The sequence below is a fragment of the Pseudophryne corroboree genome, chromosome 8 (genome assembly GCF_028390025.1).
Source record: "Pseudophryne corroboree isolate aPseCor3 chromosome 8, aPseCor3.hap2, whole genome shotgun sequence".
NCBI classification, from domain to species: Eukaryota; Metazoa; Chordata; class Amphibia; order Anura; family Myobatrachidae; genus Pseudophryne; species Pseudophryne corroboree.
In genome coordinates, this window is record NC_086451.1 from 208,971,048 (window position 1) to 209,043,136 (window position 72,089).

Below are 72,089 nucleotides of genomic sequence, written 5' to 3' on the forward strand. Positions count from 1 at the left end.
GGTGCTGAAGGAATCCGGGACCGGAGGTAAGAACAAAACGATAGTGTCTTTTTAAAACTGTTTATTTCTGTCTTGCGTACACACGCACGCATATCTGCATTTCTTTTCATTCGTGTATTTTCATATATCACTCTCCTGTTTGCCATTGTATAATTGATAAACATACTAAGAGAGATTTGTCGCTATTTCATAGTTAAAGTGTAAAAGTAAAGGGATAAAGTGTAAAGCGCACACGCAACTCTACCTAAAGGTATAAAGAGAGATTGGTGTGGTGCTTGGTAGATGATCAAGGATCATCTACATTGATAAAACGTGTTAGTTGTGTTACGGTAGACAAAGACTGGTGTACACGTGTCTCTAACAAAGGGAGAGACTCGCGTACGCAAAGGCCGACGCACGCAGCGTAAATTACGCAACGGAGCGTCTGGGAACGCCCACGTAACTCAAACAACACGCGATAAGTAACGCAACAGGCGATAAATAGCGAAAATTTATTTTAACATTCGAAATTTAAATTAACAGATCCTTCTCCTAATTTGTAACACATCTGGTCTAAAGAGAAATTTCTGCGCAGAAATAGAAATAGAAACAAAAGTGTACATGTGGTGAGTGAGTGTTTTTACATACAATTTTGAGGTTGAACCAAAAGAAATCATCGAGTTCTCGTGAGGTACATACGTGTAAGTGACATGCACGGTGGCTAGGGAGGCATCCTTGGTTAAACATAAAATTTGAGCATTAGAGTATAGCAGACCAGGAGGTCATACTGTAACAGACCAGGAGGTCATAGCAGACCAGCAGGTTCAGGTACAGCAGACAAGGAAGTCCGCTATACAGTCCACAGGCACAACACCTAAAAGGGTTGGTGCAACACCCATATAGGCCATACAAGCTCTTGTTGAAGGAATTCGCAGCCGCAATTTTCGATTCCACTGGTCGCTCCGTACATAAGATTAGTTGCTTATGTGCTGAACGATTGTACCGCACGTAATTGTGTGCATTAGTAAACCTGACCGGTACTATTTGTGTACGAAGGTCATAAACGCTATTTGTACATTCTGACGTGATTTGTGTAATTTTTTATTTTTACAAAGGGAAGTTCGCTGGTCACTCAGGAATTATCCAACAACCTCACCTTTACTGGAAAGAGTAAGTGTTCTGCGGATATCCCTCGCATGTTCCAGTAAACAAAGGTTAAATAGGTGCCCTGGGTCGAGTACGCCAGCACCATATCGGTGTGATCAGGTCGTATTGGTCGGCGTGGGCAAAGTGAGTAAGGTGCTCGGTAAACCTTACCGTCAACCTATCGTGAATATCTTGGTTTTTTGTAAGGGTCCGTAACACCTGCAAATTATGGGGGCCAGTTGTTCAGGAAGGGGGCGATCAACCTCGGTTCGGGTTGATTCCATAAACCGACCAGTCGGGTCGGCAAGGTACGTAATGTGTGAAAAGTACGGAAGTCACACAGAAGCTTTATGTGATGAATGGGAGAGAATGACAGTACATGACGGGGAGAAATTCCCAAGAGTAGGTAGCTTCAGCACAGAAGTGTTAACGAATTTAAGGAGAAGGATATGTCTCATTAAATCAGCAAAGAGACGAATCAAGCATTATGATTATTTGCAGTTGTGGCAACAGGAGGGTGACATACAGAGAGGATTGGCTCAGGCGGCGGGATCTGGCTCGATCAGGAAACTGATAGCCACGGCCCCGCCGCCACCATACATATCAGGAGAGAAATTGGTTGCGGAGAATGACACACTAAGGTGTAACAAACAAACACTTAGCAACTGTGTAAATGTTAAAGATAATGTTAACCAATTAACCAATGCAAGTATTAACCCGTGCAAGTTGTACCCTGTTTTGAACTTTCCTCAGGAGTGTGATCAAGAGGACGAATCGGCAACAATTTCAGCGCTCTCTCTAGCAGCCACCATAGCAGAGACCACAGTAGGCACAGCTCCACCCCCGAGATTAGTAACAAAGGCCCCTAGCGGAGGGATAGGTGAGGTCGTATCAACGGGTAAGTACGGCACCATACACTATGCTGAAACTATTTCACCACAGCCTGTAGAATCTACACAGAATGAGGTTGTTAGAGTTAATCCTGTTAAGGTAATAGTAGTTCCAAATGGGAAAACAGACACTTCAGGAGTCACTCCTGTTAGGAACATTGCCATGTATAGCCCATTTTCCTGAATGGAATTAAGGACCATAGTGTCTGAATTCCCGGACCCTAGAAAAGACTTAGTTGCCAGCCAAAAATACATCAGAGACCTAGGTAACACGGTAGAGCCCAACAACAAAGACTGGCAGATATTGCTGAGAGCATGTTTACCCTCCAATGTTGACGCAACTCAATTTTTAGCTGACTGTGGATTAGATCAGGATGTACCTCTTACAGATGTGTACAACAAAGACAATGTAAAAAGAATAAGCTTACAGTTAAAAGAGTATTTCCCAGCGGTAGTTAAATGGAACAAGATATTCTCCATTAAACAAAAGGAGTCAGAAACAGCTACAGAGTATTTTCACAGAGCATTATTAGAGATGGCAAAATACACAGGCATAGAGGACATTAAAACAAACATAAACCATCGAGAAGTAGCAGTATCGGTACTGATGGATGGTTTAAAAGAGTCATTAAAGACTAGGGTACAGACCACACAACCATGTTGGCGAGGTCTGTCTGTGGCTACTTTGAGAGAGGCTGCTATTGATCACGATAGGAACATCACCAGACACAGGGAACAACAAGGTGATAAGTTAATGGCAGTAAGTATACAGGCCTTGACCACAAAACAGCCTGTGTTAATATCACCAAACCCTGTGGGTAAGTCAAATGTGGTAACATGTTATTTTTGTCACAAACAGGGACACTTTGCACGAGATTGTAGATCGAGAAATATTCAAAAATCTTATCAACCCCCTAGACAACGACACGACACACGACATTGGGATCAGGGTCCGCAGAAATGGAGTTATGAGCCACATGCAGGGGAAACAAAAAGATATCCCCCGAACAGAGACTGGCAAGCCTCTGGTAGCTCCCAATTAACTCCATCACAAGTAGTTGCTGCCAGCGGGATTCAGGGAGGTCACCATACCCAATAGGGGTGTGGCCATACCTGTAATCTGCAGCCAGTAAAATTGATTGCAAGTCTTGGAAGTGAACCAGAAATTGCAATCAATGTAGCTGGTAAATCATTAAACTTTCTTGTAGATACAGGGGCGGCCAAATCAGTGATAAATTCGACAGTGGGCATGAGAACCACTGGTAAGACAATTCCAGCCATAGGGGTAACGGGAGTAGTCCAGCACTACCCTGTTAGCAAACCAGCCGAGATTACAGTAGGGCCTTTACATACCAAGCATTCCTTTTTGCTGGCTGCATCGGCACCGACTAATCTCCTGGGAAGAGACTTACTGTGTAAAATGGGGTGCGTCATTTATTGTACTCCTGAAGGTGTATTCTTGGACATACCTGAGAATCACGCTCAGGAAGTGCGAGACATGTTAGACTCCCCATCAAAATTAATGTCACATACCATTATGACAAATAGGACTCCATCCCAAGTAGAAGAAATGACATCTCAGATACCAGAGTCGCTTTGGACTAAAGATGGACAGGACACTGGATTAATGGCAAACGTAGCTCCGGTAGTTGTACAAGTAAAAGATGGTAGGATAGCTCCAAAAATCCCACAGTATCCTCTGAAGCCAGAGGTGGAGTTAGGAGTGTACCCAGTAATAGAGCGCTTGCTACAACAGGGCATTCTGGTAATAACGCCCAGCACTGCCAATAGTCCCATCTTCCCTGTTAAAAAGAGTGGGGGGAGGGGTTACCGGCTAGTGCAGGATCTAAGGGGGATTAACAAAATAGTTGAGAGTCAGTTCCCCGTAGTGCCAAATCCAGCTGTCATCCTAATGCAAATCCCTCCCACTGCGAAATTTTTCACTGTTATTGACCTCTGCTCCGCTTTCTTTTCGGTACCTCTGCACCCTGACAGTCAATATTTGTTTGCATTTACATACAGAGGAGTCCAATACACATGGACTCGATTACCACAAGGATTCACAGATAGTCCAAGTATATTTTCCCAGGCTTTGCATGATTGTTTACAGTCTTTCCAACCAGTGAGTGGATCAGTATTAATACAGTACGTGGATGATCTACTACTGTGTTCTGATTCATTGGAAGCATCCCTGAAGGATACGAAACAGCTCCTGTTTCATCTTTCAGACACAGGACACAAGGTTTCCAAAGACAAGTTGCAATTATGCCAAACTAAGGTAAAATATTTGGGACACTGTCTAACACAAGGACTGAGACACCTGACCGCTGATAGAATTCAAGCAATTAGAGACATGACTCTGCCACAAACCCAGCAACAGATCAGAACATTTTTAGGAATGTGTGGGTATTGCCGTAACTGGATCCCAGGGTTTTCCATTCTAGCGTTACCCTTGCAGGAGATGGTCTCCTCAAACAAACCTGATCGGATTTCGCATACAGACGAGTCTGAGACAGCATTTGAGAGACTTAAACAGTGCCTAACGCAGGCACCAGCATTAGGTATGCCAGACTATGGGAAACCCTTTGAACTATACGGAACAGAAAGTGCTGGTTGCGCGGCAGGCGTACTAACCCAAAAGCACGGTGATGCCAGCAGGCCAGTAGCCTATTACAGCGCTCAGCTAGACACGGTAGCGCGATCCCTCCCCACATGCTTGCGAAGCGTTGCTGCGATAGCATTGCTAGTAACGAAAAGCGAAGATGTAGTGCTAGGTCACAACCTCACAATTCATACACCACATGCAGTGTCAGCCTTGCTGAATTCTGCCCAAACCAGGCACGTCTCATCAGCGCGGTTTACAAGATGGGAATTGGCACTAATGGCCCCCGTAAACATCACCATAAGGAGATGCAGTGCATTAAATCCTGCAACATATCTCCCAGGTGTGCCTGGACAGGCACAAAGGGTGGAGGATGAGAGTGGTGGGGAAGGAGGATTTAATACAAAGGAAGACACACATGATTGTATGGAATATTTGACCCAAAATTTTACCGCAAGGCCTGACATCAGTGACAACCCACTGGAAGATGTAGAACTTACGTTCTACACGGACGGTAGTTGTCATAGACAGTCAGACTCGGGAGACTTGTGTACTGGATACGCAGTCGTAGATGACCAAGGCACCATAGAAGCGGAACCGCTAGGCCCACCTCACTCAGCCCAGGTTGCTGAACTGGTCGCCCTAACCAGAGCATGTGAATTGGCTAAGGGCAAATCAGCCAATATCTACACCGACTCTAGATACGCATTCGGGGTAGTCCATGATTTCGGAGCCCTATGGCGCCTCAGAAATTTCATGACGGCAGCTGGTACACCGGTAGCGCATGCAGCTCACATAAAAAGGCTTCTAACAGCGATACAGGAACCCGACAGAGTGGCTGTTATCAAATGTAAAGCACACACATATAGCCAAGACCCAGTATCACTTGGTAACAGCCGAGCAGACGAAGCTGCTAAGTTAGCAGCTGCTACCCCCAGACAGACAGACACCACACAATTGATGGTATTTAATACCATCAACACACAGAAGTTGTGTGAAATGCAAAATTTGTGTTCCACACAGGAAAAGGCAGTCTGGAAGGCAAAAGGATATGGCCAGGAGTCCTCAGGACTCTGGACGGATGGACACGGTAAACCAGTGGCCCCCAGAGCATACCTTCCATGTTTAGCTGAGGCAGCTCACGGGCTGACTCATCTGGGCAAGGAAGGGATGTGCAAGTTGGTAAGAGCATATTGGTGTGCCCCAGGATTTTCATCTCATGCGAGTAAAAGAGCAATGTCATGCCTTACCTGTTTGAGAAAGAACATCGGAAAGGCAATACCTACAGAACCATCTCATATCCCACCTGCCGGCGGCCCTTTCCAGGTAATACAGATTGACTTTATTCAATTACCCCCTTGTCGAAATTTGAAATATGTACTTGTTTGTATAGATGTTTTCTCAAATTGGGTCGAAGCATTTCCAGCGGCCACAAATACCGCTATGTTTACTGCTAAGAAAATTGTGCAGGAATTTGTATGTAGATATGGTATCCCTAGAATAATTGAAAGTGATAGGGGTACCCATTTTACAGGTGATGTCTTTCAAGGAATGTGTAAATTGATGGGAATTGATAGCAAGCTGCACACTCCATACCGTCCACAGGCGAGTGCGAAAGTGGAAAGAGTGAACAGCACTATTAAAAATAAACTGAGTAAAGTGATGGCAGAGACAGGATTGACATGGCCAGAAGCTTTACCCATTGTACTGTACAGCATCAGAACCACTCCCAGGTCCCCTCTTAATCTGTCTCCCTTTGAAATCTTGTTTGGTCGACAACCGCATGTTATGATTAACCCTCAGGATGATTTGAAGTGTAACAATGAAGTGACTGTAAAATACTTGATTAACATGAGTAAACAGTTAAGGAATCAAAATGATAATCTGAAGTTAGTGATTCCTGATTTACCAGATAGTAATTGTCATGACATTGAACCTGGGGATTATGTAATGATACGGAATTTTCTACGCTCAGGTTGCCTTATTGACAGATGGGAAGGACCATACCAGGTCTTATTGACTAGCACTACAGCATTGAAGGTTGCCGAGAGAGAGACTTGGGTTCATTCATCCCACTGTAAGAAGGTTGCTGATCCAGAGAGGTCCCGTGATAAGGAACAGACGGTAGAGGTTGTATCACTGGAGTGTCTGTTCCAGGAGGATTGAGGCGGCACCAGAGCATTGAAAATCACAAGACCAAAAGCAGTTGTCGATTCCCTGTTCCCTTTTATTGTTTTTCTCCAACTTCCCATCCCCTCTCCCTCAAATTATTTTTTCCCCCTTCTCATTCTTCTCCGTTTCCTCCTACAAGATGGACTTGCCCCAAGAGACTGTGATCCGGATTTTCCTGTTGACCATGATGTTGACCAGAGCAGTCTGTTCCGGCGAGAGTACCATGGAGGTCGAGAGAGGTTCTGGAATGGGTTCTGATGATAAAGATGGAGGCGTAGTTTTCCAAGAACAACTTAACCAACAAGTAAAGGCGAGTATCAGAAAACGATCCGATAGCATTGACCATAGAAGGAATTGTGAAGGATTGTTAGCTGAAGAAAACTGTATCTGTCGGCTCTGTAACAATGTCATTGAGGATGGGTGCATAAAGAAATGCCAATCCAGTTTTAATATCCATATGGACCGGCATCCATTGAGTGACTATCACTCCTTAGTGGGTAGTGTGTTAAATAAAACAGATTGTTGGGTATGCTCTCAAGTACCTCAAGGTCATAGCAAATCAGGGCTAGTACCATTTCCTTTAACGTTAGGGGAGGTACTTGAGTTAAGTGGTGGGAGACCGGTGGACAGGAGGTTTAATATCTCCAGCCCTCCTAGTTTGAAGCTCCACCAATACCATGTGGATAGGTCCCTATTATGTTTTAACATCTCCAATCCCCGAAAGCCGGGAAATTGGGAAGTGTCATGGAGTAATCAAACCATGACCTTTTCACATAGAGCAGATAGAATGCCTACAGATACAGAGCTTATACGCCACATAGCCAGTAGAGGAAAATCTTTCCGATATAGGTATACCTTAGGAAATAGGATTACGAGAGTTGGAGAGGTATCACCAGGATACTGTGCACATATCGTACAACCTGATACGTGTACTAAGCAGATGGAAGAATTAGGGATAGGAGATTTCACATGGAAGGTGTGTAATATGGTTATGTCCTACTCCGTCCCATATGTTCTCCCCGATGATGCATATTTCATATGCGGGAGAAAGGCGTATAAGTGGCTTGCCCCAAACTCTGAAGGACTGTGTTATATTGGAAAAGTACTGCCTGAAGTAATGACTGTATCACATGACAAAATGAAAGACATACACCGTGTTGCCCAAACTCCTTATACTCACACCCATTACGAGCACGTAGTTAAACGGCACCTGATAGAAAGAACAGAGCATCCGGCCTCTGACATGATCCATGAATCCACCGGGATTCAGTTTCTAATCGCGTTAGACATCACTCGCACCGCCAGAGGAGTGTTGAATTATAAATACATATCCGCACTTGCAAATTTGTTAGATAATATCACTGAAATGTATGATGACACGTTTAGGTATACTGGAAGAGAACTTCAGGCTTATAAAACAGAACTGGTACAGCATAGAATGGTTCTTAATTACCTCACAGCAGTGACAGGCGGATATTGTGTCACACTGGCAACACAATACGGCATGAAATGTTGCACATATATTACGAATAGCACCGAGGACCCGGTCGAGGTCATAGACCAAAAGATGGACGATATTCTCCAACTGAAGTGGGAATTTCGCAGGAGACACAATCTCACTCTTGCTGCAGTAGGTAATGAGCTGACTGGTTGGGTGTCATGGTTGAACCCGCGAAATTGGTTCTCTGGTTTAGGAGACTGGGCTCAAGGAGTCATAATGGATGTTGGGAAGTTTCTCCTATGTATCTTAGGTGTTGTCATATCAATTGGTTTGATATTTAGATGCGGTCAGGCTTTAATGAAGTGCAATCGTCGTACTAGGGTAATGAGTCTGAGGAGTGAGGAAACTGTAATTCCAATGGATTTGATTTATGACCCAAATGTAGAAACAATGATGTGATGAAAATGCGATTTCTACGGTCCGTTTCTTTCACCTGTTTTTTCCGTTTTCTCCAAGGTAAAAAGACCCACTTGGACGAGGAATTTGATGAGCCGATATACAGACAACAAATGGATTAAAGAAGAAGTTTTGACAACCTGATACACAGATTTTTGATGAACTATGCCATGGATCCCCAGTTTCCCTAGAAATTTTAAAATTACGCTAGCCCAACACTTTTGTAAATCTATGGACATTGACAGCTTTTGCTCGCACCTTATGGGCAAAAGCACAAAGAAGACTGCAACCAACAGACACCAAACAAGACCTCAATCGACGAATGTACATTTACCTGACATAGAATACCACCGCATTTACCGTAATTATGTCTTTTCTTCATTTCTACAACCCTCAGGTAATGACACACATAGTCGATAGGGAATACAGGCACAGATATCAGCAATCACATATCTCCCCCATTCATGTATCATCAACTAAAATGTGCTCCCCCATTTTGTTACAACCAAAGCCGAAAAGAGCTCGGTAAAGTTTGACAGCCCATCCACAGAACCGTACCACGGGATAAGAAGGAATTCAAATGTATACTTCGCAATACCTCGAAGCTTGATTTAAAACACGTACGGCACGATGATACATGACCCCCCAAGCACGGATTCATACACACATGCTTCTGCTATCTCACTAGGTCATACCCTTTTTCCTACCTTCTCCTCTCCTCCCCTACCCAACCATGTAAATGTATTAACCCCTGACATATATTTTTCTCTTTTTGAAATGTTTTAGAAGGTGGCAGTTATTGTTGACTGCCAAAGGGTGGACTGTCAAAGTCAGAAAAATATCTCTATGCACACTACCATATTTGCACCTCACACAGGTCCGTGCTGCGCATGCGTACGCTCTCCCGTACGTGCGCATACTCACAGTCGCGGGCACCCGCAGGCGCACGGTATGCGTATTTACGGTAGAGTTTATGTGATCGTAGCGTGCGACTCAATCGTTATATATTTTCACTATATAATGTAATTTGTAGATCATGGTCCCTTTGATAGATTCTGAAAGTTTGGTTAATATAGAATGTTCATGAACAGAGAAATCCCTCTTTGTTTGATACGAAGGGTCAGACAGGAGTAATACAGTGGTGTTTAGTACCCATCGGAAGAGTATTTAATTAGCAATATTCCGGTGTTGGTTTGAAGCGGATTAATCGCTCGTGCGAATAGTTATGGACATAAGAAGTTTATGAACATTTACTGTATTTGCACTTACTTATCCATGCGGCGGGAAACCCAGTTTCCCTCCCACCTGAGCTGTTGGAAATAGTCACAGCCCACCTGTATGAATCAACCTATGACCTTTTGTTATAATGCGAGGAGGAATTCCTGTGTCCAATGAACAATGAGATTGTAGGGACCATTGAATTGTATTGTGTGTGGGGCATAAATAGACAAGCCGACCACATCCAGCTCTCACTCTTCAACGGTTATCATTGCTGAAAATCGGGAGCTGGATGTCCAGAGGCGCATGCGATCGTTTCCTTTGTGCGTAAGTTTTCTCTGCAGCCATATTGTTCTTACTGTTATTGTGGGCCAATTTCTCTCTCTCTCTCTCTTCTCCTCTTTCTCTCTTATTTTCCCTTAAAACGTAATTGTATTGTATTGTATTTCCTGTGTAGTTATCTGGTTAGGTAGTCTATGTTATATTGTAGTGTATGACTTGTATTGTGTTAATTCTTTTGCAAGTATATCATTCATAATATATATATTAGGCGTTGGACCCTAAGCACGGTATCTGTGTATTTCTTATAGTGCTCAGAGCGTCGGTAACGCTCAAACAGCTTTTAAGTTAATAAGGTTACACTAGGTTGCATCTACACCCTATTTCTACACAAAAGGTTTTACAGCATATTATACTGTTTATGGTTTAGATTTAAAGGTTTAACATTGTGAGCGTCAGCGCCGCTGGTGATCTCCTCGTGGTCCCGAGCGTCCGCTACGCTATAGCGAATCATTACGTTAGTCGGCAGCCAATAACGTGCCTGCCTGTGATCTCTTGGCCGTGAGCGAACGTCACGTGAGTGAGCGTCTCGACTACGGCTAAGCGATTGTTACGCAACGAGCGTACCCTTACGGTACTTCATACGTAAATAGCGTACAGTGTTCTTAGACCTCACAAAGGGTTTTATATAAGATAAATATCTAGCTTTATCACATCTACCGGATTTTCCCCGTTTGAACTTCTGTACGGCCGGAAAGTGCGGGGGCCCCTAGACCTGTTCAAAGAGAGTTGGATGGGAACTTTCCAAGAACACCAGCAGACCATTTTACAATATGTAGAGAACATGCGAAATCGGATGAGAAGATTGCTACAGTTAACCCAAGAGCATCTCCGGGAATCACAAGAGAAACAAAGGGAATGGTACGATGCTCACGCTCAAGACCGTGAGTTGAATTCTGGGCAAAAGGTCATGGTGCTTATCCCAGTGCATAGAAACAAACTGCAAGCCACCTGGGATGGACCGTATACAGTGTTAAGGCGCACCGGACCGGTCAATTATGTGATCGCCCTGGATAAGGGAGGGAAGCGCCTACGCACCTTCCATATAAGTAGAATCAAAGCTTATAGAGATCATCAAGTAGCGGCCATGATGGTATGTTGCCCTCCAGGAACTGATCCATTGCCTGACCTTTTGGGAGCTGCTAAAGAGAATAAGGGAGTGGAATCAGTCCAGGTGGGACCACAATTGAATACGGCACAGCAGCAAGAGATGCAGAGGATCTTAGAGGCTGAACAAGCCCAGTTTTCATGCCAACCTGGTCGAACTCACCTGACCTCTCACCATGTGGACACTGGGAACAGTAAGCCCAACCGACAAGTCGCTTACCGAATGACCCCAGATGTTATGAGACAGGTAAAGACTGAGATCAAAGAGATGCTAGCTTTGGGGGTCATTGTGCCATCTAAAAGCCCATGGGCCACTGGGGTCGTGTTGGTTCCCAAGAAAGATGGGACTACACGGTTTTGCGTGGACTATCGCAAATTGAATGAAGTAACCATAACTGATGCTTACCCTATGCCTCATATCGACAAGCTACTGGACCGGATTGGAGGGGCCAAGTTCATCTCAATGCTGGACTTAAGCAAGGGTTACTGGCAAATCCCACTTACCAAAGAAGCCCAGGAGCGTTCTGCCTTCATCACGCCTATAGGACTCTTTGAGTGTACTACCATGCCTTTCGGGATGAAGAACAACCCTACCACATTCCAGCGAATGGTGAATGACCTACTGGAGGGATGTCAAGACTTTGCACAAGCCTACCTCGATGATATCGCCATCTTCAGCCATACCTGGGCAGACCATTTAACTCATGTGACAGAAGTGCTCAAAAGGATCAGACAGGCCGGGCTCACAATACGCCCAGATAAATGTCAGATGGGGATGGCTGAGGTTCAATACCTAGGACATCGGGTTGGAGGAGGATCTATTAGACCAGAACCGGCAAAGGTGGAGGCTATTGTCAACTGGCCCCGACCTGTCAACCAGAAGCAAGTGCGGGCCTTCCTTGGAGTTGCTGGCTATTACAGAAAATTCATACCACATTACAGCACCGTGGCCAAGGCCCTAACGGACTTGACCAAAAAGAGATATGCTCGGAAGATTGAATGGACTGTTGAGTGTGAGCAAGCCTTCACCATCTTTAAAGACACGCTGACTCGAGCCCCAGTGTTGGCTGCCCCTGACTACGATAAAAAGTTTATTGTGCAGACAGACGCTTCGGGGTGTGGACTTGGGGCAGTGTTGTGCCAGGTGGGAGAAGATGGTAGGGAACACCCAATTGTGTATCTATCTCGTAAGCCAGCTGACCGAGAGATAGCCTATGCCACTATTGAGAAGGAGTGTCTAGCCATAGTCTGGGCCTTAAAGAAACTACAACCTTAACTCTATGGTAAAGAATTCACTGTTATTACTGACCATAACCCGTTAAATTGGCTAAATAGAACCTCAGGGGAAAATGGGAGGTTGTTGAGGTGGAGTTTGGCGTTACAAGGTTTCAACTTTTCTATTTCTCACAAAAAGGGACGAGACCATCACAATGCTGACGGGTTATCCAGACGTGAGGAAACAAATGCCAGACTTCGCAGACCTTCGGGCCGAGTCAACAGTCAGGACTCCAACATTGGGATCATGCCTGTCTCCTCGATTTAAGAAGGGGGAGGTATGTGAGGAGACCAGGGAAAGGGATGTCTAGGACTTGCTTTCATGTTAAAAAGGAAAGAGTTAATCCTATGGCCCAAGTTCTGAGTACTTAAATTGAAGCCCTCAGTCTGCAGAAGTCACACACAGGAAGTATCCCAGAAGCAGACAGCAGGGGAGTGTTCCTTTTAGAAAAGCCCTCCTCCTTCCCCTCTGGAAAGACTGACAGCATGATCCACCAATCAGAAAGGAGGAGAGAGAAGGAACCAGCAAGGGAGAATTGTGGGAGTGAGGAAGTGGCTGGGAGAAGGAGACTGTGTGTGTGGAGGTGATGGTGCACAGCTAGACTCACTGGAGGTTGGGGTGTCGCCCCCTCTCAGTGTCATCAGTGACCAGCCACTCTGTGTGCCCTGCTACAGCTGTCATTACTGCCCAGGCCTGGAGGAGATATACAGCAGCTGGTAAGGACTTTGCTGAACTCTGAGTGGACATTATTAGTATAACCCTGCTTGCTGTTCACTGGATTTCTGGTTCTCCCTGAATAAAGATCACCTTGATTTTCATTATAACTGGCTCCACACTGTGATCCCTGAACCCCAGAATACCCAGGTCACCCGGTATCCTCACACACGGCAGTACCATTGGACTTATATGGCAGTACCACTGGACTGGACTTATACGTCAGTATCACTTGATTTATACTGCAGTACCACTAGATTGGAATTATATGGCAGTACCACTGTACATATATGGCAGTACCACTGGACTAGGCTTATACGGCAGTACCTCTGAACTTATACGACAGTACCTGTGGACTTACACGGCAGTACCCCATGATTTATATGGCTGTACCACTGGACTGAACTTATACGGCAGATCCACTGGACTTATATAGCAGTTCCCCTGAACTTATACGGCAGTACTAGTGGACTTATTCGGCAGTACTCCTGGACTTTTACGGCAGTACCCCTGGACTTATATGGCAGCACCCCTTGACTTATAAGGCTTTACCAATGGACAGGACTTATATGGCAGTACCCCCGGACTTATATGGAAGTACAACTGGACTTATACGGCAGTAACACTGGACTTATATGGCAGTACCCCTAAACTTATACGGCAGTACCACTGGACTTATACGGAAGTACCAATGGAATTATATGGCAGTACCCGAGTACTTATATGGCAGTACCACTGGACTTATACGGCAGTACCTCTGGACTTATACGGCAGTACCTCTGGACTTATATGGGAGTAACACTGGACTTTTACGCAGTACCACTGGACTAGACTTATATGGCAGTACCCCTGGACTTATACGCCAGTACCACTGTACTTATACGGCAGTACTAGTGGACTTACACGGTAGTACCGCTGGACTTATATGGCAGTACCACTGGACGGAACTTATACGGCAGATCAACGGGACTTATACAGCAGTACCCCTGGACTTATACTGCAATACTAGTGGACTTATACGGCAGTACTCCTGGACTATCACGGCAGTACCAGTAGACTTATAGTCCAGTACCCCATGACTTATATGGCAGTACCCCATGACTTATACGGCAGTACCACTGGACAGGACTTATATGGCAGTACCCCCAGACTTGTACGGCAGTACAACTGGACTTATATGGCAGTAACACTGGTAATATACGGCAGTACCCATCAACTTATACGGCAGTACCATTGGACTTATACGGCAGTACCAATGGACTTATATGGCAGTACCCCAGGACTTATATTGCAGTACCACTGGACTTATACGTCAGTACCCCTGGACTTATATGGGAGTAACACTGGACTTTTACGACAGTGCCACTGGACTGGACTTATATGGCAGTACCCCTGGACTTATATACCAGTACCACTGGACTTATACGGCAGTACCACTGGAATTATATGGCAGTACCCTTGGACTTATATGACATTTCCCTGGACTGGAATTTTATGGCAGTACTCCTGGACTTATACGGCAGTACCAGTGGACTTATACGGCAGTACCCCATGACTTATATGGCAGTACCATTGGACTTATACAGGAGTTCTCCTGGACTTATATGGCAGTACCACTGGAATAATATGGCCATACCCTGGACTGGACTTATATGGCTGTACTCCTGGACTTATACGGCAGTACCAGTGGACAAATACAGTAGTACCCCTGGACTTATAGGGCAGTAGCAATGGACTTATATGGCATTACCACTGGACTGGACTTATATGACAGTACCTCTGGACTTATACTGCAGTACCAGTGGACTTATACGTCAGTACCCCTGGACTGATACGGCAGTACCACTGGACTTATACGGCAGTACCCCTTGTTTTTTTTTGGTAATACCACTGGGCTTATACGGCAGTACCACTGGACTGGACTTATATGGCAGTACTACTGGACTTACACGGCAGTACCACTGGTCTTATATGGCAGTACCACTGGACTGGACTTATACGGCATTACCACTGGATTTATAAATCAGTACCACTAGATTGGAATTATATTGCAGTACCACTGTACTTATTTGACAGTACCACTGGACTAGACTTAATCGGCAGTACCACTGAACCTATACGTCAGTACCCCTGGAATTATACGGTAGCACCCCTGGACTTATATGGCAGTACCACTGGACTTATACGGCAGTACCACTGGACTTATGTGTCAGTACCCCTGGACTTATACGGCAGTACCTCTGGACTTACACAGTAGTACCCCTGTACTAATACGGCATTACCATGGGACTGGACTTATTTGGCAGTACTCCTGGACTTATATGGCAGTACCCCTGGACTTCGCATATACAGCAGTACCACTGGACTTATACGGCAGTACCACTGGACTGGACTTATATGGCAGTACCACTGTACATATATGGCAGTACCACTGGACTAAACTTATACGGCAGTTCCCCTGGACTTATACGGTAGTACCTCTGGACTTATACGGCAGTACCCCATTATTTATATGGCAGTACCACTGGACTAGACTTATATGGCAGTACGCCTGGACTTATACGGCAGTACCTCTGGACTTATATGGCAGTACCACTGGACTTAAACAGTAGTACCACTGGTCTTATTTTGCAGTTCCCCTGGACTTATATTGCAGTACCACTGGACTTATACAGCAGTACTACTGGACTAGACTTATATGGCAGTGCTGCTGTACTTATACGGCAGTACCACTGGACTAGACTTATATGGCAGTACCCCTGGACTTATACGGCAGTACCTCTGGACTTATACGGTAGTACCCCATGACTTATATGGCAGTACCACTGGACTGATCTTATATGTCAGTACCCCTGGAATTATACAACAGCACCACTGGAGTTATATGGCAGTAACCCTGGACTTATATGACAGTACCAGTGGACTTATATGGCAGTACCACTGTACTTATATGGCAGTACCCCTGGACTTATATGGCAGTACCACTGGATTTACACGGTAGAACCACTGGACTGGACTTATACAGCAGTACCTCTGAACTTATACGGCAGTACTAGTGGACTTATACGGCAGTACTAGTGGACGTATATGGCAGTACCCTTGGACTTATACGTCAGAACTTCTGAACTTATATTGTAGTACCACGGGACTGGACTTATATGGCAGTACCCTTCGGAATTATATGGCAAAACAACTGGACTTACACGGCAGTACCACTGGAATTATAAGGCAGTACCAATGGACTGGACTTATATGGCAGTACCACTGTACATATACAGCAGTACCACTGGACTAGACTTATACGGACGTACCCCTGGACTTATATGGAAGTACCACTAGACTTATATGGCAGTACCCCTTGACATATACTTCAGTACTAGTGGACATATCCAGCATTACCCCTGGACTTATATGGCATTACCACTGGACTTATACGGCAGTACTCCTGGACTTATGTGGCAGTACCACTGCACTAATACACCAGAACCACTGGACAGGACTTATATGGCAGTGCCCATGGACTTATACGGCAGTACCCCATGACTTATATGGCAGTACCACTGGACTTCGCTTATATAGCAGTACCACTGGATTTATACGGCAGTACCACTGGACTGGACTTATATGGCAGTACCACTGTACATGTATGGCAGTACCACAGGACTAAACTTATACGGCATTTCCTCTGGACATTTACGGTAGTACCTCTGGACTTATACGGCAGTAACCCATGATTTATATGGCAGTACAACTGGACTAAACTTATATGGCAGTACCCCTGGACTTATACGGCAGTACCTCTGGACTTATATGGCAGTACCACTGGACTTAAACAGCAGTACCACTGGTCTTATATTGCAATACCCTGGACTTATATGGCAGTACCACTGGACTTATACGGCAGTACTACTGGACTAGACTTATTTGGCAGTGCCTCTGTACTTATACGGCAGTAACACTGGACTAGACTTATATGGCAGTACCCCTGAACTTATACGGCAGTACCTCTGGACTTATATGGCAGTTCCCCTGGACTTTTATGGCAGTACCACTGGACTTATACGGCAGTACTACTGGACTGGACTTATATGGCTGTTTTGCTGTACTTATACGGCAGTACCACTGGACTAGACTTATATGGCAGTACCCCTGGACTTATACGGCAGTACCTCTGGACTTATACGTCAGTACCCCATGACTTATATGGCAGTACCACTGGATTGAACCTATATGGAAGTACTCCTGGAATTATACGACAGCACCACTGGACTTATATGGCAGTAACCCTGGACTTATATGACAGTACCAGTGGACTTATACGGCAGTACTACTGGACTAGACTTATATGGCAGTGCCTCTGTACTTATACGGCAATAACACTGGACTAGACTTATATGTCAGTACCCCTGTACTTATATGGCAGTACCACTGGACTTACACATCAGTACCACTGGACTTGACTTATATGGCAGTACCTCTGGACTTATACGGCAGTACTAGTGGACTTATATAGCAGTACTAGTGGATGTATATGGCAGTACCCCTGGACAAATACGTCAGAACTTCTGAACTAATATAGTATTACCATGGTACTGGACTTATATGACAGTACCCTTCGGAATTATACGGCAATACCACTGGACTTACACGGCAGTACCACTGGACTTATAAGGCAGTACCACTGGACTGGAGTTATACGACAGTACTACTGGATTTATATGGCAGTACCAATAGACTGGACTTATATGGCAGTACCACTGTACATATACAGCAGTACCACTGGACTAGACTTATACGGCCGTACCCCTGGACTTATTCGGCAGTACCTCTGGACTTATAAGGCAAAACCTTTGACTAATATGGCAGTACCACTGAACTGAACTTATAAGGCTGTACCACTGGACAAATATGGAAGTACCACTAGATTTATATGGCAGTACCCCTTGACATATACTGCAGTACCAGTGGACTTATCCAGCATTACCCCTGGACTTATATGGCATTACCACTGGACTTACACGGCAGCACTCCTGGACTTATGTGGCAGTACCACTGGACTTATACATCAGTACCCCTGGACTGGACTAATATAGCAGTGCCCATGGACTTATACGGCAGTTCCCCTGGACTTATATGGAAGTACAACTGGACTTATATGGCAGTACCACTGGACTGGACTTATATGGCAGTACCGCTGTACATATACGGCAGTACTTATGGACTTATACAGCAGTACCACTGGACTTATACGGCAGTACCACTGGACTTATATGGCAGTTCCCCAGGACTTATATTGCAGTACTACTGGACTTATACGGCAGTACTACTGGACTGGACTTATATGGCAGTGCCGCTGTATTTATACGGCAGTACCACTGGACTAGACTTATATGGCAGTACCCCTAGACTTATACGGCAGTACCTCTGGACTTATACGGCAGTACCCCATGACTTATATGGCAGTACCACTGGACTGACCTAATATGGCAGTACCCCCGGACTTATATGACAGCACCACTGGACTTATACGGCAGTACCACTGGACTTATATGGCAGTACCAGTGGACACATACAGCAGTACCGCTGGACTTATATGCCAGTACCCCATGACTTATATGGCAGTACCACTTGACTTATATGGCAGTAACATTGGACTGGACTTATATGGCAGTACCCTGGACGGGACTTATATAGCAATACTCCTGGACTTATACTTCAGTACCAGTGGACTTATATGGCAGTACTCCTGGACTTATATGGCATTACCCCTGGACTTACTGTATATGGCAGTACCATTGGACTGATATGGTAGTACCACTGGACTGGACTTATATGGCAGTACCCTCGGACTTATATGGCAGTACCAGTGGACTTATATGGCAGTACCACTGTACTTATATAGCAGTAACCCTGGACTTATATGGTAGTACCACTGGACTTACACGGCAGTTCCACTGGACTGGACTTATATGGCAGTACCTCTGGACTTTTACGGCAGTACTAGTGGACTTATATGGCAGTACCCCTGGACTTATACGTCAGAACTACTGAACTTATATTGTAGTACCACGGGACTGGACTTATACGACAGTACCCTTCGGAATTATATGGCAATACCACTGGACTTACACGGCAGTACCACTGGACTTATATGGCAGTACCACTGGACTGGACTTATACGGCCGTACCCCTGGACTTATACGGCTGTACCTCTTGACTTATTAGGCAATACCCTATGAGTTATATGGCAGTACCACTGGACTGAACTTATAAGGCTATACCACTGGACTTATATGGAAGTATCATTGGACTTATATGGCAGTACCCCTTGACATATACTGCAGTACTAGTGGACTTATCCAGCATTACCCCTGGACTTTAATGGCATTACCACTGGACTTATACAGCAGCACTCCTGGACTAATGTGGCAGTACCACTGGACTTATACACCAGTACCACTGGACAGTACTTATATGACAGTACCCCTAGACTTATACGGCAGTACAAGTGGACTTATACGGCAGTACCCCTGGACTTTTATGGCAGTAACACTGGACTTATACAGCAGTACCATTGGAATAGACTTATATGGCAGTACTGCTGTACTTATATGGCAGTACCACTGGACTAGACTTATATGGCAGTACCCATGGACTTATACAGCAGTACCGCTGGACTTATACGGCAGTACTCCATAAATTATATGGCAGTACCACTGGACTTCGCTTATGCAGCAGTACCACTGGATTTATACGGCAGTACCACTGTACATATATGGCAGTACCACTGGACTAAACTTATACTGCAGTACCCCTGGACTTATATGAGAGTACCACTGGGCTTTTACGGCAGTACCACTGGACTTATATGGCAGTACCACTGGACTTATACAGCAGTACCATTGGACTAGACTAATATGGCAGTACCGCTGTACTTATATGGCAGTACCACTGGACTAGACTTATATGGCAGTACCCATGGACTTATACCGCAGTACCGCTGGCCTTTTACGGCAGTACTCCATGACTTATATGGCAATACCACTGGACTTCGCTTATACAGCAGTACCACTGGATTTATACGGCAGTACCACTGTACATATATGGCAGTACCACTGGACTAAACTTATACTGCAGTCCCCCTGGACTTATATGGCATTACCTCTGGACTTATACGGCAGTGCCCCATTATTTTTATGGCAGTACCACTGGACAGAACTTATAAGGCTGTAACACTGGACTTATATGGAAGTACCACTTGACTAATACGGCAGTACCCCTGTACTTATACGGCAGTACTATTGGACTTATACGGCAGTAACCCTGGACTTTTATGGCATTACCTCTGGACTTATATGGCAGAACCTCTGGAATTATATGGCAGTACCACTGGACTTTTACCTCAATACCACTGGAAAGGACATATATGGCAGTACCCATGGACTTATACGGCAGTACCTCTGGACTTACACAGCAGTAACTCTGTACTAATATGGAAGTACCACGAGACTGGACTTATTTGGCAGTACTCCTGGACTTATACGGCAGTACCACTGGACTTATACAGCAGCAACACTGGACTTATACGGAAGTAACCTATGACTCATATGGCAGTACCACAGCATTGAACTTATAAGGCAGTACCACTGGACTTATACGGCAGTACCCCTGGACGAATATGGCAGTACTAGTGGACTTATATGGGAGTACCCATTGACTTTTATGGCAGTACCACTCGACTTATACGGCAGCACCCTTGGAATTATATGGCAGTACCACTGGACTTATACAGCAGTACCACTTGCCTTATATGGCATTATCACTGGACTGCACTTATTCTACACTACCAATGGATTTATAAAGCAGTACTAATGGACTTATACGGCTGCACCACTGGACTTATTCGGCAGTAGCTCTGTACATATATGGCAGTCCAAATGGACTTATACGGCTGTAACACTGGACTTATATGGCAGTACCCCTGGACTTATATGGCAGTACCACTGAACTTATATTGCAGTATCCTGGACAGGACTTATATGGCAGTAATCCTTGACTTATACGGCAGTACCAGTGGACTTATACGGAAGTACCCCTGGACTTATACGGCTGTACCTCTTGACTTATTAGGCAATACCCTATGAGTTATATGGCAGTACCACTGGACTGAACTTATAAGGCTATACCACTGGACTTATATGGAAGTATCATTGGACTTATATGGTAGTACCCCTTGACATATACTGCAGTTCTAGTGGACTTATCCAGCATTACCCCTGGACTTTAATGGCATTACCACTGGACTTATACGGCAGCACTCCTGGACTAATTTGGCAGTACCACTGGACTCATACACCAGTACCACTGGACAGTACTTATATGACAGTACCCCTAGACTTATACGGCAGTACAAGTGGACTTATACGGCAGTACCCCTGGACTTTTATGGCAGTAACACTGGACTTATACAGCAGTACCATTGGACTAGACTTATATGGCAGTACTGCTGTACTTATATGGCAGTACCACTGGACTAGACTTATATGGCAGTACCCTTGGACTTATACAGCAGTACCGCTGGACTTCGCTTATGCAGCAGTACCACTGGATTTATACGGCAGTACCACTGTACATATATGGCAGAACCACTGGACTAAACTTATACTGCAGTACCCCTGGACTTATATGAGAGTACCACTGGGCTTTTACGGCAGTACCACTGGACTTATATGGCAGTACCACTGGACTTATACAGCAGTACCATTGGACTAGACTAATATGGCAGTACCGCTGTACTTATATGGCAGTACCACTGGACTAGACTTATATGGCAGTACCCATGGACTTATACCGCAGTACCGCTGGCCTTTTACGGCAGTACTCCATGACTTATATGGCAGTACCACTGGACTTATACAGCAGTACTATTGGACTGGACTTATACGGCAGTGCCACAGTATTTATACGGCAGTACCACTGGACTAGACTTATATGGCAGTACCCCTAGACTTATACGGCAGTACCTCTGGACTTATACGGCAGTACCCCATGACTTATATGGCAGTACAACTGGACTAACCTTATATGGCAGTACCCCCGGACTTATACGACAGCACCACTGGACTTATACGGCAGTACCACTGGACTTATATGGCAGTACCAGTGGACACATACAGCAGTACCGCTGGACTTATATGCCAGTACCCCTGGACTTATATGGCAGTACCTCTTGACTTATATGGCAGTAACATTGGACTGGACTTATATGGCAGTACCCTGGACGGGACTTATATAGCAATACTCCTGGACTTATACTTCAGTACCAGTGGACTTATATGGCAGTACTCCTGGACTTATATGGTATTACCCCTGGACTTACTGTATATGGCAGTACCATTGGACTGATATGGTAGTACCACTGGACTGGACTTATATGGCAGTACCCTCGGACTTATATGGCAGTACCAGTGGACTTATATGGCAGTACCACTGTACTTATATGGCAGTACCCCTGGACTTATATGGTAGTACCACTGGACTTACACGGCAGTACCACTGGACTGGACTTATATGGCAGTACCTCTGGACTTATACGTCAGAACTACTGAACTTATATTGTAGTACCACGGGACTGGACTTACACGACAGTACCCTTCGGAATTATACGGCAATACCATTGGACTTACATGGCAGTACCACTGGACTTATATGGCAGTACCACTGGACTGGACTTATACGGCCGTACCCCTGGACTTATACGGCTGTACCTCTTGACTTATTAGGCAATACCCTATGAGTTATATGGCAGTACCACTGGACTGAACTTATAAGGCTATACCACTGGACTTATATGGAAGTATCATTGGACTTATATGGCAGTACCCCTTGACATATACTGCAGTACTAGTGGACTTATCCAGCATTACCCCTGGACTTTTATGGCATTACCACTGTACTTATACGGCATCACTCCTGGAGTTATGTGGCAGTACCACTGGACTTATACACCAGTACCACTGGACAGTACTTATATGACAGTACCCCTAGACTTATACGGCAGTACAAGTGGATTTATATGGCAGTACCCCTGGACCTTTATGGCAGTAACACTGGACTTATACAGCAGTACCATTGGACTAGACTTATGTGGCAGTATCGCTGTACTTATATGGCAGTACCACTGGACTAGACTTATATTGCAGTACCCATGGACTTATGCAGCAGTACCGCTGGACTTATACGGCAGTACTCCATGACTTATATGGCAGTACCACTGGACTTCGCTTATGCAGCAGTACCACTGGATTTATACGGCAGTACCACTGTACATATATGGCAGTACCACTGGACTAAACTTATACTGCAGTCCCCCTGGACTTATATGGCAGTACCACTGGGCTTTTACGGCAGTACCACTGGACTTATATGGCAGTACCACTGGACTTATACAGCAGTACCATTGGACTAGACTTATATGGCAGTACCGCTGTACTTATATGGCAGTACCACTGGACTAGACTTATATGGCAGTAACCATGGACTTATACAGCAGTACCGCTGGACTTATACGGCAGAACTCCATGACTTATATGGCAGTACCACTGGACTTTGCTTATACAGCAGTACCACTGGATTTATACGGCAGTACCACTGTACATATATGGCAGTACCACTGGACTAAACTTTTACTGCAGTCCCACTGGACTTATATGGCATTACCTCTGGACTTATACGGCAGTGCCCCATTATTTTTATGGCAGTACCACTGGACAGAACTTATAAGGCTGTAACACTGGACTTATATGGAAATACCACTTGACTTATGCGGCAGTACCCCTGTACTTATACGGCAGTACTATTGGACTTATACGGCAGTAACCCTGGACTTTTATGGCATTACCTCTGGACTTATATGGCAGCACCTCTGGAATTATATGGCAGTACCACTGGACTTATACCTCAATACCACTGGAAAGGACATATACGGCAGTACCCATGGACTTATACGGTAGTACAACTGGACTTATACAGCAGTATTACTGGACTTATATGTCAGTACCCCTGGACTTATACGGCAGTACCTCTGTACTTACACAGCAGTACCCCTGTACTAATATGGAAGTACCACGGGACTGGACTTATTTGGCAGTACTCCTGGACTTATACGGCAGTACCACTGGACTTATACAGCAGCAACACTGGACTTATATGGCAGTAACCTATGACTCATATGGCAGTACCACAGCATTGAACTTATAAGGCAGTACCACTGGACTTATATGGCAGTACCACTGGACATATACGGCAGTACCCCTGGACTAATATGGCAGTACTAGTGGACTTATATGGGAGTACCACTCGACTTATACGGCAGCACCCTTGGAATTATATGGTAGTACCACTGGACTTATACGGCAGTACCACTCGGCTTATATGGCAGTATCACTGGACTGCACTTATTCTACACTACCAATGGACTTATAAAGCAGTACTAATGGACTTATACGGCTGCACTACTGAACTTATTCGGCAGTAGCTCTGTACATATATGGCAGTCCAAATGGACTTATACGGCTGTAAACAGAAAAAATGAGAACTACCCAACTGCGCACAGCTTAAAAGAGTCCACTAGGATGTTTAAAAGTTCGGGAATACGTCAGTCCATAAAAAGAGAGGAGGTCATGTTCCAATGTTTTTCTCTTCTTTTTCCTTCTTTTTAATTCAGAGGAATCCCCTTCAGATTTATCCAATGTTCCTCAAAAAAAAAGTGGAAGAACAATATCGTGTAGTATGTCCTGGATTTTGGTAGTTCTAGATTATGTGGTTTATCAAGATGGTTCGTGCCGTACTCACGTCTAAAATGGAAGAATTCCCACACATAAAGGTTTCTTTATGGACCCAAAACTTCTCCTAACTAGATGGAAGGGTATCCGTATTCTTTCAAATCCTCCCAAAGTGGTGCCCCAACGTGAGAGATAATGGGGAGAAGAACAGCCCAATTAATAAATAAACCACAGTAGAGTCTATTCTACCAATCACACTGATAGCCGGAGGAATAGACCAGCATACCGTGCTCACACTCCAAGTATATTCAATATCCCCAAAAAGGTATCTTTAACTATAATTCATGCTAAGACAGATCAGATGAATGTCAGGATGTAGATGGGCAAGCGTACCCCACTTACAGTCTTCTAAAGTGTTGTCCAGCCCGTAGCGGTTTCTTTTTCCACTTTATTCCCAGAAAGTGGAACTCCACTATCGAGTGCTTCCAATCTCGGTATAATAAAATATGTATCAAGAATGGAAGTTTGATAAAAAAGGAATTTAATATAATTTATAAAGCAAAATAACAATAATAGAAAGGGGTGGAAACCCATGGAATCTCATCACATTTCAAAAAAGATCATATGTGTAAACCTTCGAAGATTGCCTTGTTCTGTGGGATACAACTAGCTCCAATGAATTGGAGAAGTACAGACATTGAAGAGAGACTAGCAAGAAGAGAGATGAGGACCATTTTCAATTTGGGAACCCTACAACCAAGAGGAATGAACCTGGATTTTGAAATCAAATGGTTCCTGTAAAAAAACAGTGTAATTAGGGTACCAATGAAATAAAGAGGGCCCTCCCTACATGTAGTCCCTCCTTATTGATATATTTTTTCCCTCCTCCTTTTATTCATATTCATTTATAATTTGTCTTCATGTTCGGTTGAAGAATATTTATCCATGCATATATATATATATATTAGGTGTATTTATTTATTATTGTCATATTATTGATTTTTTCATTATCCATCCGTTATTCTTTTAGACGTCATTTTACTTGGTATTTCTATATTGCATGACCATTTATTTATTATCTCATATATGCCATGGTGTGTTTTTATGTTATTTAATTTACATTTATTGTAAATGATCAGTATACTACTCTATGTGATGCTTTGCTATCTCTGCCTGACATGCGTTCCACTAGGTCGGTGGAACGCATGATATCATCCTTTCAATGTCACTCAGTTCCTTCAATAACTCCGGGCCACGGCTAGCGATACGTCACTTCCTGGTGACGTCATCTCCGGCATCAGTGCGTTCCACGGAGATCTAGTGGAACGCACGCCCTGCGTTCCACGGGGCCGCGGCTAGCGATGCGTCACTTCCTGGTGACGTCATCTCCAGCATCAGTGCGTTCCACGGAGATCTAGTGGAACGCACGCCGTGCGCTACTTCCGGCAATACATGCCGTGTACTGTTCTCCCGATCCCCACGTATTTCCGGCGGAAGCTGTGCGTTCCACCCTGGACAGGTGGAACGCACAGCGCAACCTTTTAAGGTTTTTAAACTTAAGAAGTATTTTTATAATTCATTAGAAGTCCCCTGAATACATAAGGGACGTTTTGTTATATATATGGACATTTTTAACAACTTGTATTGTTTTTAAAACCTCTTTTTGTCTGTGATTGGATTATGTACTGACCACTCCCACATTATGAGGATTTCCTGTTTAGGGGTATAAATAAATGTAAAGTTGCCCTCATGACACACCTTGACAAAGACCTCTGGTCGAAACGCGTTGGTGTGAGGGCTATACATTACCTGCAGACCTTCCAGACTACCATTTATTGAGGTGAGATAATCCGGATCTATTTCATCTTTCTGATGGTGTAAACATCTTCTGGTCGGTCCATTAGGATTTTTTGCCCTACTGCTGTTATTTTGCTTTATAAATTATATTAAATTCCTTTTTTATCAAACTTCCATTCTTGATACATATTTTGTTATACCGAGATTGGAAGCACTCGATAGTGGAGTTCCACTTTCTGGGAATAAAGTGGAAAAAGAAACCGCTACGGGCTGGACAACACTTTAGAAGACTGTAAGTGGGGTACGCTTGCCCATCTACATCCTGACATTCATCTGATCTGTCTTAGCATGAATTATAGTTAAAGATACCTTTTTGGGTATATTGAATATACTTGGAGTGTGAGTACGGTATGCTGGTCTATTCCTCCGGCTATCAGTGTGATTGGTAGAATAGACTCTACTGTGGTTTATTTATTAATTGGGCTGTTCTTCTCCCCATTATCTCTCACGTTGGGGCACCACTTTGGGAGGATTTGAAAGAATACGAATACCCTTCCATCCAGTTAGGAGAAGTTTTGGGTCCATAAAGAAACCTTTATGTGTGGGAATTCTTCCATTTTAGACGTGAGTACGGTACGAACCATCTTGATAAACCACATAATCTAGAACTACCAAAATCCAGGACATACTACACGATATTGTTCTTCCACTTTTTTTTGAGGAACATTGGATAAATCTGAAGGGGATTCCTCTGAATTAAGAAGATGGAAAAAGAAGAGAAAAAGATTGGAAGAAGACCTCCTCTCTTTTTATGGACTGACGTATTCCCGAACTTTTAAACATCCTATTGGACTCTTTTAAGCTGTGCGCAGTTGGGTAGTTCTCATTTTTTCTGTTTATGTCTATGTTTTATGGTGTTGAGTGACACCGGGGTTCTACGCAACTGCAGCCGCCGAGAGCGCAGTGGTTCACTATCTTTGTATTTCCTGTGTTATACGGCTGTAACACTGGACTTATATGGCAGTACCCTTGGACTTATATGGCAGTACCACTGAACTTATATGGCAGTATCCTGGACTAGACTTATATGGCAGTAATCCTTGACTTATACGGCAGCACCAGTGGACTTATACGGCAGTACCCCTGGACTTATACGGCAGAACTCCTGGACTTATACGACAGTTCCCCTGGACTTATATGGCAGTACCATTGGACTTATATGGCAGTACCACTGGACTGGACTTATATGGCAGTACTGCTGTACATATATGGCAGTACTACTGGACTAGACTTTTATGGCAGTACCCCTGGAATTATACAGCAGTACCTCTGAACTTATATTGCAGTACCACTGGACTTATAAGGCAGTACCATTGGACTTATATGGCAGTTCCCCTGGACTTATATGGCAGTAACACTGGACTTATATGGCAGTACTACTGGACTGGACTTATATGGCAGTGCCTCTGTACTTATACGGCAGTACCACTGGACTAGACTTATAAGGCAGTAACCCTGGACTTATACGGCAGTACCTCTGGACTTATACGGCAGTACCCCATGACATATATGGCAGTACCACCTTGACTGAACATATGTGGCAGTACCCCTTGACTTATACGGCAGTAACCCTGGACTTATACGGCAGTACCACTGGACTTATACGACAGTACCACTGGACTTATATAGCAGTACCACTGGACTGGACTTATATGGCAGTACCGCTGTACATATACAGCAGTACCACTGGACTAGACTTATATGGCAGTACCCCTGGACTTATATGGCAGTACCTCTGGACTTATATGGCAGTACCACTGGACATACACTGCAGTTCCACTGGACTGGACTTATATGGCAGTACCTCTGGACTTATACGGCAGTACTAGTGGACTTATACGGCAGTACTAGTGGACGTATATGGCAGTACCCCTTGCCTTATACGTCAGAACTTCTGAACTTATATTGTAGTACCACGGGACTGGACTTATATGACAGTACCCTTTGGAATTATATGGCAATACCACTGGACTTACACGGCAGTACCACTGGACTTATAAGGAAGTACCACTGGACTAGAGTTATACGGCAGTACCACTGGATTTATATGGCAGTACCAATAGACTGGACTTATATGGCAGTACCACTGTACATATACGGCAGTACCACTGGACTAGACTTATTCGGCCGTACGCCTGGACTTATACGGCAGTACCTCTGGACTTATAAGGCAATACCCTATGACTTATATGGCAGTACCACTGGGCTTTTACGGCAGTACCACTGGACTTATACAGCAGTACCAGTGGACTAGACTTATATGGCAGTACTTCTGGACTTATACAGCAGTACTAGTGAACTTATACGGCAGTACCACTGGACTTATATTGCAGTACCACTGGACTTATATGGCAGTTTCCCTGGACCTATATGGCAGTACAACTGGACTTATACGGCAGTACTACTGACCTGAACTTATATGGCAGTGCCGCTGTACTTATACGGCAGTACCACTGGACTAGACTTATACGGCAGTACCCTATGACTTATACAGCAATACCTCTGGACTTATACGGCAGTACTCCATGACTTATATTGCAGTACCACTGGACTGAATTTATATGGCAGTACCCCTGGACTTATACGACAGCACCACTGGACTTATACGGCAGTACCCCTGGACTTATATGGCAGAACCTTTGGACTTATACGACAGTACCACTGGACTTATACGGCATTACCACTGGACTTATATGGCAGTTCCCCTGGACTTATATGGCAGTACCACTGGACTTATACGGCAGTACTACTGGACTGGACTTATTTGGCAGTACCAGTGGACACATACTGCAGTACCCGTGGACTTATATGGCAGTACCACATGACTTATATGGCAGTAACATTGGACTGGACTTATATGGCAGTACCCTGGATGGGACTTATATGTCAATACTCCTGGACTTATACGGCAGTACCAGTGGACATATATGGCAGTACTCCTGGACTTATACGGCAGTACCCCTGGACTTATACGGCAGTATTAATGGACTGGACTTATACAGCAGTACCACTGGACTTATACGGCAGCACCACTGGACTTATACGGAGTACCCCTGGACTTATATGGCAGTAAAAATGGACTTATACGGCATTACCACTGGACTTATATGGCAGTACCTCTGGACTTATATGGCAGTACTACTGGACTAATACGGCAGTACCCTGGACTGGATTTATATTGTTATGAGCCACGGCTGTGGCTCATTCCTGTTTTGCATTTTTGGTTATGTATTTTATGTTATACTTCTGTTTCTGTTCCCCGTGGGTGTCATGGGGTGTTCTGAGCCCACCCTTAAATAGAGGGTACTGTTATGAACCACAGGTAGTGGTTCATTCCTATTTTCTGTTTATAAGTAGTCTTGCAGGCCAGGATTTCCAGTTGCTCTGGTTTTAGAAGATTCTTGTTTGCTGCCAGTGGTGAGTCTGTGTGATTGCAGCTTGTTCCCATGTGTTCAGCCTCACCTGTCTGTTGATTGCACCTCTCAGTTGTGCAGCAGGGCAGCTGCACGACATAATTAATTAAGACTCTCTGTAATATGCTGGCTCAGTGCAATTCACAGACGCTGGTGAGATTTCCAGATTTCCAGGTTTCCTGGGTTCCAGAGTTCTTGAGTTCTGAGCTAGTCCCTGCCAGTTCCTGAGCTCCTGTCTAGCAGTGTCTGTCTAGCTGCTTTGAGTGTCGGTTCCTGTGTCGATTCCAGTGTCTGATCCTGTGTCCTGCCGTGAAGCGTTCCTGTCCAGGAGTCCTGTGGCTTTGTCTGTGCCTGGTCGAATATCTGGCTTCTTGGTGTCCACCGGTCTGTCGTTTGGGATTCTGCCTGTCCTCCAGTTCTGAGAGTCTGTGTCGGCTACATTGGGGGTTCCTGTCTGTTTGCCAGTATTTGTACCGGTTCCGTCAGTAGCGGCTTTGCCGCGTCCGTCGGCTCAGGCCGCAGTATTCTTTGGTTATAATTTGTTTCTGGTATTTTGCAGAGGGTTCTACTTGTGCTGTCACCGCCGGTACACAACGGTATTGTGTCGGCGAGTGGACAGCATTTCCTTTGTTGTTCTTTTCCTTTGGCGGCGTGCCGCACATATATTTAGGTTTAGGGTTGTTAGTAGCCCCTAGCCTTCTGTTTGTTTTAGCTAGAGGTCCCCTTGTTATTATCCTGTCTCGGTTCACGCCTTGTCTCAATCTAAGACCTGGAGGCATTGGAGTTGGGCAGACCTAATCCGCCCTTCAAACGCGGCTGCCGTGGGCCCAAGAAACCATAGTCACTCAGGCGTGAACGGACCACACGGGTGAAAATACGGAGGTAGGGTGCTAGGGGCTATTTCCACACCACACCTTATTTCAGCGTCAAGTTCTGGTGCTCTGGACTCACTACGCAACATCTCCCTTGTTCTGAGCACCAGGAACCTAACATATATGGCAGTAATCCTGGACTTATAAGGCAATACCAGTGGACTGGACTTATATGACAATACCTCTGGACTTATACTGCAGTACCTCTAGTTTAGACCTATATGGCAGTCCCCCTGGACTTATACGGAAGTGCCTCTGGACTTATATGGCAGTACCTCTGGACTTATATGGCAGTACCACTGGACTAATAAGGCAGTACCCTGGACTGGACTTATATGGCAGTAATCCTGGACTTATATGGCAGTACCACTGGACTGGACATGTATGACAGTACCTCTGGACTTATATGGTAGTACTTCTGGACTGTACCTATATTGCAGTAACCCTGGACTTATACGGCGGTACGACTGTACTTATATGTCAGTATCACTGAACTGGACTTATACAGCTGTACGACTGAACTTATACGGAAGTACACTGAACTGGACTTAAACGGCAGTACCACTGGATTTATACGGCAGTATTGCTGGTCTGGACTTATACTGCAGTACCACTGAACCTATACGTCAGTACCCCTGGAATTATACGGTAGCACCCCTGGACTTATATGGCAGTACCACTGGACTTATACGGCATTACAATTGGACTTATACGGCAGTACCACTGGACTTATATGTCAGTACCCCTGAACTTATACGGCAGTACCTCTGGACTTACACAGCAGTACCCCTGTACTAATACGGCAGTACCATGGGACTGGACTTATTTGGCAGTACTCCTAGACTTAAATGGCAGTACCACTGTACTTATACAGCAGCACCACTGAACTTATATGACAGAAACCCATGACTCATATGGCAGTACCACAGCATTGAACTTATAAGGCAGTACCACTGGACTTATATGGCAGTACCACTGGACGTATACGGCAGTACCACTGGACTTATATGGCAGTATCACTGGACTGCACTTATTCTGCACTACCACTGGACTTATAAAGCAGTATCTCTGGACTAATATGGCAGTACCCCTAAACTTATACGGCAGTATTACTGGACTGTACTTATACAGCAGTACCACTGGACTTATATGGCAGCACCACTGGACTTATTCGGCAGTACCTCTGTACATATATGGCAGTCCAAATGGACTTATTCTGCTGTACCACTGGACTTATATGGCAGTACCCCTGGACTTATATGGCAGTACCACTGAACTTATACGGCAGTATCCTGGACTGGACTTTATATGGCAGTAATCCTGGACTAATACGGCAGTACCAGTGGTCTTATATGGCAGTAACATTGGACTTATATGGCAGTACCACTGGACTGGACTTATATGGCAGTACCGCTGTACATATACGGCAGTACCACTGGACTAGGCTTATATGGCAGTACCCATGGACTTATACGGCAGTACCTCTGAACTTATACGGAAGTACCGCTGGACTTATACGGCAGTACCACTGGACTTTTAGGGCAGTTCTCCTGGACTTATAAGGCAGTACCTCTGGACTTATATGGCAGTACTACTGGACTGGACTTATATGGCAGTACCGCTGTACTTATACGGCAGTACCACTGGACTAGACTTATATGGCAGTACACCTGGACTTATACGGCTGTTCCTCTGGACTTATACGGCAGTACCCCATGACTTATATGGCAGTACCACTGGACTGGACTTATATGGCCGTACCCCTGGACTTATATGGTAGTACCAGTGGACACATACGGCAGTACCCCTGTACTTATATGGCAGTACCCCTGTACTTATATGGCAGTACCACTTGACTTATATGGCAGTAACATTGGACTGGACTTATATGGCAGTACCCTGGACGGGACTTATATGGTAATACTCCTTGTCTTATACGGCAGTACCAGTGTACTTACATTGCAGTACTCCTCGACTTATACGGCAGTACCCCTGGACTTATAAGGCAGTATTAATGGACTGTACTTATACAGTAGTACCACTGGACTTATATGGCAGCACCACTAGACTTATAAGTTAGTACCCCTGGACTTATATGGCAGTCAAAATGGATTTTTTCTACGGCAGTACCACTGGACTTATATGGCAGTAATCCTGGACTTATTTGGTAGTACCACCTGACTGGACCTATATTGCAGTACCCCTGTACTTTTACGGCAGTATGACTGGACTTATATGTCAGTACCACTGGACTGGACTTATGCAGCAGTACGACTGGACTTATTCGGAAGTACACTGAACTGGACTTAAACGGCAGTACCACTGGACTTACACGGCAGTATTGCTGGTCTGGACTTATACTGCAGTACCACTGAACATATACGTCAGTACCCCTGGAATTATACGGCAGCACCCCTGGACTTATATGGCAGTACCACTGGACTTATATGGAAGTACCCCTGGACTTATATGGCAGTACCAGTGGACACATACGGCAGTACCCCTGGACTTATATTGCAGTACCCCTGTACTTATATGGCAGTACCACTTGACTTATATGGCAGTAACATTGGACTGGACTTATATGGCAGTACCCTGGACGGGACTTATATGGCAATACTCCTGGACTTATACGGCAGTACCACTAGACTTATATGGCAGTACTCCTGGACTTATACTGCATTACCCCTGGACTTATACGGCAGTAATAATGGACAGTACTTATACAGCAGTACCTCTGTACTTATACAGCAGTACCCCATGACTTATATGGCAGTACCACTGGACTGATCTTATAACGCTGTACCACTGGACTTATATGGAAGTACCACTTGACTTATACGGCAGTACCCCTGGACTTATATGGAAGTACTAGTGAACTTATACGGCAGTACCACTGGACTTATATGGCAGTTCCCCTGGACTTATATGGCAGTACCATTGGACTTATATGGCAGTACTACTGGACTGGACTTATATGGCAGTACCGCTGTACTTATACAGCAGTACCACTGGACTAGACTTATATGGCAGTACCCCTGGACTTATACGGCAATACCTCTGGACTTATACGGCAGTACCCCTTGACTTGTATGGCAGTACCACTGGACTGAACTTATATGGCAGTACCCCTGTACTTATACGACAGCACCACTGTACTTATATGGAAGTACCCCTGGACTTATATGGCAGTACCAGTGGACACATACGGCAGTACCCCTGGACTTATATTGCAGTACACCTGTACTTATCTGGCAGTACCACTTGACTTATATGGCAGTAACATTGGACTGCACTTATATGGCAGTACCCTGGACGGGACTTATATGGCAATACTCCTGGACTTATACGGCAGTACCACTGGACTTATATGGCAGTACTCCTGGACTTATACTGCATTACCCCTGGACTTATACGGCAATATTAATGGACTGGACTTATACAGCAGTACCACTGGACTTATACAGCAGCACCACTGGACTTATACGGCAGTACCCCTGGACTTATATGGCAGTTAAAATGGACTTATACGGAAGTATCACTGGACTTATATGGCAGTACCTCTGGATTTATATGGCAGTACCACTGGACTGATACGGCAGTACCCTGGAGTGGACTTATATGGCAGTAATCCTAGACTTATAAGGCAGTATCAGTGAACTGGACTTGTATGACAGTACCTCTGGACTTATACGGCAGTACCTCTGGACTAGACCTGTATGGCAGTATCTCTAGACTTATAAGGCAGTACCTCTGGACTTATATGGCAGTACCACTGGACTAATACGGCAGTACCCTGGACTTGACTTATATAGCAGTAATCCTGGACTTATTTGGCACTACCACTGGACTGGACCTATATTGCAGTACCCCTGGACTTATATGGCAGTACGACAGGACTTATATGTCAGTACCACTGGACTGGACTTATGCAGGAGTACGACTGGACTTATACGGAAGTACACTGAACTGGACTTTAACGGCAGTACCACTGGACTTATACGGCAGTATTGCTGGTCTCGACTTATACTGCAGTACCACTGAACCTATACGTCAGTAACCCTGGAATTATAATGCAGCACCCCTGGACTTATATGGCAGTACCACTGGACTTATACGGCAGTACCACTGGACTGATATGGCAGTACCACTGGACTGGACTTATATGGCAGTACCCTTGGACTTATATGGCAGTACCCCTGGAATTATATGGCAGTACCACTGGATTTATATGGCAGTATCAATGGACTACACGTATTCGGCAGTACCACTGGATTTATAAAGCAGTTCCTCTGGACTTATACGGCAGTACCCCTGGAATTATTCGGCAGTATTGCTGGACTGGACTTATACTTCAGTACCACTGGACTTATACAGCAGCACAACTAGACTTATACGGCAGTTCCCCTGGACTTATATGGCAGTCCAAATGGACTTATACGGCTGTACCACTGTACTTATATGACAGTACCCCTGGACTTATATGGCAGTACCACTGAACTAATACGGCAGTACCCTGGACTGGACTTATATGGCAGTAAACCTGGACTTATACGACAGTACCAGTGGACTTAATCGGCAGTACCCCATGACTTATACGGCAGCATTACTGGACTTATACGGCAGTACCACTGGACTTATACAGCAGTCACCCCTTGACTTATGTTGCTGTACCACTGTACTTATATGGCAGTACCACTGGACTAGACTTATATCACATTACCTCTGGACTTATTCGGCAGTACCTCTGAACTTTTACTGCAGTTCCCCTGGAAATATATGGCAGAACCACTGGACTGGACTTATATGACAGTACCTCTGGACTTAAACGGCAGTACCAGTGGACTTATATGACAGTACCTCTGCACTTATACGGTGGTACCAGTGGACTTATACGGCAGTACCCCTGGACTTATATGGCAGTAACTCTGGACTTATACGGCAGTACCACTGTACTTATATTACAGTACCACTGGACTAGGCTTATATGGCATTAAACCTGAACTTATATGGCAGTACCTCTGGACTTATATGGTCGTACTTCATGACTTATATGGCAGTACCACTGGACTGAACTTATACGTTAGATCCACTGGACTTATACAGCAGTACCCCTCTACTTATACGGCAGTACTAGAGGTCTTATACGGCAGTACTCCTGGACTTTTACGGCAGTACCACTGGACTTATATGGCAGTACCCCTTTACTTATATGGCAGTACCCCAGGACTTATATGGCAGAACCACTGGACAGGACTTATATGGCAATACCCCCGAACTTATACGGCAGCACAACTGGTCTTATACGGCAGTACCACTGGACTTATACGGCAGTACCCCTAAACTTAAATGGCAGTACCACTGGACTTTACGACAGTACCACTGGACTTAAATGGCAGTGCCCCAGGACGTATACAGCAGTACCATTGGACTTTTATGGGAGTACCTCTGGACTTATATGGCTATAACACTAAAAATATATGGCAGTACTACTGGACTGGACTTACATGGCAGTACCCCTGGACTTATAAGGCAGTACCACTGAACTTATGCGGCAGTACCACTGGACTTATATGGCAGTACCCCTGGACTTATATGGCAGTACCACTGGACTCATATGGCATTACCATGGGACTGGACTTATATGGCAGTACCCTTGGACTTATACGGCAGCACCACTGGACTTACACGGCAGTACAACTGGACTTATATGGCAGTACCACTGGACTGGACTTATACGGCAGTACCACTGGATTTATACGGCAGTACCACTGGACTGGACTTATATGGCAGTACCATTGTACTTATACGGCAGTACCACTGGACTAGACTTATATGGCAGTGTCCCTGGACTTATACGGCAGTACCTCTGGACTTATATGGCAGTACCAGTGGACTTATACGGCAATACCACTGGACTTATATGGCAGTACCATTGGACTGATACAGCAGTACCCCTGGACTTATATAGCAGTACCACTTGATTTATATGGCAGTAACATTGGACTGGACTTATATGGCAGTACCCTGGACGGGACTTATATGGCAAAACTCCTGGACTTATACGGCAGTACCAGTGGACTTATACAGCAGTACTCCTGGACTTATACGGCAGTACCACTGTACTTATACGGCAGTACCCCTGGACTTATATGGCAGTACCACTGGACTTATATGGCAATACCACTGGACTGGACATATATAGTAGTACGACTGGACTTATACAGAAGTACACTGGACTGGATCTTAAAAGGCAGTACCACTGGACTTATTCGGCAGTATTGCTGGTCTGGACTTATACAGAAGTACAAAAATGAAAAGGTACAATCTCACTTTGCGCTCAATGTCCCAGAAATCCAGATTTGTCCCAGTGGACAGATGTCATCCAATCAATATGAAAAAGAGAAATAAAAACACAACATAGTGTAATCCTGCAATGAAGATGGATCTTTCACCGCTGTGTAACACGGAAATTGGAGGTGTTGGTATAGTCCCAGATAGAAAGTTCATACATCCTCCTTTTCAAAAGCACCAAGTGTGGTATACAGGAATTAAGGTGATGAACTCTTACATGTATGCTTACTTCTGTAAGGCACATTGAAGGCACATAAAGGTTTCTTTTGTGATCTTTAAAACTCTCCTCACACAAACGGATGAACCCCGTTATTCCTCGTAACAAATCAAAAGCCAGAGATATAATCCAATTAGGAAAAAAACACTCCTTTTATTATCAGTGTAGAATAAAAGTGGCAAGCAAAACAGTCATACCATATGGGTAAAGGCAAGATGTTATTCAGCTAAAAGCAATGGACCCGGATATCAATTGCTAATATGTCCCCACTATGGATAGGCTGATCTGCGACTCACCACATACACTGTGTCGATGCGTTTCAACGCTATGCAGCGTCTTTTTCAAGATTCACAGTGTAGCACACTATAGACATAAATACAATTTGTAATTAAAAATTACGATAAAACATTATTTCATATATAATTGATATGTGTTTTACAATTTATAAAGCCACTTAAAGGCAATGTAACAATATAATAATGGTAATCCAAAGTATAAAAAATTTCCATTATAAACCTAGCTAGCAAAAATACACCTTCACTCAAGAAGGTTACACCTTCAATCAAAAAGGTTACATACCCCTGGAACGCAGCGTGTCCTGTCTGATCTCCTCCGAAACAAACATGCCCCAGAACTATGCACTTAAATAGGCAAAAGCCTGATTGGTGTGAATTTAATCCACCAATCAGGATGGGAACTAAATGATTTACTCAAATATAAGCCAATGCGAGTTCTCACAAATAACGCAGGTGTAAGATAACACTAAACTGAGTTTGAAATGGAAGTCATGTGACTCGCGGGTCACGTGTTATCCTTAGGACATGTGACCAGCCTAAGTGACGCGTCACCGCATACTCGGCAGCGCATCGCCACTGAACATATATGGCAGTACCCCTTGACTTATACGCCAGTGCCCCTGGACTTATATGGCAGTACCTGTGGACTTATATGGCAGTACAACGTGACTAATACGGCAGTACCCTGGACTGGACTTATATGGCAGTAATCTAGGACTTATATGGCAGTACCAGTGAACTTATACGGCAATACCCCTGGACTTATACGGCAGTAACACTGGACTTATACGTCAGTTCCCTTGGACTTATAGGGCAGTACCACTAGCCTTGTATGGCAGTACCACTGGACTGGACTTGTATGACAGTACCTCTGGACTTATACGGCAGAACCTATGGACCAGACCTAAATGGCAGTACCCCAGGACTTATACGGCAGTACCACTGGAATTATATGGCAGTACCACTGGACTTATAAAGCAGCACCACTGGATTTACACGGCAGTACCACTGGACATATATGGCAGTACCACTGGACTGGACATATACATCAGTAACACTGGACTTATAAGTCAGTACCACTGGACAGGACTTATGTGGCCGTTCCATTGTTCTTATACAATAGTACCTCTGGACTTATATGGAAGTACCCTTGGACTAATACGGCAGTATTACTAGACTGTACTTATATGGCAGTACCAATGGACTTATACAGCAGTACCGCTGGACTTATATGGCAGTACTAGTAGACTTATACGGCTGTACCCTGGACTTATATGGCAGTACCATTGGACTTATACGGCAGTACAACTGGACTTATATGGCAGTACCACTGGACTTATACAGCAGTACCCTGGATTGGACTTATTTGGTAGTACCCCTGGTCTTATACGGCAGTACCAGTGGACTTATATGGCAGTACCCCTAGACTTATATAGCAGTACCACTGTATTTATACGGCATTACCCCATGAATTACATGGCAGTACCACTGTACTTATATGGCAGTACCACTGGACTGGACTTATATGGCAGTACCCCTGGACATATACGGCAGTACCACTGGACTTATATGGCAGTACCACTGGACTGGACTTATATGTTAGTACCAGTGGACTTATACAGCAGTACCATTGGACTTATACTGCAGTACTAGTGGACATATGCGACAGTACCCCTGGACTTTTATGGCAGTACCACTGGAATTATACGGCAGCACCCCTGGAATTATATGGCAGTACCACTGGACTTATACGGCAGTACCACTGGACTGCACATATACAGCAGTACCACTGGACTTATAAAGCAGTACCTCTGGACTTATATGGCAGTACCCATGGACTTATATGGCAGTATTACTGTACTGGACTTATACAGCAGAACCACTGAACTTATACGGCAGCACCACTGGACTTATATGGCAGTACCCCAGGACTTATATGGCAGTCCAAGTGGACTTATACATCAGTACCACTGGACTTTTATGGCAGTACCCCTGGACTTATATGGCAGTACCACTGGACTATTACGTCAGTACCCTGTACTTGACTTATATGGCAGTAATCCTGGACTTATACGGCAGTACCAGTGGACTTTTACGACAGTACCCCTGGACTTATACGGCAGTACCACTGGACTTATACAGCACTTCCCCTGGACTTATTCGGCAGTACCACTGGATTTATACGGTAGTACCACTAGACTAGACTTATATTGCAGTACCCCTGGAATTATACGGCAGTACCTCTGGATGTATACGGCAGTACCCCATGACTTATATGGCAGTACCACTGGACTGAACTTATACGGCAGTATCACAGGACATATACGGCATTACTAGTGTACTTATACGGCAGTACCCCTGGACTTATACAGCAGTACCACTGGACTTATACAGCAGTACCCCTGGACTTATGTGGCAGTACCACTGGACTTATATGACAGTACCACTGGACAGGACTTATATGGTAGTACCCCTGGACTTATACAGCAGTACAACTGGACTTAAATGGCAGTACCACTTGACTTATATGGCAGTACCCCTGGACTAATACGGTAGTAACTCTGGACTTATACAGCAGTACCCCAGGACTTATATGGCAGTACCAATGGACTGGACTTACTGTATTTGGCAGTACCACTGGACTTATATGGCAGTACCAGTAGACTTATACGGTAGTACCCCTGGACTTATATGGCAGTACCAGTGATTTTATATGTCAGTAATCCTGGACTTATATGACAGTACCACTGGACTTATACGGCAGTATTACTGGACTGGACGTATACGGCAGTACCACTGGACTTATAAAACAGCACCACTGGATTTACACGGCAGTACCACTGGACATATATGGCAGTACTACTGGACTTATACTTCAGTACCACTGGACTGGACTTATGTGGCCATTCCACTGTTCTTATACAATAGTACCTCTGGACTTATATGGAAGTACCCTTGGACTAATACAGCAGTATTATTAGACTGGACTTATACGGTAGTACCAATGGACATATATGGCAGTACCCCTGGACTTATATGGCAGTATTAATGGACTGGACTTATACAGCAGTACCACTGGACTTATACGGCAGCACCAATGGACTTATACGGAGTACCCCATGACTTATATGGCAGTAAAAATTGACTTTTACAGCATTACCACTGGACTTATATGGCAGTACCTCTGGACTTATATGGCAGTACCACTGGACTAATTCGGCAGTACCCTGGACTGGATTTATATGGCAGTAATCCTGGACTTATAAGGCAGTACCAGTGCACTGGACTTATATGACATTACCTCTGGACTTATATGGCAGTCCCCCTGGACTTATACGGCAGTACCTCTGGACTTATATGGCAGTACCTCTGGACTTATATGGCAGTACCACTGGACTAATAAGGCAGTACCCTGGACTGGACTTATATGTCAGTAATTCTGGACTTATATGGCAGTACCACTGGACTGGACTTGCATGACAGTACCTCTGGACTTATATGGTAGTACCTCTGGACTATACCTTTATTAAAGTACCCTGTACTTATACGGCGGTACGACTGAACTTATATGTCAGTACCACTGGACTGGACTTATGCAGCAGTACAACTGCACTTATACGGAAGTACACTGAACTGGACTTAAACGGCAGTACGACTGGATTTATACAGCAGTATTGCTGGTCTGGACTAATACTGCAGTACCACTGAACCTATACGTCAGTAACCCTGGAATTATACGGTAGCACCCCTGGACTTATATGGCAGTACCACTGGACTTATATGGCAGTACAACTGGACTTATACGGCAGTACCACTGGACTTATATGGCAGTACCTCTGGACTTACACAGCAGTACCCCTGTACTAATACGCCAGTACCATGGGACTGGACTTATTTGGCAGTACTCCTGGACTTATATGGCAGTACCACTGGACTTATACAGCAGCACCACTGAACTTATATGGCAGTAACACATGGGCCCTCATTCCGAGTTGTTCGCTCGCAAGCGGATTTTAGCAGATTTGCTCATGCTAAGCCACCGCCTACTCGGAGTGAATCTTAGCATCTTAAAATTGCGAACGATGTATTCGCAATATTGCGATTACACACCTCGTAGCAGTTTCTGAGTAGCTCCAGACTTACTCGGCATATGCGATCAGTTCAGCGCTTGTCGTTCCTGGTTTGACGTCACAAACACACCCAGCGTTCGCCCAGACACTCCTCCGTTTCTCCGGCCACTCCTGCGTTTTATTCCGGAAACTGTAGCGTTTTTTCCCACACGCCCATAAAACGGCCTGTTTCCGCCCAGTAACACCCATTTCCTGTCAATCACATTACGATCGCCAGAACGATGAAAAAGCCGTGAGTAAAATTCCTAACTACATAGCAAATTTACTTGGCGCAGTCGCAGTGCGGACATTGCGCATGCGCATTAAGCGGAAAATCGCTGCGATGCGAAGATTTTTACCGAGCGAACAACTCGGAATGAGGGCCATGACTCATATGGCAGTACCACAGCATTAAACTTATAAGGCAGTACCACTGGACTTATACGGCAGTACCTCTGGACTTATACGGCTTTACTAGTGTACTTATACGGCATCACCCCTGGAATTATATGGCAGTACCACTGGACTTATACGGCAGTACCACTGGACTTATATGGCAGTATCACTGGACTGCACTTATTCTGCACTACCACTGGACTTATAAAGCAGTATCTCTGGACTTATATGGCAGTACCCCTGAACTTATACGGCAGTATTACTGGACTGGACTTAAACAGCAGTACCACTGGACTTATACGGCAGCACCACTGGACTTATACGGCAGTACCTCTGTACATATAAGGCAGTCCAAATGGACTTATACTGCTGTACCACTGGACTTATATGGCAGTACTTCTGGACTTATATGGCAGTGCCACTGAACTTCTCCTGGACTGGACTTATATGGCAGTAATCCTGGACTTTTAGGGCAGTACCAGTGGACTTATACGGCAGTACCCCTGGACTTATACGGCAGTACACCTGGACTAATACGGCAGTACCACTGGACTTATATGGCAGTACCACTGGACTTATATGGCAGTACCACTGGACTGGACTTATATGGCAGTACCGCTGCACATATACGGCAGTACCACTGGACTAGGCTTATATGGCAGTAATCATAGACTTATACGGCAGTACCTCTGGATTTATACGGCTGTACCACTGGACTTATACGGCAGTACCACTGGACTTATATGGCAGTTCTCCTGGACTTATATGGCAGTACTACTGGACTGGACTTATATGGTAGTACCGCTGTACTTATACGGCAGTACCACTGGACTAGACTTATATGGCAGTACACCTGGACTTATACGGCAGTTCCTCTGGACTTATACGGAGGTACCCCATGACTTATATGGCAGTACCACTTTACTGAACTTATATGACAGTACCCCTGTACTTATACGACAGCACCACTGGACTTATACGGCCGAACCCCTGGACTTATATGGCAGTACCACTTGACTTACATGGCAGTAACATTGGACTGGACTTATATGGCAGTACCCTGGACGGGACTTATATGGCAATACTCCTGGACTTATACGGCAGTACCAGTGTACTAATATTGCAGTACTCCTCGACTTATACGGCAGTACCCCTGGACTTATATGGCAGTATTAATGGACTTTACTTATACAGTAGTACCACTGGACTTATATGGCTGCACCACTGGACTTATACGGTACTACCCCTGGGCTTATATGGCAGTCAAAATGGACTTATTCGGCAGTACCACTGGACTTAAATGGCAGTACCTCTGGACTTATATGGCAGTACCACTGGACTAATAAGGCAGTACCCTGGACTTATATGGCAGTACCTCTGGACTATATGGCAGTACCACTGGACTAATAAGGCAGTACCCTGTACCCCTGGACTTTTACGGAAGTATGACTGGACTTATATGTCAGTACCACTGGACTGGACTTATGCAGCAGTACGACTGGAATTACACGGGAGTACACTGAACTGGACTTAAACGGCAGGACCACAGGACTTAAACGGCAGTATTGCAGGTCTGAACTTATACTGCAGTACCACTGAACATATACGTCAGTACCCCTGGAATTATACGGCAGCACCCCTGGACTTATATGGCAGTACCTCTGGACTTATACAGCAGTACCCCATTACTTATATGGCAGTACCACTGGACTGATCTTATAAGGCTGTACCACTGGACTTATATGGAAGTACCACTTGATTTATACGGCAGTACCCCTGGACTTATATGGCAGTACTAGTGGACTTATACGGCAGTACCACTGGACTTATATGGCAGTACCCCTGGACTTATATGGCAGTACCATTGGACTTATATGGCAGTACTACTGGATTGGACTTATATGGCAGTACCGCTGTACTTATACGGCAGTACCACTGGACTAGACTTATATGGCAGTACCCCTGGACTTATACGGCAATACCTCTGGACTTATACGGCAGTACCCCATGACTTATATGGCAGTACCACTGGACTGAACTTATATGGCAGTACCCCTGTACTTATATGACAGCACCACTGGACTTATATGGCACTACCCCTGGACTTATATGGCAGTACCAATGGACACATACGGCAGTACCCCTGGACTTATATGGCAGTACCCCTGTACTTTATGGCAGTACCACTTTACTTATATGGCAGTAACATTGGACTGGACTTATATGGCAGTACCCTGGACGGGACTTGTATGGCAATGCTACTGGACTTATACGGCAGTACCACTGGACTTATATGGCAGTACTCCTGGACTTATACGGCATTACCACTGGACTTAAACGGCAGTATTAATGGACTGGACTTATACAGCAGTACCACTGGACTTATACGGCAGTACCCCTGGACTTATATGGCAGTCAAAATGGACTTATACTGAAGTATCACTGGATTTATATCGCAGTACCTCTGGACTTATATGGCAGTACCCTGGAGTGGACTTATATGGCAGTAATCCTGGACTTTATAAGGCAATATCAGTGGACTGGACTTGTATGACAGTACCTCTGGACGTATACGGCAGTACCTCTGGACTAGACCTATATGGCAGTACCTCTGGACTTATAAGGCAGTACATCTGGACTTATATGGCAGTACCACTGGACTAATACGGCAGTACCCTGGACTGGACTTATATGGCAGTAATCCTGGACTTATTTGCCACTACCACTGGACTGGACCTATATTGCAGCACCCCTGGACTTATACGGCAGTACGACTGTACTTATATGTCAGTACCACTGGACTGGACTTATACAGCAGTACGACTGGACTTATACGGAAGTACACTGAACTGGACTTAAACGGCAATACCACTGGACTTATACAGCAGTATTGCTGGTCTCGACTTATACTGCAGTACCACTGAACCTATACGTCAGTAACCCTGGAATTATACAGCAGCACCCCTGGACTTTTATGGCAGTACCACTGGACTTATACGGCAGTACCACTGGACTGGACTTATATGGCAGTACCCTTGGACTTATATGGTAGTACCCCTGGAATTATACTGCAGTACCACTGTACTTATATGGCAGTAAACCTGGACTTATATTGCAGTACCACTGGACTTATACGGCAGTACCACTGGACAGGACTTATATGGCAGTACCTCTGGACTTATACGGCAGTACTAGTGGACTTATACGGCACTACCACTGGACATATATGACAGTACTCCTGGACTTATACGGAAGAAACACTGAACTTATATTGTAGTACCAAGGGACTGGACTTATATGACAGTACCACTGGACTTATATGGCAGTACCACTGGACTGGACTTATACGGCAGCACTTCTGGATTTATATGGCAGTACCACTAACCTGGACTTATATGGCAGTACCACTGTACATATACGGCAGTACCACTGGACTAGACTTAAACAGCAGTGCCCCTGGACTTTTATGGCACTACCTCTGGAGTTATACAGCAGTACCCCATGACTTATATGGCAGTACCACTGGACTGATCTTATAAGGCTCTACCACTGGAAGTATATGGAAGTACCACTTGACTAATACGGCAGTACTCCTGGACTTATATGGCAGGACTAGTGGACTTATACGGCAGTACCCCTGGACTTTTATGGCATTACCACTGGACTTTTATGGCAGCTCCCATGAACTTATATGACAGTAACACTGGACATATACCCCAGTACCACTGGACATGAGTTATATGGCAGTACGCCTGTACTTATACGGCAGCACAATTGGACTTATACGGCAGTACCTCTGGACTTATATGTCAGTACCCCTGGACTTATACGGCAGTACCTCTGGACTTACACAGCAGTACCCCTGTACTTATACGGCAGTACCACGTACTGAACTTATTTGGCAGTACTCCTGGACTTATATGTCAGTACCACTGGACTTATACAGCATTACACCTGGACTTATATGGCAGTACCATTGGACTGGACTTATATGACAGTACCACTGGACTTATACTGCAGCATTACTGGACTTTTACGGCAGTAAACCAAGACTCATATGGCAGTACCAGTGCAATGAACTTATAAGGCAGTACCACTGGACTTATACGGCAGTACCACTGGACTTATACGGCAGTACCCCTGGTCTTATTCGGCAGTACTAGTGGACTTATATGGCAATATCCATGGACCTTTATGGCAATACCACTGAACTTATACGGCAGCACTACTGGACTTACATGGCAGTACCACTGGACTTATATGGCAGTACCACTGTACTGGACTTATACGGCAGTACCACTAGATTTATATGGCAGTACCACTGGGCTGGACTTATATGTCAGTACCACTGTACATATACGGCAGTACCCCTGGACTTTTACGGCAGTACCTCTGGACAAATACAGCAGTACCCCATGACTTATATGGCAGTACCACTGGACTGATCTTATAAGGCTGTACCACTGGACTTCTATGGAAGTACCACTTGACTTATATGGCAGTATCCCTGGACTTATATAGCAGTACTAGTGGACTTATACGGCAGTACCCCTGGACTTTCATGGCATTACCACTGGACTTTTATGGCAGCACCCCTGGACTTATATGACAGTAACACTGGACTTATACCCCAGTACCACTGGACATGACTTATATGGCAGTACCCCTGCACTTATACGGCAGTACAATTGGACTTATACAGCAGTACCTCTGGACTTATATGTCAGTACCCCTGGACTTATGCGGCAGTACCTCTGGACTTACACAGCAGTACCCCTGTACTTATACGGCAGTACCACGGTACTGAACTTATTTGGCAGTACTCCTGGAGCAGCACCAGTTGACTTATACGGCAGTAAACCAAGACTCATATGGCAGTATCAGTGCAATGAACTTATAAGGCAGTACCACTGGACTTATATGGCAGTACCACTGTACTTATACGGCAGTACCCCTGGTCTTATTCGGCAGTACTAGTGGACTTATACGGCCTTATCCATGGAATTTTATGGCAGTACCACTGGACTTATACGGCAGCACCACTGGAATTATATGGCAGTACCACTGGACTTATATGGCAGTATCAATGGACTGCACTTATTCGGCAGTACCACTGGATTTATAAAGCAGCACAACTGGACTTATACGGCAGTTCGCCTGGACTTATATGGCAGTCCAAATGGATTTTTACGGCTGTACCACTGGACTTATATGACAGTTAAACTGGACTTATATGGCAGTGCCACTGAACTAATACGGCAGTACCCTGGACTGGACTTATATGGCAGTAAACCTGGACTTATACGACAGTACCAGTGGACTTAATCGGCAGTAGCCCTGGACTTATACGGCAGTATTACTGGACTTATATGACAGTACCACTGGACTTATACGGCAGTCACCCCTGGACTTATATTGCTGTACCACTGTACTTATATGGCAGTACCACTGGACTAGACTTATATCACAGTACCTCTGGACTTATTCGGCAGTACCTCTGAACTTATACTGCAGTTCCCCTGGAAATATATGGCAGAACCACTGGACTTATATGGCAGTACCACTGGACTGGACTTATATGACAGTACCTCTGGACTTATACGGCAGTACCAGTGGACTTATATGACAGTACCTCTGCACTTATACAGTGGTACCAGTGGACGTATACGGCAGTACCCCTGGACTTATATGTCAGTACCTCTGGACTTATATGGCAGTACCACTGTACTTATATTACAGTACCACTGAACTAGGCTTATATGTCATTAAACCTGAACTTTTACGGCAGTACCTCTTGACTTATATGGTCGTACTTCATGACTTATATGGCAGTACCACTGGACTGAACTTATACGTTAGATCCACTGGACTTATACAGCAGTACCCCTCTACTTATACGGCAGTACTAGAGGTCTTATACGGCAGTACTCCTGGACTTTTACGGCAGTACCACTGGACTTTTACGGCAGTACCCCTTTACTTATATGGCAGTACCCCAGGGCTTATATGACAATACCACTGGACAGGACTTATAAGGCAATACCCCCAAACTTATACGGCAGCACATCTGGTCTTATACAGCAGTACCACTGGACTTATACGGCAGTACCCCTAAACTTAAATGGCAGTACCACTGGACTTTACGACAGTACCACTGGACTTAAATGGCAGTGCCCCAGGACGTATACAGCAGTACCATTGGACTTTTACGGCAGTACCTCTGGACTTATATGGCTATAGCACTAAAAATATATGGCAGTACTACTGGACTGGACTTACATGGCAGTACCCCAGGACTTATGCGGCAGTACCACTGGACTTATGCGGCAGTACCACTGGACTTATATGGCAGTACCCCATGACTTACATGGCAGTACCACTGGACTTATATGGCATTACCATGGTACTGGACTTATATGGCAGTACTCTTGGACTTATATGGCAGCACCACTGGACTTACATGGCAGTACAACTGGACTTATATGGCAGTACCACTGGACTGGACTTATACGGCAGTACCACTGGATTTATACGGCATTACCACTGGACTGGACTTATATGGCAGTACCATTGTACTTATACGGCAGTACCACTGGACTAGACTTATATGGCAGTGCCCCTGGACTTATACGGCAGTACCTCTGGACTTATACAGCAGAACCCCATAACTTATATGGCAGTACCACTGGAAAGAACTTATATGGCAATACCCCATGACTTATATGACAGCACCAATGGATTTATAAGGCAGTACCCCTGGACTTATATGGCAGTACCAGTGGACTTATACGGCAGTATCACTGGACTTATATGGCAGTACCATTGGACTTATACAGCAGTACTCCTGGACTTATATAGCAGTACCACTTGATTTATATGGCAGTAACATTGGACTGGACTTATATGGCAGTATCTTGGACGTGACTTATATGGCAATACTCCTGGACTTATATGACAGTACTAGTGGACTTATACGACAGTACTCCTGGACTTATATGGTAGTACCACTGTACTTATACGGCAGTACCCCTGTACTTATATGGCAGTACCACTGGACTTATATGGCAATACCACTGGACTGGACATATATAGCAGTACGACTGGACTTATACAGAAGTACACTGGACGGGATCTTAAAAGGCAGTATTGGACTGAACTTATACGGCAGTATTGCTGGTCTGGACTTATACAGAAGTACCACTGAACATATATGGCAGTACCCCTTGACTTATACGGCAGTGCCCCTGGACTTATATGGCAGTACCACTGGACTTATATGGCAGTACCTGTGGCCTTATATGGCAGTACAACGTGACTAATACGGCAGTACCCTGGACTGGACTTATATAGCAGTAATCTAGGACTTATATGGCAGTACCAGTGGACTTATACGGCAGTACCCCTGGACTTATATGGTAGTACCACTGTACTTATACGGCAGTACCCCTGTACTTATATGGCAGTACCACTGGACTTATATGGCAATACCACTGGACTGGACATATATAGCAGTACGACTGGACTTATACAGAAGTACACTGGACTGGATCTTAAAAGGCAGTATTGGACTGAACTTATACGGCAGTATTGCTGGTCTGGACTTATACAGAAGTACCACTGAACATATATGGCAGTACCCCTTGACTTATACGGCAGTGCCCCTGGACTTATATGGCAGTACCACTGGACTTATATGGCAGTACCTGTGGCCTTATATGGCAGTACAACGTGACTAATACGGCAGTACCCTGGACTGGACTTATATAGCAGTAATCTAGGACTTATATGGCAGTACCAGTGGACTTATACGGCAGTACCCCTGGACTTATACGGCAGTAACACTGGACTTATACGTCAGTTCCCTTGGACTTATAGGGCAGTACCACTAGCCTTGTATGGCAGTACCACTGGACTGGACTTGTATGACAGTACCTCTGGACTTATACGGCAGAACCTCTGGACCAGACCTAAATGGCAGTACCTCAGGACTTATAAAGCAGTACCACTGGACTTATAAAGCAGCACCACTGTGTTTACACGGCAGTACCACTGGACATATATGGCAGTACCACTGGACTGGACATATACATCAGTACCACTGGACTTATACGTCAGTACCACTGGACTGGACTTATGTGGCCATTCCACTGTTCTTATACAATTGTACCTCTGGACTTATATGGAAGTACCCTTTGACTTATACAGCAGTGTTACTAGACTGGACTTATACGGCAGTACCAATGGACTTATACGGCAGTACCACTGGACTTATATGGCAGTACTAGTAGACTTATACGGCTGTACCCTGGACTTATATGGCAGTACCATTGGACTTATACGGCAGTACAACTGGACATATATGGCAGTACCACTGAACTTATACAGCAGTACCCTGGATTGGACTTATTTGGTAGTACCCCTGGTCTTAGACGGCAGTACCAGTGGACTTATATGGCAGTACCCCTGGACTTATATGGCAGTACCATTGGATTTATACGGCATTACCCCATGACTTATATGGCAGTACCACTGTACTTATATGGCAGTACCACTGGACTGGACTTATATGGCAGTACCCCTGGACATATACGGCAGTACCACTGGACTTATACCGCAGTACCACTGGACTTATATGGTAGTACCGCTGGACTGGACGTATATGTTAGTACCACTGTACTTATACAGCAGTACCATTGGATTTATACTGCAGTACTAGTGGACATATGCGACAGTACCCCTGGACTTTTATGGCAGTACCTCTGGAATTATACGGCAGCACCCCTGGAATTATATGGCAGTACCACTGGACTTATACAACAGTACCACTGGACTGCACTTATACAGCAGTACCACTGGACTTATAAAGCAGTACCTCTGGACTTATATGGCAGTACCCATGCACTTATATGGCAGTATTACTGTACTGGACTTATACAGCAGAACCACTGAACTTATACGGCAGCACCACTGGACTTATATGGCAGTACCCCAGGACTTATATGGCAGTCCAAGTGGACTTATACATCAGTACCACTGGACTTTTATGGCAGTACCCCTGGACTTATATACCAGTACCACTGGACTATTACGTCAGTACCCTGTACTTGACTTATATGGCAGTAATCCTGGACTTATACGGCAGTACCAGTGTACTTTTACGACAGTACCCCTGGACTTATACGGCAGTACCACTGGACTTATACAGCACTTCCCCTGGACTTATTCGGCAGTACCACTGGATTTATACGTTAGTACCACTAGACTAGACTTATATTGCAGTACCCCTGGAATTTTACAGCAGTACCTCTGGATGTATACGGCAGTACCCCATGACTTATATGGCAGTACCACTGAACTGAACTTATACGGCAGTATCACAGGACATATACGGCAGTACTAGTGGACTTATATGGCAGTACCCCTGGACTTTTACAGCAGTACCCTTGGACTTATACGGCAGTATTAATAGACTGGACTTATACGGCAGTACTAATGGACTTATACGGCAGTACCACTGGACTTATATGGCAGTACTAGTAGACTTATATGGCTGTACCCTGGACTTATATGGCAGTACCATTGGATTTATATGGCAGTACAACTGGACTTATATGGCAGTACCACTGGACTTGTTCGGCAGTACCACTGGATTTATACGTTAGTACCACTAGACTAGACTCAGTACCCCTGGAATTATACGGCAGTACCTCTGGATGTATATGGCAGTTCCCCATGACTTATATGGCAGTACCACTGGACTGAACTTATACAGCAGTATCACAGGACATATACGGCAGTACTAGTGGACTTATACGGCAGTACCCCTGGACTTTTACAGCAGTACCACTGGACTTATGTGGCAGTACCACTGGACTTATATGACAGTACCACTGGACAGGACTTATATGGTAGTACCCCTGGACTTATACAGCAGTACAACTGGACTTAAATGGCAGTACCACTTGACTTATATGGCAGTACCTCTGGAATAATACGGTAGTAACTCTGGACTTATACAGCAGTACCCCAGGACTTATATGGCAGTACCACTGGACTGGACTTATTTGGCAGTACCACTGGACTTATATGGCAGTACCAGTAGTCTTATAGGGTAGTACCCCTGGACTTATATGGCAGTACCAGTGATTTTATATGTCAGTAATCCTGGACTTATATGACAGTACCACTGGACTTATACGGCAGTATTACTGGTGATAAAGCTAAATATTTATCTTATATAAAACCCTTTATGAGGTCTAAGAACACTGTACGCTATTTACGTATGGAGTACCGTAAGGGTACGCACGTTGCGTAACAATCGCTTAGCCGTGGTCGAGACGCTCAAGCGTCACATTCGCTCACGGCCAAGAGATCACAGGCAGGCACGCTATTGGCTGCTGACTAACGTAATGATTCGCTATAGCGTAGCGGACGCTCGGGACCACGAGGAGATCACCAGCGGCGCAGACGCTCACAATGTTAAACCTTTATATCTAAACCATAAACAACGTATTATGCAGCAAAACCTTAGAGTAATGATAGAGTGTAGATGCAACCTTATGTAGCCTGATTATCTCAAAAGCTGTTCGAGCGTCACCGACGCTCTGAAAATACTTAACACTATGAGAAATACACAGATACCTGGGCTTAGGGTCCAACGCCTTATATATATATTATGAATGTTATACTTGCAAAAGAATTAATACAATACAAGTCATACACTACAATATAACATAGACTAACTAACCAGATAACTACACAGGAAATACAATACAATACTATTACGTTTAAGAGAATACGAGAGAAAGAGGAGAGAGAGAGAGAGAGATATATGGAGAGATATGGCTCAGAATAACAAGGAAGACAATATGATTGCGGAGAAAAACTTACGCACAAAGGGGAACGATCGCATGCGCCTCTGGACATCCAGCTCCCGATTATCAGCAATGAGAACCGTTGAAGAGTGAGAGCTGGATGTGATCGGCTTGTCTATTTATGCCCCACACACAATACGATTCAATGGTCCCTACAATCTCATTGTTCATTGGACACAGGAATTCCTCCTCGCACTATAACAAAAGGTCATAGGTTGATTCATACAGGTGGGCTGTGACAATTTCCAACTGCTCAGGTGGGTGGGAAACTAGGTTTCCCGCCGCATGGATAAGTAAGTGCAAATAATAGTAAATGGACATAAACTTCTTATGTCCATAACTATTCGCACGAGCGATTAATTCGCTTCAAACCAACACCGGAATATTGCTAATTAAATACTCTTCCGATGGATACTAAACACCACTGTATTACTCCTGTCTGACCCTTCGTTTCAAACAAAGAGGGATTTCTCTGTACATGAACATTCTACATTAACCATACTTTCAGATTCTATCAAAGGGACCATGATCTATAAAATACATTATATGGTGAAAATATGTAACGAAAGAGTCGCCCGCTAGACGCACACAATCTCTACCGTAAATGCGCATACCGTGCGCCTGCGGGTGCCCGCAACAGCGAGTATGCGCACGCACGGGAGAGCGCACGCATGCGCAGCAGGGACACATATGAGGTGCAAATATGGCAGTGTGCATAGTGATATTTTTCTGACTTTGACAGTCCACCCTTTGGCAGTCAACAATAACTGCCACTTCCTAAAACATTTCAAAACGAGAAAAATATATGTCAGGGGTTAATACATTTCCATGGTTGGGTAAGGGAGGAGAGAGGAGAAGGTGTGAAGAGGGTATGACCTAGTGAGATAGCAGAAGCATGCGTGTATGAATCCGTGTTTGGGGGTCATGTATCATCGTGCCGTACGTGTTTTAAATCAAGCTTCGAGGTATTGCGAAGTATACATTTGAATTCCTTCTTATCCCGTGGCACGGGTCTGTGGATGGGTGTTATGCACACCAGTGCCTGCAGGAAAGTACTGGTGTCAGAACTGTTATGCACTCCAGTGTCTGCAGGAATGTACTGGTGTTGAACTGTTATGCAAAACAAATGGACTCACAGGCAAACTGGGGAATATGACATAACGTACACAGAAGGTGATAGGGTAACAAAATACACACAAAGTGAACAGAGAAGCCCAGAGGCTAAGGAACTGGGTATCTCCCTTGTATTAGAACTGCTCAGATGGAAATAGCAAGATGTTGTGTTTTAATACGTAGAGAACCCGAAATGCTGTTGCTAAGGGCAACAGCAAAACCCTAAAGGGTTACCAACGTGTGTGGCAGTAAACTCCTTGGTCAGAGATGGAATGATAGACACAAGGAGAGTCTCCACAATCCTGATTATCACTTGCAGTGCACAGGTTTTAGCTTACTGCCACTAAACTGACCCCTGACACCTAGCACAGTGAGACAGGATTAGACAGGCAAGTCTTAGAATACAGCCGCAAACTTGCTAAGTTCACAGAGTCGTAACAGAACCCCAGCAAGCTAAACGACTGACTCCAGTCTTACTGCTAGGTCTGGATTGGCAGAGTGTAATACCAAATCCCCAGGCCTATTTGCAGTAAGCAACAAACAAATACAAAGCTACACAGTACTGGCTAACTTTCATGAACTGACTAACCAACAAAGATTCAGCAGCATCTGCTTACCCTGAAAAGAGGCCTTATAAAGCAGGTGCTGTCCACGCCCCACTCAGACCTCACAGACTGTGAGCACAAAAACCAGCACCGGATCCCCTGCCGTGCACAGAGCCTATAACCACTGCACAGCAAAAGACCCGAACTGGAGTATCAGCTGCACTCAGGTTACTCCACTAGCACTTGTCTCCCGGTTGCCATGACGACGTGGCAGCACAGGGCAGGAGACCCTAACAGTACCCCCCCTCTGACGAGGGGTCAAAGAACCCCTACCACCGGGTTTATCGGGGAACTGCGAGAAGAAAGAGCGTATCAGTCTGGGGGCATGAAGATCACAACTGCGCACCCACGACCGCTCCTCCGGGCCATACCCCTTCCAGTGCACCAAAAATGACAGCCGACCCCGAACCACCTTGGAGTCAAGAATCCTTTCAACAACAAACTCCCTCTGGCCACGTATCAGAAGAGGGGAAGGTCTTCCACTGGAAGAAGGATTACTAATCGCCCATTTTAAAAGGGAACAATGAAATGTTTTATTGATACCCAAAGAACGGGGCAGATCTAACTGAAATGCCACCGGATTGATAACCCTGGTGATCTTATAAGGGCCGATGAACCGGGGGCCTAACTTATGAGATGGCTGTCTCAACTTCAAATTCTTGGTAGACAACCAGACGAAGTCTCCTAATTTGAAGCTGCAGGGTCTTTTCCGCTTATCAAAAACCCTTTTGGTCACTAATGACACAGACACAAGGGCTTTCTTCACTTTCCGCCAAATACCTCTAAGGACCGAAACCACAGAGGAACCACCAGGCGTGGAGTCCAGGGGGTCAAAAGAATTGGCCTTAGGATGATGCCCATACACACAAAGGAAGGGAGAGATCCCTGTAGCAGAGTGAGCCGCGTTGTTATAGGCAAACTCCGCCATGGACAGATGAGCAACCCAGTCAGTCTGACACTTGGAGACATAACACCTGAGGAACTGCTCCAAGGACTGGTTCACCCTTTCAGTCTGCCCATTAGACTGCGGATGGTAGCCTGACGACAAGCTGACAGAAATCTGGAGATCGGAACAAAATGCCCTCCAGAATTTGGCCACAAACTGGGATCCGCGGTCAGAGACCACATCAAGTGGCAACCCGTGGAGACGCACAACATGCAGCATAAATAATTCAGACAGGCGTCTGGCTGATGGCAGCCCAACCAGTGGAACTAAGTGCGCCATCTTCGAAAACCTGTCAACGACAACCCAGATGGCTGTCATCCCCGAGGATTTGGGCAAGTCCACCACAAAATCCATTGAAATGTGGGTCCATGGCTTAGATGGGATAGAGAGTGGATGTAATGGGCCAACAGGAACCCCTCTAGGAGTCTTATTTCGGGCACAGATGTCACATGCCCGAACCCACTGATCCACATCCTTAGCCACCGAGGGCCACCACACCGCCCTAGATAGCAACTCCCGAGTTCTGGCAATACCCGGGTGACCTGCCGACTTCTTGGCATGGAATTCCAGGAACACTCGCTGTCTTAACCTAGGAGGCACAAACAAAAGACCTACCGGAAGGTCTGGAGGAGCCTGCTCCTGTGCTCTAAGGACTAATGATAAGAGGTCCTGGGTAATGCCCACTTTAATACATGATGGGGAAACAATGGGCAACGGCTCCTCGGTGGTCTCCTGGATTGGAGCAAAACTCCGCGAGAGCGCATCAGCCTTGATGTTTTTTGACCCAGGGCGATATGTTATCAAAACATTAAAGCGAGCAAAAAACAAAGCCCATCGTGCCTGCCTGGCATTGAGACGCTTCGCTGACTCTAAATATGCCAGATTCTTATGGTCAGTGAGAATTGAGACCACAAACTTAGCCCCCTCAAGCCAGTGTCTCCACTCCTCGAGTGCATCCTTAATAGCCAACAATTCCCGGTTACCCACGTCATAATTCATCTCAGCAGGCGAAAATTTACGGGAAAAGTAAGCACAGGGATGAAGGCGATTATCAGACACTCCCATCTGAGAAAGCACTGCCCCAATACCCATCTCAGAGGCATCCACCTCCACCACAAAAGGACGCTCTGGATCTGGGTGTCGCAGCACCTTGGCCGAAACAAATGCCCTTTTGAGACGGGCAAAAGCCGCTTTAGCCTCACAAGACCAGTGAGCAACATCCGCCCCTCTCTTAGTGAGTGCCACCAAGGGCGCCACTATAGACGAAAATCCAGCGATAAATCGTCTATAAAAATTTGCAAAGCCCAGGAAACGCTGAAGCGCCTTCAAACTAGTGGGCTGCACCCAATCCAGGACTGCCTGTACCTTGGAACCCTCCATTTGGAAACCTTCTGGGGAGATAATATATCCTAGAAATGCGATTTGCTGAACTTCAAATTCGCACTTCTCCAGCTTCGCCCCAAGCCGGTGGTCTCTGAGTTTCTGGAGGACTAAGCGTACATGCTTCCGATGTTCCTCCAGGGAATGGGAGAAGATTAGGATGTCATCTAAGTATACAACTAAGAATCTATCCAAATATTCCCTGAGCACATCATTCATGAAATCCTGGAAGACTGCCGGGGCATTACAGAGCCCAAAAGGCATCACCAAATATTCATAATGCCCTGAGTGGGTATTAAAGGCAGTCTTCCATTCATCCCCCTCTCTTATTCGGATTAGATTGTACGCACCGCGTAGGTCAATCTTAGAAAAAATGGTGGCAGTACGAAGCTGGTCAAACATGACCGAAATGAGAGGCAGTGGGTATGAGTTTTTAATCGTGATACGGTTCAATTCCCTGAAGTCGGTGCAGGGTCGCAACGAACCGTCCTTTTTACCCACGAAGAAGAACCCCGACCCAACTGGAGACTGTGAAGGTCTGATAAATCCCTTAGCCAAGTTCTCCTGAATGTACTCTGCCATAGCCTGAGTCTCAGGACGTGACAGGGAGTACAACCTGCTCTTGGGAAGCTTAGCATTTGGCAACAAATCAATGGCACAGTCATAGGGGCGATGGGGAGGTAGTACCTCTGCAACTTTTTTGGAGAACACGTCCGCAAAATCTGCATAACACCCTGGCAATCCTGGCAAACTTAGCTGCGAGAGCCTGACTGGAAGGCTCAAGCAACTCCTGAAACAATCAGTACCCCAACTAAGAATCTCCCCAGAGACCCAGTCAAATTGAGGATTGTGGGCCCTTAACCAGGGTAACCCCAACACCAATGGGGCAAAAGTACAGACAGTCACATAAAAGGACAATTTTTCAGAGTGTGTGGCTCCAATAAACAAAGAAATCTGGCTAGTGCAAGAGGTAATTTTACCTTGGGATAATGGTTCCCCGTTTAACCCACAAATCTCAATTTCTGATGCCAAGGGTACTAAGGGAACAGAGTGTTTCAGGGCGAATTGGCGGTCCATAAAAACCCCGTCGGCCCCACTGTCCACAAAGGCCTCAGTCTTGACAGTTTGACCGAGGATCTTCAAGGTCACCGGAATGATAAAAGTCTTCTTGGGAAATTCTGACTTCTGGCCTGACAGGATATTTCCCATCACCCTCAGGCCCTGAAGTTTTCCGGCTTTTCTGGGCATGATACTACCACATGACCTTTATTCCCACAGTACAAACACAACCCCTGCTGTCTCCTCCGCGTCTTCTCACGCGAGGAGAGGCGGGTAGCCCCAATCTGCATAGGCTCCTCAGAAAATTCCTCAGAGTCCGAGGTTCCCTTGGGAAGGAAGGAAATCTCAGTCTCCCTTTCAAGCCTACGCTCTCTCAGCCGTCTATCCACCCGGATGGATAGCTGCATGAGCTGATCCAAGCTATCAGGCAAGGGATATTGTACCAGTTGGTCCTTTATCTGGTTAGAAAGACCTCTTCGGTACTGGTGTCTCAGGGCTGGGTCATTCCACTGGGTATCATGGGCCAACCTCCGAAACTCCGTACAGTAAACCTCAACTGGCCTTCGCCCTTGCTTAAGGATCGAAATCTGAGCCTCGGCTGAGGCCGTCTTGTCAGGGTCATCATACAACATGCCCAGTGCCGTAAAAAAAGCATCAACACTTTTAAGCGACGGACAGTCAGGCTGCAACCCATATGCCCAGACCTGTGGGTCTCCTTGTAGCAAGGAAATCACTATGCCCACCCGCTGAATCTCCGACCCAGAAGACTGAGGCCTAAGCCGGAAGTATAGCTTGCAGCTCTCCTTGAAACAAAAGAACTGCGAGCGATCTCCAGAAAAACGATCCGGGAGATTTACTTTCGGCTCCTTAACCCCTGCAGGTGCTGCTGCTGCGGGAGCTCCGCCAGCAGCCTGGGAGGTGTGCATTTTAATGGACAAATCATTAAATTGTCGAGTCAGGACCTGCACCTGATCGACCACCTGTTGCAACGTATTTTGAGGGGTATGCTCCATATTCCCACAAAATTTCAACAGGAGTATTAGGCTGCTGAATATGTTATGCACACCAGTGCCTGCAGGAAAGTACTGGTGTCAGAACTGTTATGCACTCCAGTGTCTGCAGGAATGTACTGGTGTTGAACTGTTATGCAAAACAAATGGACTCACAGACAAACTGGGGAATATGACATAACGTACACAGAAGGTGATAGGGTAACAAAATACACACAAAGTGAACAGAGAAGCCCAGAGGCTAAGGAACTGGGTATCTCCCTTGTATTAGAACTGCTCAGATGGAAATAGCAAGATGTTGTGTTTTAATACGTAGAGAACCCGAAATGCTGTTGCTAAGGGCAACAGCAAAACCCTAAAGGGTTACCAACGTGTGTGGCAGTAAACTCCTTGGTCAGAGATGGAATGATAGACACAAGGAGAGTCTCCACAATCCTGATTATCACTTGCAGTGCACAGGTTTTAGCTTACTGCCACTAAACTGACCCCTGACACCTAGCACAGTGAGACAGGATTAGACAGGCAAGTCTTAGAATACAGCCGCAAACTTGCTAAGTTCACAGAGTAGTAACAGAACCCCAGCAAGCTAAACGACTGACTCCAGTCTTACTGCTAGGTCTCGATTGGCAGAGTGTAATACCAAATCCCCAGGCCTATTTGCAGTAAGCAACAAACAAATACAAAGCTACACAGTACTGGCTAACTTTCATGAACTGACTAACCAACAAAGATTCAGCAGCATCTGCTTACCCTGAAAAGAGGCCTTATAAAGCAGGTGCTGTCCACGCCCCACTCAGACCTCACAGACTGTGAGCACAAAAACCAGCACCGGATCCCCTGCCGTGCACAGAGCCTATAACCACTGCACAGCAAAAGACCCGAACTGGAGTATCAGCTGCGCTCAGGTTACTCCACTAGCACTTGTCTCCCGGTTGCCATGACGACGTGGCAGCACAGGGCAGGAGACCCTAACAATGGGCTGTCAAACTTTACCGAGCTCTTTTCGGATTTTGGTTGCAACAAAATGGGGAGCACATTTTAGTTGATGATACATGAATGGGGGAATATGTGATTGCTGATATCTGTGCCTGTATTCCCTATCGACTATGTGTGTAATTACCTGAAGGTTGTAGAGATGAAGAAAAGACATAATTACGGTAAATGCAGTGGTATTCTATGTCAGGTTAATGAACATTTGTCGGTTGAAGTCTTGTTCGGTGTCTGTTGAATGCAGTCTTCTTTGTGCTTTTGCCAAAAGGCGTGTGGGCAAAAATCTTTGTCAATGTCCATAGGCTTACAAAAGTGTTGGGCTAGCGTAATTTTAAATTTCTAGGGAAACTGGGGGTCTATGGCATTGTTCATCAAATATCTGTATATAAGGTTGTCAAACTTCTTCTTTAATCCATCAGTTGTCTGTATACCGGATCATCAAATTCCTCGTCAAAAGTGGGTCTTTTTACCTTGGAAAAACCAGAAAAACAGGTGAAAGAAACGGACCGTAGAAATCGCATTTTCATCACATCATTGTTTCTACATTTGGGTCATAAATCAAATCCATTGGAATTACAATTTCCTCACTCCTTAAACTCATCACCCTGGTACTTTGTTTGCACTTCATTAAAGCCTGACCGCATCTAAATATCAAGCCAATGGATATGACATCACCTAAGATACATAGAAGAAACTTCCCAACATCCATTATGACTCCTTGAGCCCATTCTCCTAAACCAGAGAACCAATTTCGCGGGTTCAACCATGACACCCAACCAGTCAGCTTATTACCTACAGCAGCAAGAGTGAGATTGTGTCTCCTGCGAAATTCCCACTTCAATTGGAGAATATCGTCCATCTTTTGGTCTATGACCTCGACCGGGTCCTCGGTACTATTCGTTATATATGTGCAGCATTTCACGCCGTACTGCGTTGCCAGTGTGACGCAATATCCGCCTGTCACTGCTGTGAGATGATTGAGAACCATTCTATGCTGGACCAGTTCTGTTTTATAAGCTTGAAGTTCTCTTCCAGTATACCTGAACGTGTCATCATACATTTCTGTGATATTGTCTAACAAATTTGCGAGCGCAGATATGTATTTATAATTCAACACTCCTCTGGCGGTGCGAGTGATGTCTAACGCGATTAGAAACTGAATCCCGGTGGATTCATGGATCATGTCAGAGGCCGGATGCTCTGTTCTTTCTATCAGGTGCCGTTTAACTACGTGCTCGTAGTGGGTGTGAGTATAAGGAGCTTGGGCAACACGGTGTATATCTTTCATTTTGGCATGTGATACAGTCATTACTTCAGGCAGTACTTTTCCAATATAACAAAATCCTTCAGAGTTTGGGGCAAGCCACTTATACGCCTTCCTCCCGCATATGAAATATGCATCATCGGGGAGAACATATGGGACGGAGTAGGACATAACCATATTACACATCTTCCATGTGAAATCTCCTAACCCTAATGCTCCCATCTGTTTAGTACACGTATCAGTTTGTACGATATGTGCGCAGTATCCTGGTGATACCTCTCCAACTCTCGCAATCCTACTTCCTAGGGTATACCTATACCGGAAAGATTTTCCTCTACTGGCTATGTGGCGTATAAGCTCTGTATCTGTAGGCATTCTATCTGCTCTATATGAAAAGGTCATGGTTTGGTTGCTCCATGACACTTCCCAACTTCCCGGCTTTCGGGGATTGGCAATGTTAAAACATATTAGGGATCTATCCATATGATATTGGTGGAGCTTCAAACTAGGAGGACTGGAGATATTAAACCTCCTGTCCACCGGCCTCCCACCCTTTAGCTCAAGTACCTCCCCTATCGTTAAAGGAAATGGTACTAGTCCTGATTTGCTATGACCTTGAGGTACTTGAGAGCATACCCAACAATCTGTTTGATTTAACACACTACCCACTAAGGAGTGATAGTCACTCAATGGATGCCGGTCCATGTGGATATTAAAACTGGATTGGCATTTCTTAATGCACCCATCCTCAACTACGTTGTCACAGAGCCTACAGATACAGTTTTCTTCAGCTAACAATCCTTCACAATTCCTTCTATTGTCAATGCTATCGGATCGTTTTCTGATACTCGCCTTTGCTTGTTGGTTAAGTTGTTCTTGGAAAACTACGCCTCCATCTTTGTCATCAGAACCCATTCCAGAACCTCTCTCGACCTCCATGGTACTCTCGCCGGAACAGACTGCTCTGGTCAACATCATGGCCAACAGGAAAATCCGGATCACAGTCCCTTGGGGCAAGTCCATCTTATAGGAGGAAACGAAGAAATTTGTAATGGGGGTACAGAAAATCAGTTTGAGGGGGAGAGAAACTTGTTACGATAATTAAGTTCTCTAGTCTTCCTGTTCTGTTGTCATCTCAAAGGTGCTGTCTCTCAGTCTTCCAAACGAACATTCCGATGATGCAATATTCCTTCCAAACCCGCGATCTTTCTGTAAGGAGCAAAAATCTTGCATTACCATTTGTCTAACTGATGGGTGACATACCATCTTTAAAACATGAAAACATGAGAAAGAAGAGAGAAAACAAAAAAAACAAAAGAGAGAGAGAACAATTCATATATGTATATATCACATAAATCAACAGTGAACAACAACAGGGAAAAAAACATTTTTCAAACATTTTTAAAACTTTGTCAGATCATCAGGCTGTCATATCTACATGTCCAATGGTTTCCCTGCGCAGTCCCTCCCCCCAGCACCTCCATATTCCACTGTCTGTATCTGGCCAGAATACATTGATGCGGATAGGTCATGCTGGGGTTTGGTAGACTTCTGCAAAGACCAAGCAGACATGCAATGTTTGAGTCCTACCAATAATTGTCAGAGATGGGGAGAGAAAAAGAAACATTCCACAGATACATTTACAACGTTTCACCCGGTCATTCCTGTGTCTTCAGGGAATGACCTCCCAATTTATTAACTATAACCTCAGGCTTACCATCAGTCCTAATGATCACCTTTCCTGACTACATATCATGGGTGTGGCTCAAAATTCTTCCTATATGATCCCTGATTGTAATTTGGTGTGTCATTTTCATTGTCTAGGGGGTTTGACCTTACGTGGGATGTTACAGTTACTGGCATAATGCCCTTCTCTTTTACAACGATAACAAACCCTGGGCTTCCTCCAAGTGTCAGTGAAATGGGGCCTTGGTTGATTTGATGCCTCCTCAAACGCTTGGATGCTCATCACCATCAACCGCTTTCCCTGTACCTCCCTGATTCCTTGGATATCATGGTTATGTTGTTGTCTAGGGGGTTTATATACCTTCTGTAAATTTCTTGATCTACAATCTCTTGCATAATGGCCTTCCTTCTGGCAATTATAACAGATTTCCACATTTAAATTTCTCGCAGGGGTTTGGGGCTTATGCTGGAGTGGTCTTGTGGTTAGGGCCTGTATACTTGCGGCCATTAACTTATCACTTTGTGACTCCCTGTGCCTGGTGATATTTCGATCATGATCAATAGCGGCCTCTCTTAATGCGGCCACTGAGATATTTCTCCAGTTTGGGTTGGTGGTCTGTACCCTTGTTCTCAATACCTCCTTTAAACCATTCATTAATACCTTAACCGCTATTTCTCTATGCTGTGCGCATGTTTTGATGTCTGTAATCCCAGTGTTCCTAGCCATTACTTGCAGTGCTCGATTGAAATAATTGGAAATACTTTCCCTTTCGTTTTGTCTTATGGAGAAGATTTCATTCCACTTGACAACGGCAGGGAAATATACTTCCAACTGTTGGTTTATCTGCTTAATACATTCCTGATTGTGTTCCTCCGTTTGAGGTACTTCTGTGTCTAATTGGCAATCAGTAATAAATTTCGCAGGGTCAACACTGGAGGGCAAACATGCCCTCAGCACTGTCCGCCAATCTTTGTTGGTGGGTTCTGTTGAGTTTCCTAGTTCTTTAATGAACTTTTGACATGCGACTAGATTTTTCCTAGGATCAGGAAATTCAGACATAATTGATCTCAATTCGGTCCGGGACCAGGGACAGCGCATTGCACTGTCCTGGACGGGAATGGTTCCCTGATCGTCAGTCTTCCCATTGGGGACTGTGATCACCCTGACAGGACTAAACTCAATTACATCACCTTGTTTTGGTCTTACAATATTGGGTACATTTGTTTGTGCGTGATATAAAACATTGTACGTACCTGTGGACACGACCTCACCTGACCCTCCGTTAGGGGGTTTGATTATTGCCTTTACCGATTTGGTCGCGTCCACCTGGATGTCTTGTGTGATGGCTGCTGGAAGAGGTGCCGACATCGTGTTGGGTTCACTTTCTTGCTCGTATTCCTGAGGGAAGTTTGACATGGGGTGCAACTTGCACGGGTTAATAGTAGTACATTTAACAGCATTACAATTATCATTGTTATGTTTATTACACTTATTCTTATCATCTATACTACAGTTGCTAAGTGCGTTTTTATTGTTCAACATTGTGCCTTTCTCCGCAACCATAATCCTCTCCATTGCCATGTCTCTCCTCCCAAGATGAGAGTCAGATATGTCAGTTAACTCTCTTTGCATTTCACTTTCCTGTTGCCATATCTGCGAATAATCATAATGTTTGATCCATCTCTTTGCTGGTTTAATAAGACCTATCCTTCTCCTTAGATTTAGTAACACTTCTGGGCTAAAGCTACCTATTCTTGGGAATTTCTCCCCGTCATGTACAGTCATTCTTTCCCATTCATCACATAAAATTTCTGTGTGTCTTCCGTATTTTTCACACATTACATACCTTGCCGACCCGACTGGTCGGTTTACAGAATCAACCCGAACCGAGGTTGATCGCCCCCTTCCTGAACAACTGGCCCCCATAATTTGCAGGTGTTGCTTGCTCTACCTCTGACCTTTATATCAGGGTGTTCAGCGAACCCTTACAAAAAACCAAAATATTCAAAGATAGGTTGACGGTGAAGTTTACCGAGCACCTCACTCACTCGCCCACGCCGACCAATATGCCCACACACTGATATAGTGCTGGCGTACTCGACCCAGGGCCCCTCTTAACCTTCGTTTACTGGAACATGTAGGTATGATCCGAAGAGCATTAACCCTTTCCAGTAAAGGTGGGGTTGTCGGATAGTTCTAGGGTGACCAGCGAACTTCCCTTTTTGAAAAAATAAAAAATTACACAAATCACGTTAGAATGTACAAATAGCGTTTGTGACCGGGTTTGTACACAAATGGTACTGGTCAGGTTACTAACTAATGCACACAATTACGTGCAGTACAGTCGTTCAGCACATAAGCAACTAATCTTATGTACGGAGCGACCAACGGAATCGACATTTGGCAGCTGCGAATTCCTTCAGCCTGAGCTTTTATGGCCTATATGGGTGTTGCACCAACCCTTCTTGGTGTTGTGCCTTGTCTCTATAGCGGACTTCTTTGTACCTAGACCTCCTGGTCTGACCTCCTGGTCTGCTATACCTCTCGGTCCGCTACACTCTAATGCTCAAATTTTATGTTTAACCAGAGATGCCTCCCTAGCCACCGTGCATGTCACTTACACGTACGTACCTTCACGAGAACTCGATGATTTCTGTGGTTCAATCCCCAAAATTGTAAAAACAAACACTCACTCACCACATATACACTTTTGTTTCTATTTCTATTTCTGCGCAGAAATTTTCTTTAGACCAGATGTGTTGTAAATTTGGAGAAGGATCTGTTAATTTAAATTTCGAATACTAAAATAAACTTGCGCTATTTATCGCCTATTGCGCTATTTATCGCCTGTTGCGCTATTTATCGCCTGTTGCGCTATTTATCGCCTGTTGCGCTATTTATCGCCTTGCCACCTTTTCGCTTGTTAAAAATCAACACTATCGTGTGACTTGAGTTACGTGGGCGTACCCAGACGCTCCGTTGCGTAATTTACGCTGCGTGCGTCGGCCTTTGCGTACGCGAGTCTCAGCCCTTTGTTAGAGACACGTGTACACAAAACCAATGTCCACCGTAACACAATGTACACGTTTATCAATGTAGATGATCCTCGATCCTCTACTGAACCCCACACCAATCTCTCCTTGTACCTTTAGGTAGAGCTGCGTGTGTGCTTTACACTTTATCCCTTAATATTACTTTTACACTTTAACTATGAAATAGCGACAAATCTCTCTTAGCACGTTTTATCAATTATAAAATGGCAAACAGGAGAGTGATATATGAAAATACACGAAAAAGAAATGCAGATATGCGTGTGTGCGTACGCAAGATAGAAATAAACAGTTTTAAAAGACACTAGCGTGTTGTTCTTACCTCCGGTTCCGGATTCCCTCAGCACCCTTTATTAAGCGAAGCAGACGCTTATCCCGTCAGCACTGCGAAGAATATGATCTCCCGCCCTTTGCTGATGGATAATGTCTGCTGAAATTACCTAGCAGAGATATGTGAAGGACAGGACGAGCCGCCAATTGATAAAGCTAAATATTTATCTTATATAAAACCCTTTATGAGGTCTAAGAACACTGTACGCTATTTACGTATGGAGTACCGTAAGGGTACGCACGTTGCGTAACAATCGCTTAGCCGTGGTCGAGACGCTCAAGCGTCACGTTCGCTCACGGCCAAGAGATCACAGGCAGGCACGCTATTGGCTGCTGACTAACGTAATGATTCGCTATAGCGTAGCGGACGCTCGGGACCACGAGGAGATCACCAGCGGCGCAGACGCTCACAATGTTAAACCTTTATATCTAAACCATAAACAATGTATTATGCAGCAAAACCTTAGAGTAATGATAGAGTGTAGATGCAACCTTATGTAGCCTGATTATCTCAAAAGCTGTTCGAGCGTCACCGACGCTCTGAAAATACTTAACACTATGAGAAATACACAGATACCTGGGCTTAGGGTCCAACGCCTTATATATATATTATGAATGTTATACTTGCAAAAGAATTAATACAATACAAGTCATACACTACAATATAACATAGACTAACTAACCAGATAACTACACAGGAAATACAATACAATACTATTACGTTTAAGAGAATACGAGAGAAAGAGGAGAGAGAGAGAGAGAGATATATGGAGAGATATGGCTCAGAATAACAAGGAAGACAATATGATTGCGGAGAAAAACTTACGCACAAAGGGGAACGATCGCATGCGCCTCTGGACATCCAGCTCCCGATTATCAGCAATGAGAACCGTTGAAGAGTGAGAGCTGGATGTGATCGGCTTGTCTATTTATGCCCCACACACAATACGATTCAATGGTCCCTACAATCTCATTGTTCATTGGACACAGGAATTCCTCCTCGCACTATAACAAAAGGTCATAGGTTGATTCATACAGGTGGGCTGTGACAATTTCCAACTGCTCAGGTGGGTGGGAAACTAGGTTTCCCGCCGCATGGATAAGTAAGTGCAAATAATAGTAAATGGACATAAACTTCTTATGTCCATAACTATTCGCACGAGCGATTAATTCGCTTCAAACCAACACCGGAATATTGCTAATTAAATACTCTTCCGATGGATACTAAACACCACTGTATTACTCCTGTCTGACCCTTCGTATCAAACAAAGAGGGATTTCTCTGTACATGAACATTCTACATTAACCATACTTTCAGATTCTATCAAAGGGACCATGATCTATAAAATACATTATATGGTGAAAATATGTAACGAAAGAGTCGCCCGCTAGACGCACACAATCTCTACCGTAAATGCGCATACCGTGCGCCTGCGGGTGCCCGCAACAGCGAGTATGCGCACGCACGGGAGAGCGCACGCATGCGCAGCAGGGACACATATGAGGTGCAAATATGGCAGTGTGCATAGTGATATTTTTCTGACTTTGACACTGGACTGGATGTATACGGCAGTACCACTGGACTTATAAAGCAGCACCACTGGATATACACGGCAGTACCACTGGACTTATATGGCAGTACCACTGGACTGGACTTATTTGGCAATACCACTGGACTTATATGGCAGTACCAGTAGTCTTATAGGGTAGTACCCCTGGACTTATATGGCAGTACCAGTGATTTTATATGTCAGTAATCCTGGACTTATATGACAGTACCACTGGACTTATACGGCAGTATTACTGGACTGGATGTATACGGCAGTACCACTGGACTTATAAAGCAGCACCACTGGATATACACGGCAGTACCACTGGACATATATGGCAGTACCACTGTACTGAACATATACATCAGTACTACTGGACTTATACGTCAGTACCACTGGACTGGACTAATGTGGACATTCCACTGTTCTTATACAATAGTACCTCTGGACTTATATGGAAGTACCCTTGGACTTATACGGCAGTATTACTAGACTGGACTTATACGGCAGTACCAATGGACTTATACGGCAGTAACACTGGACTTATATGTCAATACTAGTAGACTTATATGGCTGTACCCTGGACTTATATGGCAGTACCATTGGACTTATATGGCAGTACAACTGGACTTATGTGGCAGTACCACTGGACTTCTACAGCAATACCTTGGATTGGACTTATTTGGTAGTACCCCTGGTCTTATACGGCAGTACCAGTGGACTTATACGGCAGTACCCCTGGACTTATATGGCAGTACCACTGGACTTATATGGCATTACCCCATGACTTATATGTCAGTACCACTGGACTTATATGGCAGTACCACTGGACTGGACTTTTATGGCAGTACCCCTGGACATATACGGCAGTACCACTGTACTTATACCGCAGTACCACTGGATTTATATGGCAGTACATCTGGACTGAACTTATATGTTAGTACCACTGGACTTATACAGCAGTACCATTGGACTTATACTGCAGTACTAGTGGCAGTGTTACTGTACTGGACTTATACAGCAGAACCTCTGAACTTATACGACAGCACCACTGGACTTATATGGCAGTACCCCAGGACTTATATGGCAGTCCAAGTGGACTTACACGTCAGTACCACTGGACTTTTATGGCAGTACCACTGGACTTATGTGGCAGTACCACTGGACTATTACGTCAGTACCCTGTACTTGACTTATATGGCAGTAATCCTGGACTTATACGGCAGTACCAGTTGACTGTTACGACAGTACCCCTGGACTTATACGGCATTACCACTGGACTTATACAGCAGTTCCCCTGGACTTATACGGCAGTACCACTGGATTTATACGGCAGTACCACTAGACTAGACTTATATGGCACTACCCCTGGAATTATACGGTAGTACCCCTGGATGTATACGGCAGTACCCCATGACTTATATGGCAGTACCACTGGACTGAACTTTTACGACAGTATCACAGGACATATACGGCAGTACTAGTGGACTTATACGGCAGTACCCCTGGACTTTTACAGCAGTACCACTGGACTTATACGGCAGTACCCCTGGACTTATGTGGCAATACCACTGGACAGTACTTTTATGGTAGTACCCCTGGACTTATACAGCAGTACAACTGGACTTAAATGGCAGTACCACTTGATTTATATAGCAGTACCCCTGGACTTATACGGTAGTAACTCTGGACTTATACAGCAATACCCCAGGACTTATATGGCAGTACCACTGGACTGGACTTATTTGGCAGTACCACTGGACTTATTTGACAATCCAGTAGACTTATAGGGTAGTACCCCTGGACTTATATGGCAGTACCAGTGATTTTATATGTCAGTAATCCTGGACTTATATAACAGTACCACTGGACTTATACTGCAGTATTACTGGACTGGACGTATACGGCAGTACCACTGGACTTATAAAGCAGCCCCACTGGATTTACACGGCAGTACCACTGGACATATATGGCAGTACCACTGGACTGGACATATACATCAGTACTACTGGACTTATACGTCAGTACCACTGGACTGGACTTATGTGGCCGTTCCACTGTTCTTATACAATAGTACCTCTGGACTTATATGGAAGTACCCTTGGACTTATATGGCAGTATTACTAGACTGGACTTATACGGCAGTACCAATGGACTTACACGGCAGTACCCCTCAACTTATATGGCAGTCCCACTGGACTTTTATGGCAGTATCCTGGACTGGACTTATTTGGCAGTAGCCCTTGTCTTATACAGCAGTACCAGTGGATTTATATGGCAGTACTCCTGTATTTATACGACAGTACCACTGGATTTATACGGCAGTACTACTGGACTTATATGGCAGTACACTTGACTTATATGGCAGTTCCATTGGACCGGACTTATATGGCAGTACCCTTGGACTTTTACAGCAGTACCACTGGAATTATACCGCAGTACCACCGGACTTTTATGGCAGTACCACTGGACAGGACTTATATGGAAGTACCACTGGTCTAATACAGCAGTACCACTGGACTTATATGACAGTGTCCCTGAACTTATACGTCAGTACCCCTGGACTTATACGGCAGTACCCCTGGACTTAAATGGCAGTACCACTGGACTTATACGGCAGTACCAGTGGACTTACATGGCTGTACCACTGGATTCATATGGCAGTACCACTAGACTAGACTTATATGAGAGTACCCCTGGACTTATATGACAGTAGCTTTGGATGTATAAAGCAGTGCCCCATGACTTATATGGCCTTGCCACTGGACTGAACTTATACTGCAGTACCACTGGACATATACGGCAGTACTAGTGGACTTATATGGCAGTACCTCAGGACTTTTACGACAGTACCAATGGACTTATACGGCAGTACCCCTGGACTTATGTGGCAGTACCACTGGACTTATATGACAGTACCACTGGAAAGGACTTACATGGTAGTACCCCTGGACTTATACATCAGTACAACTGGACTTCAATGGCAGTACCACTAGATTTATACGGCAGTACCCCTGGACTTATACGGTAGTACCTCTGGGCTTATACAGCAGTTTCCCTGGACTTGTATGGCAGTACCACTGGACTGGACTTATTTGGCAGTACCACTGGACTTATACGGCAGTACCCCTGGACAGTTCCACTGGACCGGACTTATATGGCAGTACCCTTGGATTTATACAGCAGTACCACTGGACTTATACCGCAGTACCACTGGACTTTTATGGCAGTACCACTGGACAGGACTTATATGGAAGTACCACTGGTCTTATACAGTAGTACCACTGGACTTATATGAGTGTCCCTGAACTTATACGTCAGTACCCCTGGACTTATACGGCAGTACCCCAGGACTTATATGGCAGTACCACTGGACTTATACAGCAGTACCCCTGGACTTATACGACAGTACCACTGGTCTTATACGGCAGTACCACTGGACTTATATGGCAGTTCCACTGGACTTATACGGCATTACCACTGGACTTGTTCGGCAGTACTCCTGAACTTATATAGCAGTACCCCATGACTTATACGGCAGTAACCCTGAACTTATATGGCTGCACCACTGGACTTGACTCATAAGGCAGTACC